Source organism: Theobroma cacao, chromosome 1 (genome assembly GCF_000208745.1).
Source record: "Theobroma cacao cultivar B97-61/B2 chromosome 1, Criollo_cocoa_genome_V2, whole genome shotgun sequence".
Classification (NCBI taxonomy): domain Eukaryota; kingdom Viridiplantae; phylum Streptophyta; class Magnoliopsida; order Malvales; family Malvaceae; genus Theobroma; species Theobroma cacao.
This window is the reverse complement of record NC_030850.1, coordinates 11,165,675-11,237,763: the sequence shown is the minus strand read 5'-3', so window position 1 is coordinate 11,237,763 and position 72,089 is coordinate 11,165,675. Positions and strand designations below refer to the sequence as shown.

The window sequence follows — 72,089 nt, the reverse complement described above, 5'->3', positions numbered from 1 at the left end:
GCAGACTCATCTAGAGTCCCCTTAACGAATGTTGATGGAAGCTTGAGGAGAGAAGTTATTAGAGTAAGAATTAAAAGAGGAAGGTTAAGGCTGGAAAGCAATGAGAAGTGTGGCAATCCAAATGACCGATACGACAGTTGTTTAATTTTTTACTTACGTAAGTATACGTATCACAAAGATAATATAGAGATGAGTAGAATGTCGATCCCACAGAGAATTGAATTAATCTTTATTGTTAACTACTAAAATTATCACACCCTAATTTTATCTAAACAATTAAAATTAAAAAAGAAAATTTAAATTAATAAACTAAAAACTAAAACTAATATATCAGCAAATTTTGCTTCTAGTGATTAATAGACCTAAGATTATGATATCCCTTAATACTTTATCTGAATATTATCTCTCTCTCTCTCTCTCTTAACTTAGTTTAATGGATTAAGCTGCTAACCTAAAGTCTTAAATTATTTACAAGTCTATGTCAAGTTTCTTATAAAAATATCTCTCCCAATTAATTTACTATATGTCTATGCAAATTATATTGAAGAAAGATTCATTAAATTTATACTCTAATTTTGACTATGTATGGCTTATAGGTGCATGTCTACCTTATATGCAAATCAAACCACCTAATTAACTAAGTGTATTTGATCATACGCTATTCTATTTAAGGTCTACCTAAATCTCCTTCGTCAAAGTTTAACCTAAGTTTTCAATTCAATATAATTGGTGATCATGCAATTAGAAGCATGAAGAACAGAATAAAATAAACAACTTAAATCCATCAAACATAAGCAAAAGAGAGATAAATAAATCAGACTACATATTTAGTTCAATCATAATTTTAGATAACAAACTTAGTACCCCATCAAATCAAACATCATCATCGAATAAAATCAAAACATTAAGAACAAAACCAAGAAAGTAAGAGACTAAAAGAAAATATAGAAAAACTCAAGAATTGTATTTTTGATCTTCAAATCTCCTTGAATCCTTCAAATTCTTCTTAGCTTCAATGACTCTGTGGCTTGACTCTCAGCTGTTAATCTGGTGTTTCTTCCTTCTCCTTTAAGTCCTCCGAAAGGTTGTTTTTATAGGCTTTGAAGTTAGCCAAGTTGAGTGAAAAAAGAAGTCAATTTTAGTTGGGATTTCCTCATCAAACTATATAAGTCGCAACCTTACCCAATTAATTGATAGAAATCGTAATTGCTCTAGGACTGCAGCAGTGTATTAATTTTGACAAGATTTTTGACCACCTTCTAGGCTGAACTGGGCAAATTGGTAAACGTAAAAGTTGTATATTTTTCTCTTATCTTTCCAATAGTCTAAGAATTGCTTCATTTGAAGCTTTGTAAAAAAAGTTATGACCAAAATATCAAAATATGTGCATTGAAAGTTTACACCTTAAAATTGCTCTTCTTCTTCCATTAAAATTCTTCTTTCATCAAATACTTACAAAAGTATAAAAAAATCAATAACAACCTATCTTAACCACATTAACACCAAATTAAGTATAAAATTAACCATGATTAGATTGACTCACCTAAAATAACTAATTTAAAATCATTAAATAAAACATACTAATTTCGATGCATTACTACAAAAACTAACCAAAATTATTATCAAAATTAAACCCAAATAACTCTATATCATAGAGTTATCAATGACCAGAACCCACTAGTGCAAGATGAGGTGCCAAGTTCAAAATACCGTAACGTTTTAATGCATGATGACAAGGAAAACATGTCAAATAATGTGGATTCAGAAAAAGAGGGCTAGTTCATGGAAGAACTCGAGTCGGATGATGATGAGTTTGGAGTAAATATAGAAGGACCGTATATTAGACTGACCAAAGAAGAAAAGTAAAGGATCAGGAAGCCTTGAAGAAAAACCCTAATTGTGAAGCTATTAACGAGACACATAAGTTATACTTACTTGTGCAATAAAGTGAAGTAGCTATGGTCCTTAGAAGGAGACTTTTAAGCCATTTATTTGGACAACGGGTATTATTCTTCAAGTTTTCCAAAAAATTCGACTGTAATCATGTTTTATCAAAAGGTCCTTGGATTATTGTCGATCATTATCTCACCATCTAAAGATAGACATTGGGCTTTAGATCAAATAAAGCCTTCATTGCTCAATAGCAGCATGGATCAGATTACCAGGAATGCCTCTGAAGTTCTATGATAGGAATGTATTGACAAAAATCAGAAATATATTAACGAAAATGTTGAAGGTAGATTGGACCACCACTTTTGTGTACGAGAGGTAAATTTGCTAGAATATGCATAGAACTTGATCTATCTAAACCCCTAGTGGCCAAGGTTTACATAGCAGGAAAATGGCAAAAGATAAAGTATTAAGGATTGAGAATGCTATGTTTCCATTGTGGGAAATTTGGCCACAGTATAGAGCTATTTCCAATGAGACAAAAGGAACAAAAGGGATATTTGGAGGAACAAATGCAGAAGCTATCTAAGGAAAAGAAATATCCAAAAAAAGACTATGAATCATCGCGTTTTGGCTTGTTGATGGTTACAAAGAAAACCTATAAGAGAAACAATGTAGATAAAGTAAAGAGAGGCACCAGATCTAAACTGAGGATTTTGACACATGAAGGAAACTTTAAAGAGGCGCCCACACTTGGATCAAGATTCTATATATTGGCGAATGAAGAAAATAATTCTAGAGACAACGATTTTGTTCTTGAAACTTTGGAAAGGGAAGCCATGGAGTAAGGAATTAACAAGCTAGGGAGAAACATTGCTACTGTGACTAACAATGATGTTTTGAAAGAATCCTTGCAGGCAACGCGGTAATTGCATCAAATAGAGACTTACCTTACTAAAAGCTAAGGGTAAATCAATGACCCCTAGGATTTTTAAAATAGATTCATCATAGACAAATATATCGAGCATGAAAGGGTTGCAAGTCAAGAAGAAATCTGCTCTATCAAATGAGACTAGTGCGATGGCCACTTAAAGACATCCCTATGCGTTAGTTAAGATGGTTTTAGCTAATAGGCCCCGACGAGAAACTACCCTAGTTTCTACATTTATTTCTTTACCACCTAAAAGAGTTTATGTAGATAATATAGGGGTCGGCATAAATGGAGTTGCAAGGGAAACAGCGAGTAGTGTAGTGGATGATGATAACCACACTAGAAAAATACGATTACCACATCATTGGATATGGAACTAGAGACAAGCGAGGGTGACATTATGCAAGATTAACCTTGCTAATGTGCTAATCTTATTATTTGGTATGTTAATTTATATTAAACTCTATTTATTTTATTTATTATCTTATGTCATTTAACATATTAAGTTGGAATGTGAGAAGAGCTGCCTCTTGAAAAAGTGTCAAAAATGTGAAGAATTTAATCAAGCTACATAAGCTACATATAGTCATCGTATTGGAACCAAGAATTTCAAATGACATAGTAGATAAGATTTGCCATAAAATTGGACTTCCAAATTTCTTCAGAGTAAAAGCAAATGGGTTTTCAAAAGGAATTTGGATCCTATGAGATGCAAGAAAAATTGATTTGGAGATACCGGCATTCTCTTCAGAGCTAATACACATTTTAAGGAAGATATCAAGCATTAATTGGCTACTGACAGCAATATATGGAAGCCCTACAACAAAAGAAAGGAAAAGATTATGAAAATCATTATGTCTAGCTAGCAAAGTTCATGATTTACCAAGGATGGTGGTAAGAGACTTCAATCAAGTCATTTCCCAAACAAAAAGAGAGGAAAGAGAAGTGTGAATTTAAGTCAATGTAATTAGATGAGTGAATGCATGAATCACTACAAACGTTTTGATTGGGGAGCATTGGGACCTAAGTTCACCTAGTGTAACAAAAAGATGGATTACATTACACTATAGTTCGCATAGATAGGGCATTAGTGAACGAATCATGGTGCGATCTCTTCTCGCATGCTCAAGTGTTAAATTTACCACAAACTAATTTAGACCATCATCCCATCCTAGTTCAGTGTTAAAGTATTCTACAAGAAGCACAGCTTGATAAAGGGTTTAGATTTGAACTCTTTTAGATGTCTTACTCGAGGTTGAAAATTTTATTAGAAAAAATTAGAAATTAAAAGGAATAGATATTCTTGTAGCATTAAAAGACTTATCACTCCCCCAAAGGACATGAAAACATGAAACGCATGGTAATATTTATAAAAGAAAGAGATGGGTCTGGACAAGGCTAAAAAAAATTCAATCTTAGCTAGACAAAGGCCATAGTGATTTTCTGCAAAACTTGGAGGTTTCACGGTGGAAGAATATAATTTAATTCTATACCAAGAAGAAACTATGTGGCAACAAAAAGTAAGGCTCAACTAGGTGAAACATGGGGATGCCACCACTAAATTTTACCACGTTGTGGTCAAAGGGAGACAAAAGAGGAATAAAATTTCAGCATTAAAAAAAATATGATGATACCTGGTGCTATGACCAAGGTGAAATAGAAAATTTGGTTTTGCAATATTACCGAGAATTATTCAAGGATGACAACATTTAGGCATCTCTCCTAAGAAATTCTCACTGGTGACTAGATGAAAGCAAAATCTCAAGAATTGAAACCTTTTACTCATGAAGAGGATAAGAAAGCTATATTTGGCATGAACCCAAACAAAAGTTCATCATATATGATGGATTTTCAATAGCATTCTTCCAAAAAAATTGGGCTACTATGGGGTCGGATATATATAGGATGGTACAAAAGGCATATAACTCTGGTTCTTTCCCAGTTGAACTGAATCATACTTTGATAACCCTTATCCCCAAGGTGGAAAGCCCTGAACGAATTACTTAATTCAAACTAACTATTTTAGGTTCTGTCATTATGAAGACCATCAATAAGGTATTAATTGATCGCTTGAGACCCTTATTGAGTGATACTATTGGTCAAAATCAATGTAGCTTTGTCTTGAAAGACAAGCCACAAATGATATTATAATTGCCCAAGAAACAATTTATACAATGTGAATGATGAGAAGGAAAAAAGGAGCAATGGCGATACAAATAGATATTGAGAAAGCTTGTGATAGATTGAAATGGAATTTTTTACAAGAAATACTAAAGGGTCATTCGACAAAGTAACCCTCTCTCACCATATTTTTTTGTTCTCTGTTTGGAAAAACTTTTACATTTGATTCAAAGTGTAGTGAACATGGTGGATTGACAGCCATTACTTTTGATAAAAAAGGGTCCTGCTCTTTCTTATATAAGCTTTGCGAATAATCTAATGCTTTTCAGTGTTGCTTTAACAAAACAAGCGAGGGTCATGATGTAGTTTCTTAATCAATTTTGTAAAGCATCATGGCAAAAAGTTAGCCTTTCAAAATCAAGAATATTGGTTTCTTTAAACATTAATAGCACAAAAACCAATCTACTAAGTGAAGGGATTCGAATCATGTTAAGACGAAGCATACGCAACGGAATATTAAAAATTTTAATCCCCTAACCTATGGATCACTTTAATTGAAACTAATCTCGAAAAACCACAAGAGAAAGATTTTGACATACTTAAAAGTTTGATGTTTACTTTCTTTCGTGGAATCCTCTTTGGATCTTTCTTTTTTTTACTTTTGTACACTAACTAGGACTTATCAAATCATAACAACACAATTGTCCTACCTCTAATGGTGATCCACACAATGATTTGCCAAAATCTCTTCACTAAGAGTGCATGAATCCCTAAGCTAAAGTTTATGCTAACAAACTCTTAACTTTAAGCTCCCTTGTGTTTCTCTCATTTTGGCTATGATCCTATCTCAACATATGAGAAAATAAAACAAAACTCCTCTGTATGTTGCTAAAGGATTCTTTTATAGAATGAATTGACCTACATATCCAACAAGAATTAGAAAATGTTTTGGACTAATTGGGTCTTTGTTTAATACTCTATCAAATTATATTTGATTTAGTCCAATATTTAATTAGATTAAGCCTTTATAAAATCAATTAGATCACATCCAATTGAACTCAAATTAATTTCAACAATTCACCTTATATGTGTGACTCATTAAGTGCCTAACATGTTGGCAGTAAATATAAATTAATTCAATTAAGAATTTATATTTATATTTATAGATCATGAGTGTTATCTAGTAATACATTATGACCATCTAAATGTTAGGAGAGTTAATATGGTTTGATTAGCCTTTTAGTGTACAATATCTCAGTGTAATTCGATCTTTTCATCATATATCCCAAATAGATAGAAAGCCTGGCTCAGTGTCTACTTTCTAACTTATCCAAATTATTCCTGCAACTTTTATATTGACCTATCAAGATTACCTCGGCCAAGGACTTTTAGTCAATATCAGTCAGGAGTAAATGAGATATGTCCCTTTCAAATCATTTGGGGTGATGAATCATCTTTAGACTACTTAGCTTCGCATATTTCATACCATTCTTAAAAACACTTTGTTTAGGCATCTAGTCGCCTTCAAATCCGTAGAGATGAAATCAAAGCATGACAATTCACATATAAGATGACCTGGTATCACAAGTCTAAGGATTACTTACACTATTGACACATGAGAATATTTTTATAAACACTTGAGTAAAATACCAAATGAAACTTTCATAGTCGGTCATGTTCAATGAACTTATTCTTTAACAAGCACCGACATACTATCCCCAAGTATCTCGCATATTTCAACATATGAGATCAGTTACTTACTTTCAAAATAAGAAGGCTTAGCATGTACCGACCTTTGAGCATTGTCAATGTCTTTATTCTTGACAATACAATGATCATAAACATATTTAGGAATATGACTTTGATGAATAAGAATCTCATAACTATAACCTTTATAATTTATTTACAAAGTCAATATGTTCTAAGGACTTTACCTACATAAGTCTTTCATAACTCTTTATAAATAAACTCATGAATAAAGAAATACCTCACATAATATATAAAATATTCATAATATATTTAATATGAAATATAACTAATTAATATAGTGATTTACATGCACGAAGCTTATTGACTTACATGGCTTACACTAACACTAAGCAATATTTCAAAAATGTCTCTAATAAAGGACTTTGGGAAATAACTTGGCACACCTATGTTGCATGGAAGAAGTCAAAAGGAAACCTAGTCAGAGTTAATTTCTAAGATTAAGCTTTGGAATAATAGAAATATTTCAATGGCAAGAAGAATATCACTAGTTCAAGTAGGAACTAGTATGATGACGTCCTATCTAATGCAGACATTTTTCCTTCCACAACCAACTATTAAAGGGATAGATCGGTTGAACCGAAATTTTATCTGGGGGCCATATGGGAAATTTGCGGAAATCCACGCGTTAAGCTGGGATAAGCTCTATCAGAAAAGAAGAAGGAGGTCTGCAGATTTGTGACTCTAGAAAATTTAATCTAGCATTACTTGCAAAACTTGGCTGAAGCATATGGCAGCGAAAAGAGAGCCTTTCGGTTGACATCTTGAAAGCAAAGTATCTTCATAATGAAGATTTTATGTTGGTAACAGCCAAGTCAACTGACTCGTATCTGTGGAAAAGTATACTAAGAAGCAGATCAATACTCAAGAAAGGCTTGGGAATAAATATTGCAAATGGGCATCAAACAAGTTTCTGGAGAGATAATTGACTCAATTGTGGCTCGCTGATCAACCACGTTATTAACAATTTATCAAAAGAGGAAGTTAATCTACTTATAGCCAGCTATAAGTATCGGCAGTTTTTAAAGTATCTGCAGTTTTTATTGGTGAGGTGAGCAGGCGGTTAATTCACGGATGAAGAGGGCAGCCATATAAAAATGATTAAACCTACCTACTGTTGAAAATACTGGGAAAGGGCAGACAATGGTCCAAAAAGGCAGCAAGTCACGGAGAGGAAGAGAGATGGATAACGTGGGCTATGATGAGTGCGGTGTGGGCACGCACAAACGTGCACCATAAAACCTTTCGGTACTAGGCTACTAGCCATAAGTACATTCATATTACAATGGATACAGTGTCAGGTTTGCTTGTGGATTCATCAAAATTATGACAGAGGTTTCGTCACGCAACAGTTGGGAACGAAAGATTCTCATTCCAGTTTGATTCCTTGTTAAATCCATTTCTACCACTTGCCCGGGATTTCATCACTATCCAATTAAGCTACTCTTTCCTGCGCATACCCACTCATATCATATATTCATATAATTTGCTGGCTAGCCATTTTTCCTTCTACAAACTTGTTCATTTTTGTTTGTGCTTAAGGATAAAACTACACAAGTGGGGATATCAATGGATATTTTGTAATCGGGTGTACTGTATTACTCAATCCGATTAAATAAGATTAAATTATTCTATTATCGACTTTGAATAAATTTCTAGTAAAATTTCTACCTACAAATTCAAGTCGAGTTGAGATAATAATTTTAAGATTTTCAATACCAAAGCTGATTATAAATAATAATTTTAAAAATTGAATTTTAATTTTATATAATTATTTTTTATTTATAATTTTTTTACAATTAATGTAATACTTATTAAAATTCATTAATGATTCTAAATATAATTTTAAACTCTAATTTATTTTTCTATGAACTAACTTTTTTTTTAAGATACACAATGGCTTTATGATTACAAAAAATTACAATAAATAACTCTCATTAGCTAATTATCCAGATTTGAAGATATCTAGGACTAGGAATATTAGTATAATCCGCATACTTCACACCATGCTGTTCAAAATTCAGCTTATGTCCGAAGTGCAGACTCCTCTTTATTCCGTCCAAATAAGATAAACCCGATAGAGTTATCCAAATAAGATACTCCATTAGGTTGTCAGGTTTGGGCTTTATCTGAGGGTGGGTTCTATTTACTATTGTTGGACATTTGATGAGATAGGTTTGGGCATATTTGTGTCTATCTCCCTAGCCAACCCACACGAAGTCTTCAAGTGAAACCCAATTATGTGAAAAGCCCAGAACTAGTCAATTTGCACTTCAATTAGTACTAGCAAATTCGTCCGCCCTTCGCTGTTTGTTCCAACACTTGCTTTCTGGATTTTAAAGATGTATTAGCAGAACGTGAAAGAAATGAATTTGTAAGCAGACATTAACTTATGAATATGAAATTCAAATCCAAATACAATATCTGTCAATGACCAATCAAAGAACAAAAGAGTGCACAGTGAAGATACAGGGTCGAAAACAAAAAGAGCAAAAATGACTCGTTAATAAAGAAAAAAAGAGAGTATTTATATGTGACTAGACTTAACAATTCGTATTTGTGCATTTTAACCGGATCATGTAAATATAAGATATTAATAGTTATATAAATAAATAAGAACATGACATTATTAATTAAATGTGTCAGGATCTTAAATACGAATATAAATGCGTTTATTAAATGTATAACACAACATGACATGCTTAATACGCTTATTAAACAAGTTAAGTTAAATTTTGTATAACATGACACAATTTATAATCTATTTAAACGATTAACATGATTAAACTTTTAAACACGATTATTAACACGATCAAATTTTAAAATACATATAATTACAAATGAAATATACCTTCATTATTCAAATTTAAAATTAATAATCATAAAAACAATTATAACAAAATAATAATATCCATCAAGTATAATAAAATCCACCACCATCATCGTAAGCCATATCTCATGCAAAACCATCTACTGATATATTTTTCTTTTTGACTAAATGCTCCATTTGAGGTCAAAATCTTTGGATTTTTGTCAATTTAGAACCAAATGTTTCAATTTTAACAATTAAGGACCAAATGTTTTCGGTTTCTTACAATTAAGGGCTAAAGTGGACGTTGACTTAGATTTTTGCCTCTGGCGTGGCAAGGGAATTGGATTTTTGGCAAATAACGCTGTTTTGTTCAGGCAAAAATGACTCTGTTTTCCCCTATTTGATTACTCCCTTTAGTTAAAACTTCCCACCATTTCGTTTTTCCACCATCGACCCAAATTACCCACATTTTGCCTATTCTCTTCTTCAATCCACCTCTCCCCTCCAATCGTTTTCCCTTTCCATCGTTTCATTGTCTAGTTGTGTATTTGTTGTCATCAGCTTATCAAGCATCACTTATTTCTGGGTTCCCGTCACCATCATCTTGTTGCCATTTACACGAAAAAGTACCTGCACAGTTACTGGTAAGGCAATAGGAAAGGGTAGTTTTGTTAGAAAGTCTTTTCTGTCAAGTCAAAATGATGCAAATTATGTTGTGGCATGTAACAACTTTTTCAGAATGGCATGCAACAACTAAATTTTTAACATGTCATATAACAACTACATTTTTCAACATGGCATGTAACAAGTAAATTTTCAACATGACGTGTAACAACTAAATTTTTAACATAGCATGTAACAACTATATTTTTAATATAACGTGTAACAATTATTTTCAACATGACATGTAACAACTAAATTTTAAAACATAGCGTGAACACTACATTTTTCAACACGACGTTAACAATATTTTTTCCACAAAAAGTAATAATAACATTTCCTGACATGCCATGTAACAAACATTTATAGAAAATGACGTGTAACAACATCATGTTTTGATGTGCCGTGAAACAACTTTTTCAACCATGGCATTTAATAACACATTATACAAGTTTGGCCTCTCACATATTTGCATATTTTGAGGAGAAGTTCACAGACAGCCAAAAATCATACAAATCTTGGTATATCAATACTTCGTATTAATCATTAACAACATTTTATACAAATCATTAATAAGTTAACATCTAATGGAAATGGCTAACACTTCATATACAAATCATCCACTCAATCGATAGGTTTAACTGTAAAATGATGTGCTTCATTAAATTTTTGGCTTAATCAAGAGGTAGCCTAATGCTTGCGAGGCGTGGAAACTTTGACGCCTTACTCATGTCGCTCATGGAAACAACACTATAACATGTCTCTAATGAACTCAATCAGAATGGTGATTGACATTTATCTTACATGCCTCAGACACGAGATAGAAAATAGAATAAGAAAAAAGGAGAAAGGAGACTTGAGGTGTGCTATAACAGACTTTCTTTTAAGAGTTGCTGCCTATTATGGGAATTTGTAAACAAAAACTCTCCAAGATACAACAAGCCTATTGTAGAATACTTTGAATGTATAAAGTCTAGTTGAATATACATTCTTTTCATAGACACTGAACAGTTGTACCTAATTTGTTTCAACAGATATGTCTTATTAAGTTTTAAGAGATGTATTTGTTGAAAATACTGAATAATTAATCAACGTATTTCAACAAATGTGTTTGAAAATACTTCTCTTTATTTAAGAATCATATCTTAATCTAAATAGACACTTAATTTAAATAGTCACTTTAATTTGAATAATCACATTTGAATAAGACTTCTTTATATTACAAACTATCTAACAATTCCCTACTAGTTTGTAATATTAATAATACTATGCATAATAGAAAGTATCTTGAAGATTTGAACTTTCTATTAGTATAGAAATTTTAAAGTTAAGACAAAATTATTAGTGTCACAGGGATTGAACCATAACTACTTATGTCATAATCAAAAATATCACACGCATAGCATTATTTAATTGCTTTAAGATTCTGCCAACTGTTTTAGCACTTATAAGGACTTGTGCTAATCCTGATTTCATGAATATTTACAAAAGTAAACCCTTTTAACTCTTATTTGAAGCAACACCACTCTAATATTCATATAGGTAGAATTTATAATTATGCCCCTGTTACTACAAACATTTGACATTTACATTAAGAGCCTTTTGCTCATCCTTTTCTCATAATAGTTACACTGAATATTATAGAATGAAGCTATTTAATATAAAAAATTTTAGTACATAATGACAACATATAGTAACTTATTATTACCCATTGAACTTTTATTGTTAGTTTTGCTAACTCAAAGTTGGATTTCTATTACTGGTGCTTTTGAGTCAAGGGTTTTAGTCCCATTCCACTAGAGTTGACTTTACAGCCTCTTTTGGCAAAGTTTTGGTAAATGAATCTTGGCAAAGTTTTGGTAAATGGATCAATCAAATTTTTGCAAGATTTAACATAAACTATTGTTATAATGCCATTTAAGATTAATTCTCTTATGTAGGCATGTCGCAAACTTATATATCTAAACTTTCCATTATCGATCTTATTATGTGCTACACACATTGTAGCCTCACTGTCACAATATATAGGAATGGCTGGCATCGGTTGTGGCCACAACTTTTTATAACTAATAATAAAATTTTCAGTCATTCCGTTTCTTTCCCAGCAGCTGTTAATGCTAAAAATTTCGATTCCATTGTAGAATGTGTAATATAAGTTTGCTTTTTAGATGCCAAACTTATGGCACCGCCTCCTAATGTAAAAATCCATCTTGATGTGGATTTATTGTCATCAATATCAGTTATTCAACTAGCATCAAAATATCTTTTTAAAGTGCTAAGAAAACCACTGTAACAAATTTTCAACGTTTTGATTTTCTTTAAATATCCAAGTATTCTAATAATAGGCTTCCAATGATTTTTGCTAGGTGTACTTGTAAACCTTGAAAGTTGGGCCCTTAGTTTTCTAGTGATACATGCTTTATTCATCTGTCAACTTAGCCTTTAATTGTAAGGAATCAAAAATATTTGGCACTTAATTACAATTGAAATGTTCAATCCTCAATTAAAAATTGCTTTAACGATTAGTCCCAATTTAAGCATTTAACCTTTTCTTTCATCTTCTATTAACACCTTCCATCTAATCAACAAATTTTCCTTGTTCATTTTACCATGACCTAATTATTAATCCCCATCGATCAACAAAAATTCGTATTCACTTCTTTTTCTTCTTATCTCTTAGAAAACTGTCTTCATATTAAATGCATAAACGAGAAATTTTGGTCAATTTTCTAGTTTCATTTCATGTTTATATTTTTCATACTATTTCTATATGTCTCCACTATTTGCTTGTGCATTCAAGCGAAATAGTTGGTTTTTTGGTAAGGTGATTTTAATAGTGATGTTAAAGTCATTAGGTTCATTGAATAGCACTAGGGATAGATCAAGGAATTGAAGCATTTGGAGTCATTTGACGTTAATATGCATGCCTTCAACTTGGGTATTATAGCAATCGATGAACAAATAGATTGAGGCTTTACACTAATCTATGAAATAAAAATTTGCGGTCATCTTTTATTTGGCAATTTGGGGATTTACCTTGACTTGACACTTCGTATGTCTGTTGTCCAAGTGATAATATATCGTCAAGAATCTAATCCAATCAAATTAACCTAAAATACACGTAAAAGAGAAGTCAATGTAGCATTTTAATTAGTCAACTATTCGTTTCTAAAGGACCCAAGGACCCCGCACTGCTAAGCTTTTGCCAAACTAGTTGCAGTTCCAACTTGGCGAAAGATTGATGACATAATGTAGCTTTCTGCTACCACTTTCATTTGTCATTGTCCCCCTCTCTTTCAAGTTTTTTTTTTTTTTTGAAAAGCAATAATTTGATTCATTTCTCAGAATAAAATGTACAAAAAACTACTCTTATGTGGTAGTGGAACAGCCATGATTTCGAACATGGCATATTCTGCCTGAGACGAAAAATCCATCAAGAAGAAGCACCAACCCCTCAGGTTGCGGTGGGATCAATCTATAGTCTATACACTCTTTCAAGTCCTTATGACTGGGTTTTTTCCTAAGATAATACACACGTATAAGTTGTTGATGTTGCAAATATAATCAATGAACCAAGAAACAAAAGAGTTAGAAAATCTGGAACTTATATCTTTAAGTTTTTTCTTTGGTTCTTGATAGGGGCCGACCTACCTGCATTGTAGTGGTGTCAACATGGTACCACTCTTTTACAAAAAATATTTAATTGTTATATTTAATTTACAAAAATATTTAATCAGATTGTTATAACATTTAACGGGCGTTCGGGTGTAAGATTTATAACCTTTTTTTAAAGGCAAAAAATATTTAATTTCATTTCATTAGAAACCTGTACTTTCCCAAAAATGCAAAACAAAGCAATTGCCTGTGCAAATTTTAAATTTTACAAAAGATCTGTACAATTGCCAAAGGTTTCCGCGCAAAAATGACATCGGCGGTAACAGTACAGCACAGAAAGAAATAACCTCCCAGTCTTAGAGCCTATTAGCTGCATCCCACATAAATCAGCAGTTCAGCACCCCTAAACAAAAATAGGTGAGCTGTCCTAATCTAAAGAGGAATTGAGAGGTTGGCTTTTTTGGTGCACTTGTTAATGCATTGGGAGTGGGAGATGCTTCTTGCTTTTATATTTTTGTTTTAATATGGCGGTTTCTGGTTTCTTTTTATTTAACACTAGATCTTAATTATGTGCTTTGCTGGTACGTCTTAACTCTATTAACTTTTGATTTCGTAATGGATAAAATCTAATACAAAGTTGGAATAATTAAACTCATGCATTATAAAATTTGAATTTGAAATCGATTAATGAATTTAATCAGGACCTCCACCTTACTTTTGAGACAAAACGTCATTAATTAGCTCAAGTCTTCACAAATTGAAATGAATTTATTCATGCTAAGAAAGCAGTACTAGTTAATTAGCTCAAACATTTACTACTTTCAAAATTAATTTAAGTTATCAAGAAAACAAAGCCTACTAATGAATTTGTCCACCGGAAGTTAGATTAGTGATCCAGCACAATATAACATCATTGTACAAACCATTTCTTCACGTTAATTAGAAGTTCAACAAATTAACATATACCACATATGTCATTAACTTTTTCCATATCAAGATATATGAATCCAAATTTTTATTAATTTGATAGGGTTATTTTGGTATTGTTATTGGTATATGTTAGAGTTAGTATTGATGATAAGCTGTGGACCTAAGTATACTTAAATAATTTAGGGACATTTTAAAAAATAACCCTTAAAGATAAGATGTTTTCAAAAATAACTCTCTTTATAATTTTAACTGGTTTTAACAAAGTTGGACAAAATTACCCTTAATGAAGTTATACACTATTACATGATATTACACCTCATGCTAAAAAATATTATTATTACACGTCATATACAAAAACATATTATACGTCATGATTAAAAAAAGCTATTCCACACCATGTTTAAAAAAATTATTGTTGTTACACACCATGTACAAAATATGTTATACACCATAGTTAAAAAAGGTTATTACACGTCTTTTTTATATTACACGCCATGGTTAAAAAAAGTTGTTACATGTTTTGTTGAAAAAAAAATATTATTATTATACGTTATGTATAAAAACATGTTATACGTTAAAAAAGGTTGTTATACACGATGTTGAAAGAAAATGTTATTGGTACACGTCATGCACAAAAACATATTACACGTCATGCTGAATAAAATATTATTGTTACACGTCATGTTAAAAAAATATTATTATTACACGTCATATTCAACAAAAAATTGTTATACTTAATGCTTAAAATATTGTTATTACTTATGAACCAAAACTTAAAATCCACTCAACTCTCTTTATTTCTTTTTTTTTTTTTGACAATTTGGCACCCATGAAAATATTTCTAACATATTTTCATAAATCAAAACACAAATTTTCTTACCTAAAATACCTATTTCAACTAAAAATCAATTTTTTTTTTTAAAACCCTAGGTTTATAAATTTCAAATTCTCGAGTTTATTAATGTCTAGGTCCCGAATTGATCCAATTAAAAGTTATTTCTAACATATATGATCATTTCTAACGTTTTAGTTTTATCCAAAATATCTAAAAATCAAATTCTCCAAGTAGCTATCCACCCCAAGCACATCAAAACCATCGTTTTGGCGTCTTGAAAGCACAAAAGAGAAAAATTGAGAACATAATAGACGAATGCCAAAGAGAGAAATCAATAAAATTAGAGAGAGTTGGATGAAGAGAGAGAAATCGAAAACACAAATGAAAAAAAATTATGATGAATGGTTTAATTTATTTGAAATAGTTTCATAGACCGAATATTGTTATCAAGTCATAACTAAATATGATTAAAAATAATTAAATTTATTTTGATGATTATTTTTAAAAAAATTTTATCAAAGAGGGTTATTTTTTATAATTTTTTCAATAATTTATTATTTCAGACTATCTTAATGAATTATTAGAAAATCGCTATTATTTCGTACTATCTTAATGAATTATTAGAAAATCTCTAAGAAGAGGCGCATAGAGAGAAATTTAGTTTCATAACCACATGGAACTTTCAAGTCAAACACGAGCTACCTTGGAACAACCATTCACAAGTTTACCAACATTACATGATCAGCACTCAAACCGAAAGCAGAACAGAAAAACTAATTAAAAGCACAAATTTCTCTTGAAGTACTTTCTACTTCAATCTTTCAAAAGTTATTCTCTTTTTCCAACTGATCCATGACCTGAAACCATCACAAGGAATCACTTAGTTCCTACCACTTAGTAATAAGTTTGCTCATGAATCATCACCATCAACAAGGTAACAGCAAAAACCTCGACATATTACCTTTTTTGTCCTATAAGAAGTGCCTTATCTTTATGCTGGACATTGGAATCCTGCAGGTGGAGTCTTCCCACAATCGACGAGGACCTGAAGGGCAATTGGAATTATAATATTGATATTTAAAAGCTTGGCCTTGATTGTGGTGCAAAGACAAATTGCAGCATCCAAGTCTAACAGCCCTTGAAGCACAGGGCAACATGTGTCCTTGGCGCTGCTGCCTATGCCAACGTGCACTAGGCCACCTAACACGTCCACACATGCACCCAGTTTCAAAGTGTCAATGGAGCATGTTTGCTGCGCCGGAGGTGGTGGATATGGCAAGGGTGGGGGTGGTGGAGGACATGGTTTCTCGATGGGAGGTGGCTTCACAATAGGAGGACTTGGATATATAGGAGGGGTTGGAGGCAGGATTGGCGGTGTCGGTGGCTTCACAATCGGAGGACTCGGATAGACAGGAGGCTTTGGAGGCAGGATTGGCGGTGTTGGTGGCTTCACAATCGGAGGACTCGGATAGACAGGAGGCGTTGGAGGCAGAACTGGTGGTGTTGGTGGCTTCACAATCGGAGGACTCGGATATACAGGAGGCTTTGGAGGCAGAATTGGCGGTGATATGACTGGCGGTATTGGATAATAAGGTGGGGGTTTGACGACGGGCGGTTTGGGTACATAAGGTGGCTTAGGTACAGGCACGATGGGGGGTTTCGGTACATAAGGTGGGGGCTTGGGTACATATGGTGGCGTGGGCACCGGCACGTAGGGTGGTTTTACAACTGGAGGTTTTGGTGGATAAGGTGGAGGCTTTACAACTGGAGGTTTTGGTGTATAGGGTGGAGGCTTTACAACTGGAGGTTTGGGTACATAGGGAGGCTTCGGGGTGTAAGGCGGAGGCTTTACTACAGGAGGTTTGGGTACATAGGGAGGCTTCGGTGCATGAGGCGGAGGCTTTACAACAGGAGGTTTGGGTACATAGGGAGGCTTCGGTATATGAGGCGGAGGCTTTACAACTGGAGGTTTGGGCACATAAGGAGGCTTTACGACAGGAGGCTTGGGCGGCTTTGGAGGATGGGGAGGATGTTTCGGTGGTTTAGGGTGAAACGGAGGCCTCACAATGGGAGGATGTTTGGGTGGATACTTTGGAGGAGGACATTTTGGCGGAGGAGTTGGGTGTGGACATTCGGGACAGGCAAGAGAAGTAAGCAAAGCTCCCAGGTTCAGAAGAAGGATAATCAGATTTGCTAAATTAAGTTTCCCCATCATCAAACTTTTCCCCTACTCTCTGCGTAGGGAGTGGGGAGTAGAGAGCTTAATTTATTCTCACTCACTCTTCGTACGAGGCACTTATAGACCATGCAAAGGCAGACAAAAAAAGCAATCAATCATACAAAAGTCTTTTTCCTGGTAATTTATTAGAGCCTTTGTACCCATTATCGACTTACGTACTCCTTTGGTCACAGACCCCAGCTTGCAAAACTTAACCCAACTTAATTTCGTGCATACTTCACTATCAACTAGGAATAATGGGGAGTCAGGGCCGGCCCTTGGGTGAAGCCACCCAAGCAAGAGTTTTAGGGCCCAATTTGAAGAGGTCTCAATTTTAAAAAAAAAATTATAATTTTATAATAATTATAATATAATGAATTATATTAAAAATATATAAAAATAAAAAAATAATTCATAAAATTATTTATTCTTTTACTTTTTTTAATTATGTGTCTAATAAATTTCAATTGTCTATTATTTCTTTATTTCTAAAATGCTATTAATTTTTAACTATATTCTCTTATTTTTAATAAATTAACAGTCATATGTATTTAATCATCTCCAACAGTTATTTTTTTTCTATATATAAAATAATTATTTTTTTCAATGTATAATATCTACTTTTGAAATATTCCTTTCTCATTTGCTCTTTCTTCTTTTAACTTCAATTTTTTTCCAAAAAATACACAAAAAGTCTATTCTTTTATTATCTTCATAAAACTGTGAGCCTCATTTGCGGTTTACAATAAGCATTCAACAATTAGGTACTATTGTTCTAATCTTTACAAATTTTTTCACTTTAATTTAGATTTATATTATATTGTTATATTATTTTTATTTTATGTGATAGTTGATTTATTTGAATTAAAAATTTTGATTGCTGATTTTATATTAACTATTTAAAAAATATATAAAATAATTATAATAGTTAAATATTTTTAGAATAATGTTAACAATTTCAGTAAACGTTGCTTCAGGAAAAAAAAGTTTTTCAAAACTAAAATTAATAAAATCTTATTTAATATCAACAATATCTCAAAAAAGATTAAATGGATTGACTATATTATCAATTGAAAAAGAAATATTAAAAGAACTTAATTATAAAAAATTAATTAAAAATTTTATATCTCAAAAAGTTAAAAAAATAAAATTTTAACAATTTTTTTTAATTTTAATAAAAAAAAACTCATTTAAATATTTTATTTTAGAATTTTAAATTATTAAATTATTTGGGCCGCCCCTGTAGGGAGTACACATTTTTTGACATGAAATTTCAACTTTGGAGGACAAGGGAATCTGGAAACCGCGTGCTTGATTGAGGACATTTTTAACTTGTAGTGCCTGTTGAACCCGTGATTGGATACTTGGCTTAATGGAAGCCCAGCTTGCATGTGAATCCTTTCACCATTCCACTTTCTTTACGTTAAAAACTTTTGCAACATGACAAACCTCACCCAGATTTTTTCATTGACGTAGATAACGAGAGTCCTATCCTGAATAAGACCACTGAGCCATCCTCCACTGTCGGTCAGATATGTACAAACAGTACACACTACATTTAAGTAATTATCATTGCTTTGCTTTGTACATACACAAGAATTTTTAAAGATGGCCAAGTGTCTAAGAATGCATGAATTTGTCCATATCGAGCGTACGGTGAGATTTTTTCTCCTTATTTGCCTACAATTTCCCACTTCCTATGGAAGTCTATTTGCTTATGGAGATATATTATGAGTGGAGTAGGTTCATTTAATCAGTCATAAGATTGATGGTGATTTGTTCTATCATCTTTCGAGTAGAGTGGTGCATAATGGACTATCGAATTAAAGTCTAAAATTAAGGATAGAGTAACCCCACCATGATCTTCATAATTTTAGCACTATCATCCATTGTCAAAATCAGCTGCACTGTTTTCTAACATGTTTGCGCTTGAGAACGTATTGAAAATCTTCTTTTGACAATTCATACATATATTGGAGAGCAGATGGATGATGATTATTATAGTCTTGTCGGTTAATTAGTAACTCAGCAAATAACAAGAGACTCGGCGTGAAATTCAATCACGTTAACTAATCATGACATATTTTGTCTTCACTTTTTAGATCTCAGACAACGATGTGCGTTCTCCGGAAAAATGCGGAATGGGTCTTCATTCTTACTTGAATGCTACTCCGACCTTCTCATCCCTCCAATCCCATTGTCTTCTTGACTTTCACAAAGAACATTCCTATTTAACTTGTGAGGTAAAAGTGATAAAGGCCCCTCACATTACTGTTAAAACGTTACATCAGTGACGTTTGCGATATTAATTTAATATCTTAACACTATCCATATTAACTTTTTTTCTTTACTCCTGTTGGAGTTAAAATTAGAGTTGCCTATTGACCACTCTTTGTTTTAGTATGTTTTACTGGCTAAGCTAGTCGTGGTAGCTTCTTGCACCAACAATTTTCATAAAATTTTTGAAGCTTCTAAAATATGAATACCTCTTATACATATTTCTGGGCCTATATATCAACAATCTAATTCATATTTGTAATTGATTTATAAATGCTAATATATCATATTATATAGTCTTCCAAAATATAGATATATACATGAAGGACAATATGTGATAATGAAAATATATAATGTAATCATTTTTTTTACCAAAAAAAGAAACATGCTAGTAGTATATATGTATCATAATCCATTTATTGAATTGGTAAGCTACTTTAAGTCGTTTCCTTTCCTCCAGCAAAGGTGAGCTGGAGAACATGAATGAGACACCGCACCACACGGAGAAGAGAGAAGAAGCAGTAATATTTTTTATCAATCAGAATCAGACAGGTGAGGGGTGGAACAAAAAATAGGTGCCCCTGAAACTCTCTGATGTGTGTCTCAATATACACTGTTTGCAAACCTTACGAGTTCCTGAAGAAGGGACCAGAAGAAACCGATTGAAATGACATTTTTGGAATTCTCCTGCCGTAAATGTTGCTTCCATTCCATGCATGGTACAACCCCTTCCCCTGTAGTTGGCCTCTTCCTTTACACAAAATGCAATAAATACAAAAAGTGAAAAATAATACTGGACAATTCAACAAAAACTTGCCACCTGATTGCCACTATACTTTCTCCTTGGAACGAAAATGCTCTTTTTTTCTTGGAGAAGTCTTTGGAAACACAACTCTTTGGAAATACCTTCTTGAAGAAGTCTACTAAGATAAAAAAAATCTAATTCCACAATTATCGATCCCATGCTCGAAGTTCCCTTCTTTGATGCAAAAGAATAAACACTTCCAAAACTTGATAATGGTCAATGAAAGAAATTTTTACTAATTAATAAACAATGTGTTGGACATTTTCAATAACAGGTATATATGGCCAAATCTCACATTCGAAGAAATAAAGAAAAGGAGTATTCTTTAAATTAAGATGTGTATGAGTCCTTAGAAGTTAGACTAAACTCGGTTAAAGTGTAAAATGGCCTATGACTAGCAGACTTTCCAAACCTTTGGTTGATCTTTTAATTTAATTAAATTAATAATATAATTAATTTATTTAATAAAGACACTTGACACTTGGCACATGCAATTAATTAAATAATAAATTATATTTATTTTTAATTATTTGACTACGAACAAATATATTTGTCCAGACGAACAGTTATGTCTAGACAAATAGACATGTAATTCTCTTTAAATAGAGACTCCTCTGTTTAGGAAAAACGCACAGGAACAACTTCATCAATCTCTTATTCTTTTCACTGTAATTACTTATTATTAGAACATAGGATTGGAAAACCAAAAATATTAAAAGAATGGTTTCCAGGCATGTATCAATATCACTATTCTAAAGTTTTATCACCTCCACTTATAGTATGCAAAAAGATTACAGATAATAAACCTCAAGTATACAATGAAGTGATTGATTATATTTCACATTTTAAAATCAATCTATCGAGTATCTACTGGTGTATAGTAAGATTATTTAACTTCTTTACTTTTATAGGAGTTTTTTACAACAAAATGATATATAAGAAATCTGGAGAATATTGAGAAAGAGGTGAGAGATTATAGTTTTTTTATTTCTACGTATCCCTTTAATCTAGAGTTCAAGTGGCACAATTGTTGATTTTTCAAAAGACATGACTATCCTTCTATTGACAATTAATGCTTGCAAGTGCCAAATGTCAAATGTCAAGTGCCAAATTAATTTAATTAATTTCAAGACCAATCAAGGCTTGGAAAGCCCATCTATGGCTCATCTTGTACTTCAACCCATTTAGTCCAATTAATAACTTAATTTCCTCTTTATTTAAAAAACTCTTATTTCTTTTATTTTTCCAATGTGAGATTGTATCCCACATTTATTATTATAGAAAATGTCCTGTACTTATATACTACTTTGTTGTAGAAAAACACTACAAAAGGCTGATAATCTTGCCAAACACCATTGAGTAGTAAGATTTCATCAATACAAATTGCAATCAAACATTGGACTTTATTGTGTCTTTGAGGTTTATTTGTTTTTTTTTTAACTTTTTTGCACATCTTAGTGGGAGTGAATAAAAATTTAAAGATGGTAACATTATTACACACTAATTTTGAAGTATTTCCCTAATTTTTTAGTTTTCCAATCCTATGCTCTAGCATAATGGAATTTAGAAAGAAAAAAATCTCCAATATTACGGGACATAATTCTTCCATAATTTTGGGGCTCCAACAAAAATAACCTCCACACAAACTCAATTTTTTCAATCCCATCAAATCCTAATCAATCACAATGTGGACTGTGGCAAAGGGGTTGGACTTGAGGTACTTGCGATTTATTGGATTTGGGGTGAGAGCTTTTGAAGATAGTGACAGTTTAGGGAGGATTGGGTAAGATATCAAAGGGGTTGGACTGGTGGTCTGGTGATTGGATAGAAAACTCAAAGTGATGTTGGAGGTACCACTGTCACGTGGTACCATTTTGATAACTACAATGAGGTTCGAGATAACACTAGGTGGGGAACAAATAGCATGGGAGACAATTCACTGATTATGTAGCCAGATTGTTCTCCTGTTGTATGAAGGTTCCAGAAATTTAAGTCTTCAAAGTTGGCTTCCAAGGTGACACCGATCAGGTCATGGTATGCTGGTTGACTGTTTTGAACATTCAGATATTGCATTAGGGAAGCTTATTACCAAGATTGGCTTGTGCTTCAAGATTATATCATGAAGCAGGACAGCGTTTTTAACTGAATGGCTTACGATAGGTCCATTGGGTGCTAAGTTTGTGGACTTTCTCTCTTTACCGACGATCTGGGGATTTGGAGATTGGTTTATGACGCTAATTTTGAATGGTTTTGTTTGCTGGAAATGTGTTGCCGGTTGGTGAAAGTTCTTGAACACCAGTGGGCAATAAGAGATTCAGTGTTCTGGTCTGTGTGTGCTGGGTATAGTTGCCTAATTCTCTTGTGCATAGTTGATGAGTGCATCAAATACATATATTTAACGGGAGATTAAATACCTAATTAGTTTAAGTTAGACTAGATTTAGGATAGGATTTAAGTGTTTTTATTTATTTTATTAGTTTAGTTTAATTTATGTTTAAATGTTTATTTTAAGTTAATAATGTTAGTTTTATGTTATTTATATTTATTTTTGTGTTTTAGTAGGAGTAGGATAAAAATAATTTCAATTGGTGAAAAAAGGTACATAATGGATTACTACTTTGTTTGCATATGTTTCAATTTTTCAAGCATATCTCCCACTACAAAAGTCTAAATGATATGATTTTTAAACCATTAGAAAGCTAAGAGGTAGGTCTACAATTTTGATGTTTATCACTTTGCCAAGTTCTAATCAGAATGTGGTCAAAATATTTGTCAAAATGAAAGTACTGTACCAAAAGAACAAAATTGAGCAAAACCTTTGAGAGTCGCGGCGCTCACCGTACTTTCCAAAATAACAAGCTTACAGGATTTTGGAAGCTAAGGCTTTTGAAGCTTTTTAAGGGGTCTTTTTCAGAGGTTTTTGGAATGAGGCAGCAAGCAATTTCTCTAGAGGAAAAAAGTAAAAAACAAAGCAAGAAAGCAAGAGAATTGGATGGAGAATCAAGATCATCAAGCTTCAACTATTAGTTTTTTTTCTCTACTTTTGTGTTTTTCTTATTTTCTTTGACTTGGATTAATGGGTAATTTTCTTTGGATGAAGTTTTTATTTGATATTATAAATTAAACTATTTTTCTACAATTGCAATTGAACTCACATGTAATCTAAATTTTTAATCTCTTTCTTGCTTATCGTTAATAGGATTAGAATTATTTATTCCAATATATTCTTAATGCTTTTAATTGCCTGATTACCAATTAAATTGATTTAGAAATCTAAACAAACTTGAAAAAGGGAGTTTAGTGTAGACTTAAATTGAGATAGCATATGATTATATTAATTGATTTGCGTATAGGATAGGGATATTCCTATAGGCCATATGTAACTAGATTAGAGCCTGAACGTAAGGAGTCTGTTTTAATTTCAATTCACATAGAGATATAGTGTTTTTGACTAAAATAGATATTTTTATAAAATGAATTGAGAGACCCTTATAAATAATTGAGGACTCTAGGTTACCAATTCAACCCGTTAAAATAAGTTGAGGAAGAGAGGTAAGATTTAGATGAAGTGTGAGGGATATTGTAATCCTAGGCTTATTTGATTTGCTTTTTACCCAATTATCTTGTTGCTTTAATTTTTAATTAAATTAGTTTTAGTTAATTAATTTAGGTATTTGGATTTGATTGTTTGGATAAGATTAAATTACTATAATTTTAGTACTTAGTAAAATTTTAGATTAATTCTCCATGGGATTGATACTTTGCTTGCTTATATACTATCTATTCAATAAGTATACTTGCGTAGTAGAATTTTAACTTAAAAATTTTTGGCACCGTTACAGAGAAATTGTTTCTAGAATTTTACTAATACTAATACCAAGCAAATTTAGTCTTAATTCAAAATTTTTTTTTATTTTCAGGTACTTTTGGTTGAGGTGATGAATTATTGTAACTATCAGTAGACATCTGAACAATTTGTGCCTAGGAGGGTTGCAAGTGATTATGAATTGGCTATCAGTGCTTTAGCCACCGAAGTAGATGTTTTGTTTCAAAAAAAATGACATTTGGGGTGTTAATGTTTTTCAAAGTCCTTTTGTGGCATGCGAGCTTTGTGGAGATAAGCATTCAAGTTATTGTTGTCCAACCTATTATGAATCAATGCAATTTGATGGAAGCATCAGTGGGCAACAAAACAATTCATACTCCAACAGTTACAACTCATGGTGGAATCACCCAAATTTTTCATGGAGTAATGATCAGGGTCCTACATATTCATCATAACCTGTTTTTCAGCATAATTTCTAGTCACAAATTGGAGCCCCTATTCTTGAGAAAAAGCTAACTTTTGAGGATATGTTGATACAATTCATGACAAAGAATGATGCCATCATTCAAAGTCAAGCAGAATCAATTCGAAATCTTGAGACTCAATTGGGCCAGCTTGTTAATTACATGAACAATAGGCCTCAAGAAATTTTACTAAATGACATTGAGCCTAATCCTAGAAGAGAAGAATATGGTCAGCATCTTGATGAGGTAAATGGCAAGAATGTGGTAGATGATGGAGATAAAGTAGATTAAGGAAGTACTTCCAGTAATCAAGTTTAAGATGAAGAAATTAAGCAAGAGCAGAAAGCATCTACACCATCACAAGCCAAGCCATATGTGCCTCCCATTCCTTTTCTCGATACAATTGATAAGTTACCTAAGGAGGTTGTTGATATGGAAAATCCTAAGAAACTCATTGTAGCTTGTTTGGTTTAAGATGCAACAACAAAGGACAAGAATGAGGAACTCACAAATGTTACATATGTTTTAAAGGCTATACCAAAAGTGCATTATTCAAGAAGAACTCGATTTGAGAAGTTGGCTAAAAGTCAACTTATTCCACCACTTTCGGTTAAACAAGCACCAAATCTTGAATTAAAGCCACTACAACCCCATCTTATGAGGAGACTACTTTCACACCTTAAACTGTTTCCATGCAAACTCAAACCCCCTGAAAGGGTGAATGAAGATCTCAACCAAAGTCAAGTTAGTGACTATAAAGAAGCACTTCTTGGGAGGCAACCAAAGCTATATCATTTTAGATTTAGTTGTTATTTTAGTTACTTTTTATTTTTCTATGTAAATAAGTAGTTATAACCTCTCCCTAGGTTGTTTTGTTGTGTATGCAGATTTTGAAAGCATGAAGATGAGGAGAAAGAAAGTTAAAGCTTTCAAGGCAATGCCACCATTGATAAGGGAGTTTAATTTCCTTATATATATATTTTTTTAGCATTTCACATTGAGGACAATGTGCAATTTAAGTTTGGGGGAAGGTTTTATTGTTATTAGTTTTTGTGATGTTTTTAGGTTAGTTTATTTTTGTAATTTTTTTTTGTTTTTAGGATTTATTTTAGGAATGATTGAGATGAAAATTGCCTATGCCATGATATTACCAATCCTAGGATGATATTTTGATTATATTGCTATTTTGATTCTTGGTTTGATATAGACATGAATTGAGTGATTGTGATATTCTTTTGTTAGTTTCATTATAGAATGCGATTTCAAATAATTTGTACACTAAATCTTTTACTTAGAATTATCATGTGATTTAGAGAAAGTTTATGTTGATAAAAAGTATAGTGAAGTCAAGGATTTTAGAATTTGTTTAATTATCTCTCGAGGTAAAATTCTATTTAACACTTAGGATGGGACATGATTTAGGTTTAATCCTTTCAAGATAACCTTGTTAAACTTTTATCCTTTCAAGCTAACCTTGTTAAACTTTTATCCCTAGTATACCCCTTTGAGCCTAATTTTCCCTTTTTTGGTTTAACCACATGATAATAACCTTAGACCTAAACAAAATTCTAATTTTGCAACCCTCACTCCTAAGCATGTATATTGTTTTAGGAAATATAGATTGAACTAAATGGTGAAAAAGGTAGAAAGGTGGAGTTGCTAAAAAAAAATCAAAATTGTTAGAATTCACCCCACCACCTACAATAAAAAAAGAAATAAGTTTGGGGGTGTGAAATTGTGATAACAAAAAAAGAGAGAGAAAAAAAAGAAGTGTTGAACAAAAAGAAAAAAATTACTGAAAATGGTGTACTTGGTAAAAGAAAATAAAGCTCTATAGGTTCTAAAATAATTACGTGCTTAGGGTGATATTGAGTCACATTATATCCTTTATCATGCCTAGACTCTAGCCTTACATTATGAGCTTAATAAAGACTTATTGATCTTTAAATAAGTGTTAGTCTACATTAGTGGGGAGAGAGATGAAAAGCAAACCTATAGAATTCTAGCACTTAGCTAAATTTTGCAATGGCATAATCTTATCTAGATTGTATGATATTCTTTGCAAAAAGATCATTCAAACACGCATAAATATTGTGAAATCCATTTGAGAATGAACTTGTAGTTTAATTGAGCATGAATTTAATGATTATCTATGTTTTACCTTGAGTTCAAATTGTAGGATAATTTTTTAGAAAAAAAAAATTAGGAATTCATGCTATGGTGAATTGCATCTCTAGCTAGTTGTTTTGTTTTTAGTTCTTCCCTTTTGCTTGGGGGACAATCAAAGATTCAAGTTTGGGGGTATTTGATGAGTGCATCAAATACTTATATTTAACGAGAGATTAAATACCTACTTAGTCTAAGTTAAACTAGATTTAAGATCAAATTTAGGTGTTTTTATTTATTTTATTAGTTTAGTTTAATTTATGTTTAAATATTTATTTTAAGTTAATAAATTTAGTTTTATGTTATTAATATTTATTTTTATGTTTTTGTAAGAGTGGGATCAAAAATAGTTTCAATTGGTGAAGAAAGGTGCTTAATGGACTGGTGTTCTATTTGCATATGTTTTGGTTTTTCAAACATATCTCACACGACAGGGGTCCAAATGACATAATTTTTAGACCATTAGAAAGCTAAGAGGCAGGGCTACAACTTTGATGTTGACCACTTTGTCCAGTTCTAAGTAAAAAGTGGTCAAAATCTTTGTTAAAATAAAAGTACTGTACCAAAAGAACAAAATTGAGAAGAACCCCTGAGAGCCATAGCTCTAGAAAATGAGAGCCATGACGTTCATCGTATTTTTCAAAAATAACAAGCTTATGAGATTTTGGAAGCTAGGGCTTTTGGAGGCTATTTAAAGGGCCTTTTTCAGAGGTTTTTGGGATGAGATAGCAAGTAATTTCTCTGGAGAAAAAAAACCAAAAACAAAGCAAGAAAGCAAGAGAATTGGATGGAGAATCAAGATCATAAAGCTTCAACTATTAGTTTTTTCTCCCTACTTTTGTGTTTTTCTTATTTTCTTTGACTTGGATTAATGGCTAATTTTTTTTGGATGAAGTTTTTATTAGATATTATGAACTAAACTATTTTTCTAGGATTGCAACTGAACTCACATGTAATCTAAATTTTTAATCTATTCCTTGCTTATCGTTAATGGGATTAGAATTATTTATTTTAATTTATTCTTAATGCTTTTAATTGCCTGATCACCAATTAAATGGATTTAGGAACCTAAACAAACTTGGGCAAAGGAGTTTAGTGTAGACTAAAATTGAGATAGCATATGATTATATTAATTGATTTACGTATAAGATAGGGATATACCTATAGGCCATATGTAACCAAATTAAAGCCTGAACTTAATAAGTCTATTTTAATTTCAATTCACATAGGGATATAATATTTTGGCTAAAATAGATATTTTTATAAGATAAGTCGGGAAACTCTTATAAATAATTGAGGACTCTAAATTAGCAATTTACCCGTTGAAATAAGTTGAGGAAAAGAGGTAAGATTTAGATGAAGTGTGAGGGATATTGTAATCCTAAACTTGTTTGATTTGCTTTTTACCCAATTATCTTGTTGTTTTAATTTTTAATTAAATTAGTTTTAGTTAATTAATTTAGTTATTTGGATTTAATTGTTTGGATACGATTAAATTGCTATAATTTTAGTGCTTAGTAAAATTTTAGATCAATTCTCTATAAGATCGATACTTTACTTACTTATATACTATTTATTCGATACGTATACTTGTGTAGTAGAATTTTAACTTATAATAGTTTTTCTTGTGATTCATGTCCCATAGGGGGTGATTGTTTTGTGGTTCATGCTTATCCTCTGTTTTTCCTGTTTCATGTTAACCCAGCCATCTTTCTGGGAAAGTCGAAAATGCCTTTTTTGTTCACGTTAATGAGAGGGGGTTGTATTTGCTTCACAAAGTCTTCAACCAAGGAAATAAAGACTTGAAATAGCCTTTGTAACTCTTCTTTTGAATGAATGCAAAGATTCTTACCTTTCAAAAAAAAAAATCTAATAGCAAATCTCTTTCACAAAATAAACTTTCAAAAGACATATACCGAATATTAATATGATTAACATCCGAGCATTTGATTCATTAATTAGTGCATGTTCTCACTATTTAAAAATAGGATTTAGATCCCTCGTTCTTCAATTATAAAAAAATATATATTAATATGATTAACAATTCAATAAATATATAACTTAAACTAAAGGCAATAAAGATAAAGAGTGTATGATAGAAAGAATTGCAAACTCAATTCATAGTGGTTTGGTCCTTCCTCTTGGTGTCCATGTCCTATCCCTTAGCTTTCTAAGGAGCTTAATCCACTATTCAATTTAACCAATCAAATACTTTTTCAAAGCTAATTGTATCTTTCAAAAACTTAGATAAAACCTCTAACATTACCTTTTGAAGGTTAAAATATAACCTCTTTATCTTTCAAAAGCTCATATAGAACCTTTAACACTACTTTAGGATGACTTATATATAACTTCTTTATCTATCAAAGATTTGAGTATTTGATAAACTATACAAGCAAGAAAACCTTTAACAAATAGATATTACTTAATGAATAGTGAATATGAGGGTGTATATGCTACTCTTGAAAATCTAAAAGTGTATCTTTTTGGACATTTAAAAAAAATTCTTCTTTGAGTTGAACCTATATTGTTCTAGAAAGTTAACAACTTAAGTTTGATGCTTTTCAAAATAAAGAGAAAAAGAATAAAATAAAGGAATATATAATTAGAAGAAATTTACCTACCACAGTGAGTGAAGAGAAAGATGGGTAAAGTGCAAATGCTATATTCTAACCTATATTTTTATATATTGTTTTTAAGACATTTTACCTCAAATTTTCTTCAAAATCTGAATCTTTTCTTTGCCCAAAACATCATCAAAATTGAGGTTGTTGATGATCATTCTCAAGCACCGCCGATGCTTGGGATTTATCATCAAATAATTGTAGACACTAAAAATTATAATAAAATTTTATTTGTTAAAAAAATCATAAACAAAAAATGAATTAAAAAAAAAAAGAGAAGAGAGGTACGGTTCGCACCTTGCCAGCCACCACCCTCATCCTACCAGATGCGAAAAATTTGCGTCTGGTAGAGTAGTGGGAGCGTGCCCCCTTCAGCCCAGTATAAAGGGGGCACTGTAGCACAAGGATCCGGGAGGGAACCAAGCAATAAAAAAAACCAAAAAAAAAAGAGCAATCAAAGAAATCCCTAGCAACAAACAGCAGCCAAAAAAAACCTAGCCGCAACTGCCATCAAACACTCTAGTTTAGCAGCAAACAATCAACCACAATCAATAGTCAAAAATCAATCAAAAAATGCAAAAAATAGGAGAAATAAGAAGTGATTTTTTAGAGTGTGGGTTTTGATTTTTAGGGGGAGATCTGGACTTTTATGAGGGATTTTGGGTAACCGATGGAGTGTTTTAGTTTTGGGTGGTTCAAATCTGGTGAGAGAGACCCTTTTTTGCTGTTGGTTAAAATAGAGATTTTGGGGTTTTGCTGCTGGTAAAGAGGGGGCTTTGGGTTCGACGCCAATCAATCAGAGTAGGAGTTCCTTGCCGTCGATTAGAGGAGTTTAGAGTAGGGGGTCTTGTGAGCCGCCGTCGAGAAAGAGCTGCTGGGGGCGATGTCGAACGGCGAATAGGGGTTTCTATTTTGGGTGGTCGGCAAAGGGAAAACAGAGAGAGAGGGTTGAGGAAGCTGGCGCCGGCGAGAAAGAGAGAAGAGAAGAAAAGTGAGATTTTTTTTAGAGAGAGAAGAGAGAATCCGAAAAGAATGAGTGACGGCTAGAGAGGAAAGAGAAATAAGAAAATGGAGAAAATAGGAGTTTTTATACCTAGGCCTTGAAAGTAAAACGACGCCATTTGGGTAACCGGAGTAGTGCAAAATGGCATCATTCTGAAGGAAAGGAGCGGCTACCGGTTAAGCATTGAGTCGGTGCATTTCAGGAGATCTAGTGGGCTTTTGCGAGACGGGCCAGCTAAAGCAGGCTATCCGGGTTGGGCTATTGTCAGCCCATTGAAGGTATACTCCTTACTTTCTCTAATGTTAACTTTGTGGTATTGTGGTGGATTTATTATTTAGATAGGAGAATAATTAATTGAGCTTAATTAGAATAAAAGATATAATATAAAAAATTTTAAAATGACAAAGGAAAACATATAAAGGAAGTAGAAATATAAAAGAAAGATAAGGATGAAAATAAAGTGTTTAGCAATATATATATGCAAAAAAATGAAAAATAAAAATATAAAAAAATGAATGAATGAATGAATATATTTGATTATGTCATGAATTAGATAGAAAAGGTTATTAAGGCTTAAATAAGTCCAAAAATCTATAAGAAAATAAATGAACATTTAATTAAAAAATAATAATATAATAAATAGATTTAGAGGGATATTGAACATGGAAAAGTAAGTATTTAGTATTAGGAATAGATTTATTTAGATGGATAACATATACATAGAAAAGGGAATATGTAGTTAGATTTAGAATATGGTTAAGAAAGAATGTAAAATGTATGAAGAATTAAAATGTTAGACACAATCATAAAATACATAATTAAGTGAATTTATATAGGTAAAATAGGAATGAAAAATGAATTAGGAAAAAATAAAAAGCGGTAAACTAAAAAAAGTGTAATGGAATAAAATATGTAGAGATCAAATCAGTTGAAGGAGATAACTTTATATAAAATAGATTGGGGTATAAATGAAGAAAGAATGAGAGTGGGAGCAAAGTGAAGAATTACTCATTTTAAATAAGACAAGTAAACGATACCGATGATGGGATGATCGGTCGGGACGTGAGAAGTCGCAGTCCTGAGCTAATTTTTCCTAGGTTCGAAATCTGAATTAAGGCCCCACTAGTACGATGGAAGGGCTTCGATTTCGAGATCCTGAAATTTTTATAAATAAAAATTTAAAAACACAAAATCATTCAAAAAATAATAAATAAAAATAATAATAATAATAATAATGATAATTCAAACATGTATATAATAAATTTGTGAAAAGGTAATATCCATGACATAAAATAGACAAATAATAAAAACTATTAATAAAGGAAATCCAAGACAATAAATAATTTAAAATTAAGCATTAAGTATCTAGTGGTACAAGGTATAGATTAATAAATATTATATAAAAGAAATAAGATAGGAAATATCAAGGAAAATATAGGAGAAACTTAGGATAAAAAAAATATAAAAGAATAAAATAAAAGATACGATAATAAAAAATAAAATAAAATAGTAATAATAATAATAAAAATAGTTAATTGCATTAGCATAGCACATATACATTGCATCACACATGTCATTGCATATAAGTATTTTTGTTTACGAGTTAAGCCCCAATGATGGGATCTTACGAGGATCTTACAAAGGCGGGTATTGCTCAAAAAGTTTTCTAAGTGAAAAGATGTCATTGGGTCCCACCAGTATGATGGGAAGGCTCGGGAAATATCTTTAATAAAAGACTTTCGCTCATATTAGGTTCATTATGCACGAAAACGTTATTTTTAAAGAAAAAAGTACGATGACCCCGATGATGGGAATTATTCGTTGAATTTGCGAAGGCGAGTTTCTCGGATAATTCCCTAGGTGAGAGAACACCCCGGATCCCACTAGTATGATGGGAGGATTCGGGAGAACATCCTCGATAAAAGGTTATTCGTCCAACATATTTTTATCTCACGCTATGCATTCCATCTTGCCTCACACTTGCATTTCATTTTAGAATCAAATAAAAATTATTTAATAAAATTGGAGATATAATGAGCAAATTATAGCTAAGGAAATATAATGAACTTAAAGATTAAAGCCCAATAAGATAATCTAAAAATGGTACCGTTCATGGAAAGGGCGTGCCGGGGGTGCTAATCCTTCCCCGGACGTAGTCGTACTCCCGAACTTAGATCTAGAAAAACGTAGACCAATTTAAGGTTCTTTTCGGTGGGCTTAAAATTAATTTAAGGCTTTATCGATTAGAATCGAGTCAATAGGTAGTCAATCGCACCTAGTAAAAAAAGATTGGTGGCGACTCCTAATTTTTAGAGTTTTCACTCGCGTCTGGTGGTCGGGTTCCCGGACCCCCACGTTACGACAATAATCCTTGTGATTTATGATCAACTCATTATTCACTAATTTTATATATGAAAATTTCAAAATCTGATTCTCTACTACTCAATTCAATTGTTATGACATTAAATCGATGCATAAATGATATCATCTTATTAACAATTGTGACAATATAAAATGTTGTTAATTAGATCAAATTACTTACAGGACCAACTCAGTGCACCAATGGCATATTTTACCCATTAAGAAAGACAGATCAACATAAGGGTATCAATAGTTATCTTATAATTGAGTACCCCATAACCCAATTAAATATGATTAAGGTAACCCATAATCTAGTTTGGGTAGTAAAACTATCACCAGTCACAAGTTTAAGTAAGATTTAGGTAGTGGCCTTAGGGTACGACTACTCAAACTTGATTATAAATAATAATTTATAATATTAAATTTTAGTGTTAAATATATATATATTTTTTAAAATTACTATATTACTTACTAACATTCATTAATTATCCTACATATGATTTTAAACTTTAATTTAAATGTATTAATTTAATTCATTAATAATAAATAAAAAATTTGATTTTAAATTTATTTTAATTGGGTATTTAACGAATACAAGTATTTAACAGGCATTGTTTAGGATATTCAAGTACAAGCACGAGTACAAATTCAAGTAATAATTCAAAAATTTAATCAAGTATTTATAGGATTTGTGTACCCTATCAAATGATAGGGTTCGAGTTAGGGTACCTCAAAAATAACGAATATTATATCTGCTGACATCCCTATATCAACATGTTAACCATCAATACATATTACAGTTAGCTATGCTAGATAGTAAATATTGTGTAATTGGTCTCTTTAAATTATGAAAAAGGGATTAGTTATCTCATTTGATAACATCAAAGGTATAAAATAAGGATTTACTTCATTAAAATCAATATGGTAATAAATTTTATAACTGTTTTTTTACTATTGTCACTTTTAACTAAAATATTGTATTATGACATATTTTCCTATATTGTTTTTAGGACAATTTTGCCTCTTAATTTTGTCCTTGCCCAAAAAATAATCAAAATTAAGTTCATCAATGATCACTTTCAATTATTTCCAATACTTGGGAATTATGGACAAGTAATGCTTGTCATTTATACACAAGTCATTATTCACTTATTAGTGATATGTCAATACCGAATCTAATTCTCTATAACTCAATCTCATTGTTGTGATGTTAGATTGTTGCATATGTAAATGATATAACCTTATTAACGACTATGTCAATCTAAAATGCTTTTAGAACTAACCACTTACAATAACAATTCAATGCACCATGACATGTTTTGCTCATCAACAATGATAGATCAACATGTTAACCAGCAATTCCTATTACAATTGGCTATGCTAGATTGTAAAAGATAAAAATTTACTACCCAAAGTAAAAGATAAAAGTTTACTTCACTACAAACTAATACAATAATAAATTTTATAATTGTTATTTTTAACTATTGTCATTTTAACTGAAATGGTATATTCTAACCTATTTTCTTATGTATTGTTTTTAAGATAGTTTTACCTCCACATTTTCTTTGTAACTTTGACCTTGACCCTACTCAAAAAATTATCAAAATTACGGTCATCAATGATCATTTTCAATTATTTTCAATGCTGTGATATATGGTCAAATAATTTTTGTGATTTATGATAACTCATTATTCACTAATTTTTAAATGCAAATTCCAAATCTGATTCTCTATTACTCAATCTGGTTGTTGTGACACTATATTGTTGCATAAATGATTATAATTTTATCTAAAATTGTGCCGATATAGAATGTTTTTAACTAGATTTAATCACTTATATGACTAATTCAATGCCCTAGTGGCATGATCTAGTCATTAACAATGACAGATCAACACGTTGAATGCCAATCCCTATTATAGCCGAATGTGCTAAATAGTAGAATATTATGTAGTTGGTCTCTTTAAATCATGAAAATAGAGTAGTTTTTTCATTTGTTATTGTCAAAAGTAAAAAGATCAAGATTTACTTCACTAAAACCAATATGGTAATAAATTTGATTGTTGTTTTTTTTCTAATGTCATTTTTAACGAAAATATTGTATTCTAACGAAAAATATTGTATTTATTTTTTCATTCTTCCTATCTCCGGAATATTTCGGAGTTCATTTGATGTTTAAATTCTTAATTATCGTTTTAATCCTGTTTTGCTTGTTTGATTCATTTCATATCATTTTTACCGTATTGGACCTGTTTTTGGGTTGTAGGTCCAGGTGCTTAGCCGAATTTGGGTTGTAAACCAAACAATAATAATATGATAAAACTGAAATAAAATGAAATAAAAATAAATAAATAAATAAAACAAGATAAAATTGGTGTCTACAGTTTTTAAATTATTTTGCCTCCGTATTAATTTCAACCTTGTCCTTGCTCAAAAATCATCAAATTTAAGGTCTTCATTGATCATTTTCAATCATCTTCAATGTTACGGTCAAGTAACGCTTGTGATTTATGGTTAGCTCATTATTCACTAATTCTTTTATATGCCAATACCAAATTTAATTCTTCAATACTTAATCAAGTTGTTGTGACATTAGATTCTTGCATAAATGAAATAATCTTATCAAAGACTATGCCATTGTATGCTATGCCAACGTACAAGAGCAATTAAGTGCACCAATGTTTCTATTCATCAACATCAATGACAAATCAACATGTTGACCACCAATCCATATTATAGCTAGTTGTGCTATATAATAGAATATCTTATAGTTAGTCTCTTTAAACTATGAAAAATGAAGTAGTTATGTCATTTGTTACTATCAAAAGTAAAAGATAAAGATTTACTTCAATAAATTCAATATGGTAATAAATTTTATAGTTGTTTTTATTTTACTATTTTCCTAAATAAAATATTGTCGTATTATAAGCTATTTTCTTATATTGTTTTTAGGACAATTTTACCTGCATGTTCTCTTTATAATATCAATCTTGTCATGTCCCAAAAAATCATCAAAATTAAAGTTATTAATGATCATTTTCAATCATCTCCAATGTTTGAGATTTATGGTCAAGCCATTATACACTAACATGTGATATGCCAATTCCAAATCTAATTCTCTAGTACTCGATCTGGTTATTGTGATATTAGATCATTGGATAAATGATATAACCATATCAACAACTGCGCCAATTTAGAATTTTTTTTAACTAGATTTAATCACTTACAAGAAGAATTTAGTGCACCAATGGGATGTTCTGCTCGTCAATAATGACAAATCAACATGTTGACCACTAATCTCTATTAGAGTTGGCTATGCTAGATAGTTGAATATTTTGTATTTGGTCTCTCTAAATAATGAAAAAAGGAGTAGTTTTCTTATTTATTACTATCAATATTAAAAAATAGAGATTTTCTTCACTAAAATGAATATGGTGATAAATTTTATAATTGTTATTTCTTACTGTTATTATTTTTAACTCAAAAGTTGTATTCTTACTTATTTTTTCATTTATGTTTTCGAGACAATTTTACCTCTACATTTTATTTATAATTTCAATCTTGTCTCTACCTAAAAAGATCATCAAAATTAACGTTGTTAATGATATTTTTATCATATCCTATGCTTGTGATTTGTAGTCAAGTCACTATTCACTATCTTTTAATATGTCAATTCCAAACTTAATCCTCGACTATTGTATCAAATTGCTAATCGCAATCTCAATGAAGAGTCTTAAATCCCACATTAAAGAGAATATATAATCTCAATTGAGAGACATAAATTTCATATTGAAAAGAAACTCCAAACGGGGAGCTAAAAAAAGATGTCATGATCTTAAAAGAGAGTCATGAATGTCACATTGATTGTATACTAGAGTGAGATTAGACATTTAAAGGTTTACACCATTTTCAACCTATGAGGCACCTTTTGTGGGAAAAAACCATAAGGCTCAACAAAGCCAAAACAAACAATACCTCTTAGTTTGGTGTGGACTATGACAATTGGTATTAGAACGAAATTTAAAGGTATTAGCAGTGTACCATGGAGGATAGTGGGCTTTTGTTAAAGTGAGGGAAGATGTCACGATTCTAATGAGGAGCCTTGAATCCTACATCAAAGAGAATAAATGGTCCAAGAATGCAGCCTTAAATCCCACATTGAAGAAAAGTTCCCAACATGGAGGCAAGGGAGGATGTTATAGTCTTAGATGGGAGTCATGAATCTCACATTGACTGTGTATTAGAGCGAGACTAGGTATTTATGGGTTCACATCACCTTCAACTTGTAAAGCACCTTTTGTGGGACAAAACTATTAGTCTTCGTCGAGCCAAAGTAGACAATACCTTACAAGTTGGTGTAAACCATGACACTAAGGCATTAGTTCCTAACATATATCATTGACTGTTCCCATCTTACAAGACTAATTCAGTGCACCAATGGCATAATTACTCATTAATAATGTCAATTTAATGCACTAATGGCATAATCTACTCATTAATAGTGCGAGATCAACATGTTGACCATCAATCCCTATTACAACTAGTTGTAATAGATTGTAGAAAACTTTGTGGTTGGTCTCTTTAAATTATGAAAAAAAAAAAAAACTAGTTATCATATTTGCTATTAAAACTATATATATATATAGATTTACTTCACTAAAATCAATATGGTAATAAATTTATAACCGTTATTTTTTGCTGTCATTTTAACTAAAATGTTTTATTTTGACCTATTTTGTCAAACCCTGCTTTGTAAAATAATTATTACGTCATTTACATGCTTGATAGAATGTTTGTATATTTAGGAAGTTCGAGAAATTGTTAAAAGACGATATTGCCCCTAATGGTACCATTGAGTCGATTAAGCCTCGAACTAGTTCAAATAGGAATTTTAAGGTGAAATTAAGAGTTTCACAGTTCAGGGATGACTCAAAATGGTAATTCGGAGTTTGAGGATCAATTTGGGATCAAACCGAAATTTTCACTATCTAGGGGCAAAATCGTAATTTTTCCACTCACGGATAAATTTTGAGATTTTGAGAGAATTTAGATCACATTTGACAAATTGGAGAATGGTATGAGTATAAGGGATGAAAAATATGTCTATGGGCAATTTTTTAGTTTTTGGGGTAAAAATGTAATTTTTCACTTTACGGGGGTAAAAGTGTAATTTTTAAAAATTTACCCCACCAAAACTTTAGAAAAGTCTAGAAATTTCATGGAAGACATGGATAAGTGAAGAGGATTGAGTGGTAGAAAAATAAAGTCAAAAAGATGACTAGAAAAAAATAAAATAATAAAATATTCAAAAGGTAAATAAAATAATAATATTTTATTAAGCCTATTAAAAGGCTTGAAAATTCCAGAATTATTCATTGGGAGGGTCAGCCAAAACCAGCAGGAGAGAGAGAGAAATAAGAACAAACCCTAGAGTGAGAAAATTCAAAGAAAAAGTGTGATTTTTCAAGGAATCAAGTGTTTAAAGGTATGATTTTTCAAGCTTAGCTTAAGATTTATCATTTCCATGCATTTCTCCTTATTTTCCATGGTTAAATTATGTGTTTTGATGATGGATTCAAATCTGATCATATGGGTTTAGAGAGAGAAAGTTGTTAGATTAATTTGATTTTGAACTATGTTAGTGTTTAGTGTTAGTTTAGCATGTTTATGAGTAAAACAACAAGAAAAATATTCATTTTCTCCATGAATTTCTCTAGGCCGAATCTAGCCAATGGTGTGTGAGGATGAGGTTGACTTTATTTTAAGAGAATTAGATGGAAAAATGATGAATTATGAGGTTGGAAATTAAATGGGAATTTTTGGTGCAAAAAAATTGAAATTTTTACCCACTAGGGGTAAAAGCGTAATTTGTGATCCGAACTGATAAATTGGACCACATTCACAGTCATTGAGGTATTGTGGATATAATTGGATAATTGAAATTGAAATGGATGGAATTGGAGTTGAATTGGAGATTTTAGAAATTTACACCGTGTATAGGCGAGTTAGGTCGGACACTGTGATTAAGCGATTGTCCAAACATTTCACACCCTATCTAGTGCATACGCATGGATAAGAGCCTGAAATAATATATATTGATTTGACACAAATTATTGAATTTTTTGTGTCATGTATTGTGGATAGGTGGTGAGCTATCTGATACGGGTAAAAGACTACACCCGAGGATCGAGAATAGGAGTATATCTACTCCTAGTACAGTGAGTAAACTTACTATCGTCTTAATTATCTAGAGTAGATTTATTTAATTGTGTGATTTTATGAAAAAATGGTTTAATTGGAAAATTATTGTGTTTTATGGGAAAATGGGATTTTATAAAATAATTTTATAAAATTTTTGAAAATTTAATAATGATTTCAAAAATAGAGTAATTGGAGACCTATACTATGATTGTGTTGTTTATCCATGATTTTACATTAAATGGCTTATGATAAATGTGGGTATGACTGGTTATTTTTATGATTTAAAGAATATGTGAACTGCTTTATTTGCCTTGAATGTGTTAAGTGAGCCATGTCATACTATTGTGATTTTATTGGTTGGTGGATTATAAAGTGGGCACTGCAGTGACGGGGGTTCCGTGGGCCAGCCTAATTAGAGGGGCACGGTTCCCAATTATTGAGCTTACCTCGATTGGAGAGGCGCGTAGGATAACTCCCGAGGTAGGATTTGAGTACACTTCACGCTGGCCACCACGTGAAATTGGGACTCAGCCAACGCCAAGGAACGGCTGTGTTGTCAGAGGTGAAATGTGTTTGTGTGTGTGACAATAAACAGCCTTGGCGGTCTCGGTAAGATGCTTTCGCGAGGTATCCCCGAGAATGGATTTTTGGCAAGGGCCAAGTTTTTGAAAAGTGCATAAGCCATGTTGAGTAATTAGATGAAATCCAATTATTTATATGGGTTGAGATGAATTATTTTAATTGTCTCCTATTACTCGGCTTTAGATTATTTTGATGATGTTTGTCTACTCACTGGGATTTTATAATCTCACCCCTTCTTCCTATACATTTTTCAGGCTCAGAATAGGCAGTAGACTGTCAATTGCATCGAGAAGTAAATTTCGGAGTTGCATCCTAGAAAGCAAGGTTATAGACTTAAACCTTCTCAGTTATTTGGGGGCTCACATGTCATTGTAATTTAAATTGCATACTCTAGTTTTCTATATTATAGTATGTATAAATTTATTTTATTTTTATGTGCAGAAAATTAATTTTTTTTGATGTTTCAAAAATATACATATATATATATATTGTTTTACATGAAAATAGATTATTTTAATTAATATTTTTAGTTTATTTTATTATTCAAAAAAAAAAAAAAAAGGAAAAAAAGAGAGAGGAATGGAAAAACTGGTACAAAAGCCTTGCGAGGTCTCGAAAGGCGTTCGAGGGAAGAATGTCTATCGAGGCTTCGCGGCGGTTGTCACGGGCTCGATGGGAGTTCCGGGTCGTGACAATTCGATTGGTATCAGAGCTTTTGGTTAACAAAGCATGGTTTTAAAGTTTTTGATTTTTATAGTTATTTTAAGAATTCACACTGGCACTGTGTGGCCCCGGGTTGAGTTAAACTAGGTTAAGTTAAGTTGGGTTAGGTAGAGTTGCATGTATGTAGAGTTTGAGATTACTTAAACTTGCCTCGTTTCCTTTTTAGATTACCATGCCTCCTCGACGTGAGCGCCCACTCCCTACTAGATCAGCTAGGAGGGGCAGAGGTCGTCTTAGGCAGGGTCAGCCAGACCTTAGAGGAGAGGAATCGACTGTGTCTCCTTTTCGAGCAACACTTGCTGCTGAACCGGTAGAGATTCCTCCGCCACCTACTGGCATTCCTGCCGTGTCTTCTGAGGTAATCCAGGCAATGGCAGCCTTCTTTACCGCAATGGCTGGTCAAGCTCAGACTAGTCAGGTCCCACCTGTAGTGCCACCAGTTACTCCTTCAGTTCCATTGGCACATGATGTCTCTATTTCTAAAAAGCTGAAGGAGGCTAGACAACTGGGTTGCGTGTCCTTTGTGGGTGAGTTGGACGCCACCGCAGCTAAGGATTGGATTAATCAGGTTTCAGAGACACTCTCTGATATGAGATTGGAGGATGAGATGAAGCTGATAGTGGCTACGAGGTTATTGGAGAAGAGAGCCCGTACATGGTGGAATTCGGTGAAGTCCCGTTCCACTATTCTCCTAACTTGGTCAGACTTTCTGAGGGAATTTGATAGTCAATATTATACCCATTTCCATCAAAAAGAGAAGAAGAGAGAATTTTTGAGTCTGAAGCAGGGGAATTTAACTGTAGAAGAGTATGAGACTCAATTTAACGAGCTGTTGTCTTATGTGCCTGATTTAGTGAGGACTGAACAGGATCAGGCCGATTATTTCGAGGAAGGGCTCCGCAATGAGATAAGAGAGCGAATGACTGTGACAGGTAGGGAGCCCCATAAAGAGGTAGTACAAATGGCCTTAAGGGCTGAGAAGCTCGCAAATGAAAATAGGAGAATGCGAGCTGAGTTGGCAAAAAGGAAAAATCCGAATATGTCCTCCAGTCAGCCACTAAAGAGGAGCAAAGGCTCATTTGTTTCAGGGAGTGCTCCTTCTGTTTCGGTAACATCCTCTCGACCATCATTTTCACAAATGCAGCAGAGGCCTCCGAGATTCAGCGGATCTGCAGTGACTACTTCTGAAAAAAGTTTCGGAGGTTTTGATAGATGTAGAGAATGTGGAAGATTTCATGGCGGGGTGTGTTGGGGGCCTTTGCGATGTTTTCATTGTGGCCAGACGGGTCACTTTAGAACTAATTGTCCACAGTTAGGACAGGCCACTGTAGCTGCTCTATCTTCATCAACTCGTACGGACTTGCAGATGAGAGATTCCTCTGGAGCACAACCGAGACAGGGAGTAGCTATCCGGCCTGATGTGGAGAGTAACACCCCAGTATACCCACCTTCCAAACCACTGACTCGTGCGTCAACAAAAGTTTTTACGGTAATGGAAGATGAAGCACGAGTCCAACCTAGAGAAAGTGAATGAAAAGTTAGGTGGAAATGTAAGATAATGATAAGAGATGTAAATACTAAGTTCTGAGAGTGTAAATAAAGCTTTTAAGAATAATATAATAAATGAGTTTATGTAAAATATCGCTATGGAATTTTCTTAATGTATTGTGGAAATTGGAGTTCAGAAATGCATAAGACATGAAAGATGAATCTTTGAGGCATTGATGAGAATGAAAGTGCAACCCCACATGTGTAGGGATTAGTAATATGGGTAACTAAAGTGAAGAATGATCCTGAGTGGTTCAAGATTTAAATTTCATGTATGATGAGTGATGTAGGTAGAGCAACGAAAAGAACATCTCAATAGTTAAAGGATTGTGGAAGAATGCTCAAACGAAGGAGATGACATGAGATGTTGAATATTGGATAAAAGCTAATACCCCTATCTTTTCTTGGAGTTTGATAAGTGAAATTTTGGGGACAAAATTTTTTTTTAAGGGGGGTAGTGTTGTCAAACCCTGCTTTGTAAAATAATTATTACGTCATTTACATGCTCGATAGAATGTTTGTATATTTAGGAAGTTCGAGAAATTGTTAAAAGACGATATTGCCCCTAATGGTACCATTGAGTCGATTAAGCCTCGAACTAGTTCAAATAGGAATTTTAAGGTGAAATTAAGAGTTTCACAGTTCAGGGATGACTCAAAATGGTAATTCGGAGTTCGAGGATCAATTTGGAGTCAAATCAAAATTTTCACTATCTAGGGGCAAAATCGTAATTTTTCCACTCACGGATAAATTTTGAGATTTTGAGAGAATTTAGATCACATTTGACAAATTGGAGAATGGTATGAGTATAAGGGATGAAAAATATGTCTATGGGCAATTTTTCAGTTTTTGGGGTAAAAATGTAATTTTTCACTTTACGGGGGTAAAAGTGTAATTTTTAAAAATTTACTCCACCAAAACTTTGGAAAAGTCTAGAAATTTCATGGAAGACATGGATAAGTGAAGAGGATTGAGTGGTAGAAAAAGAAAGTCAAAAAGATGGCTAGAAAAAAATAAAATAATAAAATATTCAAAAGGTAAATAAAATAATAATATTTTATTAAGCCTATTAAAAGGCTTGAAAATTCCAGAATTCTTCATTGGGAGGGTCAGCCAAAACCAGCAGGAGAGAGAGAGAAATAAGAACAAACCCTAGAGTGAGAAAATTCAAAGAAAAAGTGTGATTTTTCAAGGAATCAAGTGTTTAAAGGTATGATTTTTCAAGCTTAGCTTAAGATTTATCATTTCCATGCATTTCTCCTTATTTTCCATGGTTAAATTATGTGTTTTGATGATGGATTCAAATCTGATCATATGGGTTTAGAGAGAGAAAGTTGTTAGATTAATTTGATTTTGAACTATGTTAGTGTTTAGTGTTAGTTTAGCATGTTTATGAGTAAAACAACAAGAAAAATATTCATTTTCTCCATGAATTTCTCTAGGCCGAATCTAGCCAATGGTGTGTGAGGATGAGGTTGACTTTATTTTAAGAGAATTAGATGGAAAAATGATGAATTATGAGGTTGGAAATTAAATGGGAATTTTTGGTGCAAAAAAATTGAAATTTTTACCCACTAGGGGTAAAAGCGTAATTTGTGATCCGAACTGATAAATTGGACCACATTCATAGTCATTGAGGTATTGTGGATATAATTGGATAATTGAAATTGAAATGGATGGAATTGGAGTTGAATTGGAGATTTTAGAAATTTACACCGTGTATAGGCGAGTTAGGTCGGACACTGTGATTAAGCGATTGTCCAAACATTTCACACCCTATCTAGTGCATACGCATGGATAAGAGCCTGAAATAATATATATTGATTTGACACAAATTATTGAATTTTTTGTGTCATGTATTGTGGATAGGTGGTGAGCTATCTGATACGGGTAAAAGACTACACCCGAGGACCGAGAATAGGAGTATATCTACTCCTAGTACAGTGAGTAAACTTACTATCGTCTTAATTATCTAGAGTAGATTTATTTAATTGTGTGATTTTATGGAAAAATGGTTTAATTGGAAAATTATTGTGTTTTATGGGAAAATGGGATTTTATAAAATAATTTTATAAAATTTTTGAAAATTTAATAATGATTTCAAAAATAGAGTAATTGGAGACCTATACTATGATTGTGTTGTTTATCCATGATTTTACATTAAATGGCTTATGATAAATGTGGGTATGACTGGTTATTTTTATGATTTAAAGAATATGTGAACTGCTTTGATTTGCCTTGAATGTGTTAAGTGAGCCATGTCATACTATTGTGATTTTATTGGTTGGTGGATTATAAAGTGGGCACTGCAGTGACGGGGGTTCCGTGGGCCAGCCTAATTAGAGGGGCACGGTTCCCAATTATTGAGCTTACCTCGATTGGAGAGGCGCGTAGGATAACTCCCGAGGTAGGATTTGAGTACACTTCACGCTGGCCACCACGTGAAACTGGGACTCAGCCAACGCCAAGGAACGGCTGTGTTGTCAGAGGTGAAATGTGTTTGTGTGTGTGACAATAAACAGCCTTGGCGGTCTCGGTAAGATGCTTTCGCGAGGTATCCCCGAGAATGGATTTTTGGCAAGGGCCAAGTTTTTGAAAAGTGCATAAGCCATGTTGAGTAATTAGATGAAATCCAATTATTTATATGGGTTGAGATGAATTATTTTAATTGTCTCCTATTACTCGGCTTTAGATTATTTTGATGATGTTTGTCTACTCACTGGGATTTTATAATCTCACCCCTTCTTCCTATACATTTTTCAGGCTCAGAATAGGCAGTAGACTGTCAATTGCATCGAGAAGTAAATTTCGGAGTTGCATCCTAGAAAGCAAGGTTATAAACTTAAATTTTCTCAGTTATTTGGGGGCCCACGTGTCATTGTATTTAAATTGCATACTCTAGTTTTTTATGTTATAGTATGTATAAATTTATTTTATTTTATGTGCAGAAAATTAATTTTTTTTGATGTTTCAAAAATATACATATATATATATATATTGTTTTACATGAAAATAGAATATTTAATTATATTTTAGTTTATTTTATTATTCAAAAAAAAAAAGAAAGGAAAGAGAGAGAGGAATGGAAAAACTGGTACAAAAGCCTTGCGAGGTCTCGAAAGGCGTTCGGGGGAAGAATGTCTATCGAGGCTTCGCGGCGGTTGTCACGGGCTCAATGGGAGTTCCGGGTCGTGACATATTTCTTATTGTTTGCAAGAATATCTTACCATATATAACTTTTTTTCCAAAATTATGTTCATAAAGTGAATTTGGACAAATCATTAGCCTTCTTAAGGTCGTATATAAATATTGCTAGTGAGTGCTCATTTCAAGCATATTTTATCTCAAGTTTACTTGACACCATAAATTTTGATAACAAATTCTTCAAATAAGATCTTGCAGAGTAACCAAGATATGCCAGTGCATCACGTCGCATGGATTCCATCATCTGATGACTCATGGAGACTCAATTTCGCTGGATGTATTGGTCCTGATGGTGGTGGTTCTGGGTGCGTTCTTCGTGATCAAAATGGCATATTCAAAGCAGCCTATGTAACACCGCTGAAAGATTGCAGAAGCCTTATAATGGCGGAATTGATTGCTTTGCACCGTGGGTTTATTATTGCTATAAAGTATGGCGTCGATTATATTGAAATTGAAGGAGATCAATCAACCGTGATCCGAATGCTTGTAGGTCAAACCATACCTTTTTCAAAAATATGTCAAAGGATTCTGGTAGATTGCTTTAAATATATTAAGAGTTTTCGAAGTGTGAAGGTTCGCCAAATATTCGAATATTCCAATGAAGCTGCAAATAACATTGCTAGAATCTCAACTGAACTTGACGAACCTTCGCTTTGGGATGACTATCCTCCTGTGGAAATAACTAATATCTTAGTTACTAATGTAATTGGTCGTTGGATTTCTTAATTTGTTTCTTGATCTTTTCTTTTGCTCATCATTTTAATAAAATTAATCGATTTTACAAATGCATATCAATGGGTTGAAAGTTATGAACATGAAAAAAATATTACAATGTATATTATTTTTCACCAAACTTTTCAAAAATCTAAATTTAAAGTATAATGAATCCTACCTACATATATCTTTTACATCTAACATATGTCTTTGATATTTTAACATGTTGGAAGGGTATTTTCAACTTTTTAATTTATTTTTTCTCCTTTCTTCCTCACCTCCCTCCTTCCGCCCATGCTTGCCATCTCATGCTTAGACAGGTCGATGATATTATGGTCATTTTACGTCTTTTACAATGGGCATTTTGAACATTTGACATGTAGATTTCTTTGGGCATGGTGACGGTGATAATCACGAGGCAAATTTGATTAATGAGAGAAGCTAGAAGCTTCTAGATTGCAGAAAAATGAGTTGTTTGTGTTGTGAAAGAAGAAAGCATGAAGAAAACGGGAGAGGAGAACTTGGAGCAACGACATTTTCTTTTTTACTTTCTTCGGCTATTTTTTACTTGGTATTACTTTCTCTTTATTTTCGTTTCTTTTGAGTCGGCTTTTTTTTCAAGATCTTTTTTTTAATTGGTTTTTTGGTGCAATATCAACAGCTGCAGAAGTAGGAAAGAGAACTACTAGGGATGAGTTTCAGACCAGAAAACATTATTCCAGGCATCATACTGTGTTTCATATTTGAGTTGTTGTTGGATTTGTCAAAGCCCACTAAAACTCTTTCCAAGAAGAAGAATTTCCTACCTGGAAAGCTTCAAGAACGAGACTTTGTTTCCACTAATGCCGAACAAGACCTTAAAATGGTTTGTTTTGGCTTCTTGATTGTTGTTATTTTAAAAAATTTTACTACTTTTGTAGTGTAATTGTTACAAATAACAAATGTGATGACTTTTTAGCGTCTTTAAGATGTTTTGATGGCTGAATTTTAGTTAATAGAAAAGGGAATGACTTGATGGGTTTACTTGATTGAAGTAATAAAGCTCAGAAGCTTTTTTCAGAAAATTTAAACTGATTGTATGTATTGTTTCTGGTTATGGTTATCATATGCTTTGCTGAACTCATGACATAAATTTCTCTGTTTAGTAACTTAAGCAATTTGATTTAGTTTATATTTTTTATTAACATCACCCAAATGACATTATAAAACTATGGAATTTTGAGTTTTTAGACTTATGACAGGTTTTAGTGGTTAGACAAAAGCTTAAGATGAAATCAGGGAAGATTACATCTCAGTGTGCCTGTGAGATTCATGAACTACTCTCAAATCCGAGATTTTGATTTCAAATATTATTCTCCACTGCTTTTCTGACATTAACTCCTCAATCCCTTCCCACCCGAAACTAAATCATATTGAAAGGAAGTCCTCTTTCTCTCATTTCCGTGTAGGTTAACCTTTCGATTATTTGACTAAATCTCTCTTGCCCAAATTTACAACTTCTGTTACTGGCATGTATGCAGAACTGATGCAAATGGATGTTTCCTAATTATGAGTCAATTTCTTAATTCCATCTTTCATTTGTGACCTTACTATAGTGGAAGATCTAGGAACCCATTGTCTACATTAGTCATATGTATAACTAAATCATTTTATTAATGTTAAATTATGTAAAATTAAGACAAGGGGAGGATTATGGGTAATCCAAAATACTTGATACATATAGGAATCAACAAGAAATGTAAGCAGGTGATTTCAGTGGGAATGATTAGGTTTTCACCATATATGCCAACATTCATCTCTTATGTTTAAAATATGCTTTTCTGTTTTCTTAATTATGTATGTACACATTCATTTTCTTATCAGCAATAAGTTAAGGGAAGCAGTTGAGAATATTGGCCTCATGAAATGAATTTTCTTTAATGGTCGTGGTACCTTGCTTGCCAGTAACTTTTTCTCTCTCTTTCTTCTACTTTTTAATTTGTTAAAAAGAATGCGGCTATGATGAGTGTTTTTATTTCACCTTTGTTGTAGATTTTTTTACAATTTTAAGATTATCTTGTTGTTCCTAACTATTTTCTCCTATGTTTTTCAGCAAACAACATGGTTATTCTTTGGTGAGTCACTACGTTTAAGTTCAAGTTGGTGACTATAAAATTTATTGGATAAAAGGATGAAATTTCGTTTTCCATGCGTGGTTTATAAACCTTTTTGTTTTGTAGAGGTTTTGTGAATAGACAGTTAAGATTCTTTTAATCGTGGAGGCAAGAGGCTTTGAACCCAACATTGTGATGCTGAATGTGTTGATCAATGCCTTTGGTATAGCTGGGAGACATGAGGAGGCATTATCTATTTACCACCATATAAGAGAGTGCGAGCCCTTTATGTTATGCATGGATATGGGTGAATTAGTGTTTTTGTTTTGTCTTTATTTTTTCATTTTAGGGTAGGCATGATAATTCGTAATGTAGGACTCTTGATTTCCCCCATTAATTAATCTTTCGGGATACTTTTTTTCTAATTTTGATTTTCTAATTGTTTTGAAGGGTATTAGCCCCAATGTGATTGCTTATAGCACGGTCATGAAAGCTTTTATTCGAGCAAAGAAATTTGATAAGGTTCTAACTATAATTGAAGTCTCTGAAGTTACTTGATTAGCTGCAAATTTATCACATGTCATTTTGCTCATTCATGCTTGGCTTTCACTAGCTAGGTTCCGGAGGTTTCGGAAATATATAGGGATTTCAGCGAATTTATCACAGTCTTTGAAGTTACTTGATTGCTAATGTATTTAGATTTATGGTTCCTATTATGAATTGTTGGGATTTCAGCAATACTTCTAATGTAGATTTTTTACTATTAAATGCTCGTAAATTGAGAAGTTGTGGTATGTATGTTCAATATAAATGCATGAAAACTCTTTCAAGTATAAACCAGTGCAATTTGTTTTTTTATTATATATATATATATATATATATATATATATAACTTTTTGGCATAAAATATTCTGTCATTGTACTCGTGTAGATACCAAATTCATTACTTCATTTTTTTTACCATTAGAAATTGTTTAGAGGAGGTAAAATAATGAGACAGAGGAGGAGGTAAAAATAATGATAGCAACTTGGCTTTTCATTAAGGAGCAACAATATTATGGAACCAGTCTCTTTATGCAGTTATGGATGATCAAAACAAAAATCTTGAGTTAATTACAAAGCAGTATACTCCTAAATTGAAAGAATATACTGACTTCTTTGCGTTGAATATTGTTAGAATCTTATATTTGGCGTCAGTTATATCACAAATGTTATTTATAGACATGTTAAATATCAGTCATCAAGAACTAAAGTATATTGATTTTATTATATCAATGATAATATTCACAATTGATAACAATGATACACAATTTTTAAAAAGGTGAATCCAATCTAACGTATGTTTTCGGTTTTCTTTTTCAAAGGGAGGGTCTTTTCCAGCTTTTCATAGAAAATTTCAAATGCATCACAGGATTTTTGTTTTTTCTTCCATTCTTCTTTTCCTTTGACTCCTTTTTAGTTATGTTGATTTCATCATAACACATTTAGAAAGAACACCCACAATTTTTACCGTTGATGCATACTTTTTTACTATCCATTTACAATCAACATCAAAGTTTATAAAATTTCGTAAACCTAATACATTTTGTGAAAAATACATCTATATAAGTCTTTATAAAATTCTATAAACCTGCTGCGTAGCTTTTCCACTAGTTATATTAACAACTAGAATACCAAATAAAGAAAAGGTATAATTATTTAAATTAATTTCTAGTGGGGAGGGTAGGAAGGTTGGGAAGCATGTGAAGGAAAGAGAACAAGAAAGACAAGTAAAAGAAAAAAAAGGGGAAGATAACTGGAAATGAAAAAACGAATGTCACCTACGTGCTGGAGGTGTATCAGCTTACTGTAAAACCCTTTAACTTTAGTTGATTGACTTTATAGAAAGGTCACAATAGCACCCTTAATAAGGCTGAACAATGAATTCCAAATGTAGATTAATCATTAGTTTATGATTTTTTTTTAATTTTTTATTTAATTCACGACTTAAAAATTTTGATTTTTTTTTTCTTTCCTAACTTTTTAAATTATTTCAAATCTTCTTAGGACAAAGCCGAGATTAAAAGTGAGGGGACCAATATACATTAAGTTAAGATTATTTTAGCGAGAATTAAGTTAAGAAAAATAAATAAATAATATTCTACTATTTATTTTTTTATATATTTTAAAATAAATAAATTAACTTAAAGTTTATTTGCATAAAAGTTCTTGTAATTTATTTTTTAATGTTATTCAAATGTGATCCATAGTTAAAATAATTTTGTGAGAAAACACAATTTAATGAACGATGTCCTAATGTACAAGTTTGAAAATCCAATCACTCGATGTGTGATGGAGTCGTCATTATTTTTTTTTATTTAAGTGTGATTGATTACCTATTTGAATCTAATTTTTAAAATGTTATTCTAATCTTGTTTTAAGTTTATTTTTTTTTTAAAAAAATAAGTTCTTATTTATGTAACAACTATAAAATTCAATAGTACTATTATATACAAGGAAATATGAGAAGTATGTAATTTCTTACAATCTATGGATCCGAACTTTTTTGATTGGATGCAAACTTTGGTGCAATGTCACCAAGGACATTGTTCAACCTACAAGTGGGGTTGATGAGATTGCTACTCGAAGATTAGCATAGCAAAAATCATCATATCCTGACGTGGTTTTATTAACACCTCTGTTCCTACTAGTCACATTCAATTTGCTGATTTTGTGACAAGGAAAGTGATTTGGGATTTTCAAGCCACTAGATATAAATTTTCTAGACTAGCTCACTATTATCAGTTGTGGACTACTTCTCAAATAACAATCCAACCTAGAAATGATCAAATTTTTTACCCAAGTTTAACGTATTTGGAATTAATTTACTCATGTTAAAATCAATAAGAATTGTCTTCATCGTATTCGAGTTATTAAAGATTTTCGTCCAGAATATGAAGCTGTCAATATATAATTGCTAATTGAATGCCACTTTTGACACTAGATACTACTGTCTAAGAAACTACTTTTGAGGAGACGCATTTTGGCCTTGATAAATTTTCACAAACTGCCGTTGCTCTTACTACAACTCATTCTAGGCCATCAAACCATAAGTCTGGAGCTAAGTTCTGTAAGAATTATCGCCAAAAAGGTCACAACTTTTCTGATTGTTGCATGATTGGCTGTAAGTATTGTTGCAAGGTTGGACTTATTATTTATAATTGTCATGTGTATCCACTAGAACCTCTAGGTGGAACCTCTAAATCTAAGGGAGATTTTTAAACATACGGATCTTCATCCATCATCATTGTTGCATCTGAGAGAATAATGTTTTTACTTTAAGTGATATTGAGGTTTTGCTAAAACAGGTTATCTGTTCCTATTCTACTTGTCACATTGCCCTATTTGTTACTCAAGGTAATTCATCTAGATTCCTTGAGTTTAGGTATTTGCACTTGAAATTGGGTACAAATTGTTACCACCGAAATCTTGGGCAGGTAACAAAACAATATGTTAAAACCATTTCTTGTACTTAACTTAAATGTTCATGTACAAGTGTGATGTTATCAAATATCAACAAGATTATAAACATTTTACATAGAATGTCCTTACCCAAAAAGATTATCAAAATTAACATAGCCAATTATATTTTTTATCATCTTTGACGCTCGTGATTTATGATTAAGTCACTATTCATTAATTTTTTTTATATGCCAATTCCATACATAATCCTCGACTACTGATCTGATTGCTATAGCAGTAGATCCTCACATTTTTCATTGATTGTTCCCATCTAGAGTATATGTAACTAAATCTAGTCACTTACAAGTTCAGTATGGTGCACCAAAAGAAAAACCTACTCATTAATAGTGCTAGATCAACATGTTGACCACCAATCCCTATTATAGCTGGTTGTACTAGATTGCAAAAAAATCCTATAGTTGGTCTTTGTAAATTATGAAGGAAAAAAAACTAATTATCTTATTTGTTGCCATAACTAAAAAGAAATATACTTCACTAAAATCAATATGATAAAAAATTTTGTGTCGATATTTTGGATATTGTATTTTGACCTAATTTGTTGCCATTCCAATGTACCTCTTATCATATATAACTTTTTTTTTCCTTAATTATGTTCATAGAGTGGATTTGTAAAAATCATTAGCCTTCTTAAGGTCATATATTGCTTATGAGTGCTCACTTTAACCATCTTTTGATAACAAGTTCTTCACTACAAATCTTACATAATAACCAAGATATGTTGGAGGATCGCGTCTCATGGATTCTAGCATCTGATGACTCATGGAAACTCTGTTTCGCTGGATGTAATTGGTCTTCATGGTGGTGGCTCTAGGTTCATTCTTCGTGATCAAAACATTGTATTCAAAGTAACCTCTGCAAGACTATTGCCGAATTGCAAAAACCTTATAATGCCAGAATTGATTGTTTTGCACCATGACTCATTTTTGCTATAACATATGGAGTCAATTATATTGAAATCGTAAGATATATATCAATCACTCGTGATTTAATGCTTGCTAGTCAACAAGCCACACCATTTTCAGAAATATATACAAGTACTCTAATATATTGCATCAAATATATTTGAAATTTTCAAAATGTGAAGGTTTGTTAGATATATGAATATTCGAATGATGCTTCAATTAACATTGCTACAATTGCAACTAACCTCCAAGAACCTTTGTAGTGGGATGGCTTTCCTCTTGCAAGAATAGCTAATATTTTAAGAAAAAAAAATTTTTTAACCCTTAAAAATAACGTGTTTTTGTAAATAAGTTTCTAGATAATTTTAACTATTTTTAGTCACGAGAATAGATTTGGGGATAAAAATGCTCTTAATGAGCCATCTTCGTTAACGCGCACTCTCAAACAAGCGAAAAATGAGAAAATAAATATGTAAAGAATTTGCGAACATCTAATTTTGTGCAAAACATCTTTTTTTTTTTTTGCGAAACTTGTGCAAAACAAAATAGTGTTGCATGAGATGGTTTTTCAGAGATTTGGGACATGGCATTCAGATAATAGGAGAAGAGTGATATTAAACCAAACGAGGAACCAGTCGTGATAATTTGAAAGCTTGGAGAATGATGTGAAACCAGAAATCCCTGATACGGTGGTGAATCGAAAGGAGAAAGATGTGAATCCAAAGTACGAAATGGTCGTGCTACAACAGGCAATATGTGAGAAGGCTGTGGCAGGGCAAGGTTTAGAGTTTGTGAAATGGCATATTGGGAATGTGTGACACAACATGGTGGGAATGTGTGACATGGCAGGGTTTAGAGTTTGTGACACGCCATGGAGGGAATCTATGACACGCCAGCATTCAGAGTTCGTGACATGCCATGGAGGGAATCTGTGACATGCCAGCATTCAGAGTTTGTGACACCCCATAGAGGGAATCTGAGACACGTCAGTGTTAAGAGTTTGTGACATGCCATGGAGGGAATCTGTGACACGGCAAGGTTCAAAGTTTGTCAAACTCCATGGAGATTCGTGACATAGCAGGATTTAGAGTGTGTGACACGGCATGACAATTTATGGGTGACACGACATGGTTCGAAAAAGGAAAAAAAAGCAGGCAAATAACGAGGAACTCGATTCGACTTCAACTAAATGAATTAAATGAATAAATGAATATTTATAGAGGAAATTGTAAGGCCATTTCATTTTAATTAAATATTTTTCAGAAATCGTAAACGTCTGTGTGAAGAGGTTCATTCCTCATTCCTCATTCCCAAAGATACCATAGTGTTCGACTTTCTTCTTTGGAAGCTTGATGACACCACAACAACAATGTCAGTTATCAGTGAAAAAGTCAATCAGTCTGAAAATAAAACTTTTAAAACTTTCTTCTATTCATTAATTTTTTGCTGGGTTTGTGTATATGTTTGTGTTTTTTCAATCTTTTTCAATTGTTATGTTTAAACTATTTTCTTCGCGGTTTTATGGTTGTACCAAAGTTTTGAACTACAACAGATATGGCGTGTAGTGGGTGAAGTTGCTTTTTAGGGTTTTTAGCTTGTCACGACATTGGTTATTTTAGGGCAGTTCGTGTAACGAGTCAGTAATTACACTGATTGACGTGTCACATGTCATGGGTATTTTATGCCAGTTCATGTAAAGACACAGTAATTATAGTGATTGGCGTGTCAGCATTGGTGTGTTACAACATTTGACTTGATACGCATGGCATGTTACAACATTTTATGTTATATGCATGGCGTGTTACAACATTTTACGTTATATGCATGGCGTGTTACCACATTTTACGTTATATGCATGGCGTGTTACCACATCATGGGTTAACTCACTCGTGCATGTGTGCCATATTTTGCAGATGCAGTCCAGACAGTATGAGGATCTTGACAGTTTGCTTATTGTTCCGAGGGAGAAGTGGGCGTTCAGTGTCGCTATTAACACCCACTGTAAGTGGTCGCAACTGCATTACATCAACAAGACTCTCCAAGAGAAAAGGGAGTACGATGCAGTGAAGCGTACGTGCTTCAGAATGTTGCTGGATGTATATCCACAAGGCTACTTCTCCGCTAGTCTCCTACATAACATCATGATTCGTCGAATCACTGTAACAGATTCAATGCAGCATAAGCTATGGTTTGCCATGGCCAAAACCAAGGTGCGCATATCAAAGCAAGAGTTCTGCTTTATCACCGGACTGAAGTTTGGTCGAATGCCCGATGTGTTCACACGACCGTATGAGGTTGTTGCGGACGAAATTCATGCGTGATACTGGAATGGGCAACAGAGCGTTAAGCTACAAGCCTTGCTTGATACGTTTTGCGGGGGTAACTTTCAGCTACTGACAGACGCAACCAAGATGGCACTCATCTTGATCGCAAATAACATTTTATTTGGTCAAGATTACCATAGACAGGTGACGCCTTGGCTCTTGTCGTTGGTGAAGGACATCGACACTTGGAATGTCTTACCATGGGGTCACTATGTTTGGAGGCTGACCTTGGACTGCCTTTTGAAGGGGTTTGAAGTGCTTTCTTCAAATGTGCAAAAGGATCGTTTACGGTACAACATTTACAAATTCGTGTGGATGATACATGTACTATCACGTAACATTTTTCATTTTCCTTTTGACATAATAATTTATGATTGCAATCGTTTATCATTTACAGTCTGATAATGGTTACGTTTGACTTACAGTTTTAGGCAATGGAGGCGATTTCGGCCTTACAAAAGATAATTGCCCCTTCTGCTCCGAAGGACAATGTCTACCCAAGCATGTGCAGATGGCAATGCAACCAGAAGCTAAAAGACTTCTACAAGGCAGTTGAGATGTTAGAGTCATCTCAGTAGGTAAGTGAACAGCTACTAATTTTTACTGTGAATTTGTATAATAATTTTTCCTAAAATTTAATCACAATCCCTATTTTACAGTTGTGGGCAGTGGAGACCTTAGAGCCTACCCCTAATAAGGCCAGCTAGGATTATTTTGTGAACATTGATGTCCCGTTATCTGAGGGCCACCAATCCGTGCCAATAGGGCACATGGAGGATCGGGGGGACTGAAGCTTAGGTGCGAGGGAAAAAAAGGAGAAACTTGAAGCACAAAAGAGCCATTGGTTCCATGAAGCAAAGGCGCACCACCGCTGCTATCATCAATGAGCTGTCGATCCCCGAGTTGATGGAAGAAGGTGACGACCATGGCACTGGCAGTGAAGAGCCGGTAAGGACGGTTCTAACAATTTGAGTTCAACAATTCCATATTTGATTATCGAATAACATATCTGTGTTTATAGTTGGATCATGCGACGATAGCTCCACAACCACCGATAGGTCATCCTCTAACTCACAGTGCTAACGATGAGCCAGTAAGGACGGTTATAACAGTTTGTGTTCAACAATTCTATATGTGATTATCGAATAACATATATGTGTTTGCAGTTGGACCATGCGACGACAACTCTTCAACCACTGAGAAGTCATCCTCAAAAGTACAATGCTAACGACCTGTCGGTAAGATCGGTTCTAACAGTTTGTGTTCAACATTTCCACATATGTTTATCAAGTAACACATTAATTTTTGTTATTGTAGTTAAGGGAGGCGACCACAGCTCCTCAACCACTAATCGATCTTGCTCAACCGCAAAGTGGTAACGAGCCGCCGATAAGGATATTAAGTTCTAACAGGTAATGTTCAACAATTTCATATATGATTATTGAATAATATAATAATATATGTTATTGTAGTTGACCCATTCGACAAGAGTCAATGACGGAGTAGTCATGAAGCGTCAACTGCGACAGATCATGCACCGGTACAAAAAAGACATGTCGGAGCTGAAGGCTTCAATTCAATCATTGACTCTGGAGATACAGACGTTTGAAGACCATGTCGTTGCTTGGATTCTAGACGGCCTGAAATCACAGGTACGTTATTCTATCTTCACTCAAAAATTGGTTATTTACGTTTAGTAAGTGTAGCTCTATTTTTTGTTCTCGGTTTATGGTTTGCAGTATTATATGAGCTAACAGATTTTCCTATTTGTCTCGTTCTGTAGGATGATCTTTCATCTCACAGTTCTGGTGAGGACCATGATGATGCTGATGATGGGCACCATGATGAACCTAGTGTGCACATTCACGATGATGTTGCTGGTGCTAAAGTAGACCTTGTTCCTGAGGCCAATCCGGTTATCGATGCATCTAAGGGAAGGGAAGGGGACCTTCATTCAATTGTGGTTGAAGGAGAGTATCTTCCTCAAGCCGATGCAATAGTGAAGGCAACAGCAATAAAGGACCATCTTCCTCCAAACACTCCTGAAGCAAATAGCTCACGGTTGTCGTCACCAGAGTCATTGGATGTCCATCATCGTGCAGCACAAATTTCAGACCCAACTGAGCTAGCACGGGTGAAAATGGTGAGCAAATACAGGGCAAACCCATACGTTGACCCCTCAGTGAGCCGTCGGGATGTAAATAACACAATGATTAAAGCGTACGAAGCTTTCAAGGAAGACGAGTACACAAGGTAAGCTCATAAATAACATTGTAAATATTGTTTTTTAATGAAACATTAATCCACCAAGGCTTTCCAAGCTCATTCTATTACATATGTAGGCGTAACATGGAATCTTAAGGGATCAAGGGGTTGACTTTTTCACAACATTAGAGGATCTTAAAGAAGAAATGACTAGTGAACATATAGATGCATGCCTCAGCGTACTTTGTAAGCGGATGACAAGGCCAAAGTTGAAGTTGTACACTACCCGTGCATGTGTGGTTGACACGATATTCTTCGTAAGTTTATTTTAAAATTTTTAAATTCTGAAAATACTAAGTTTTTTATTGTATTAAGTGTAAGCTAATGTATACATGCTTCATAGGACACCATCCATATGCTACACACCACATTTCCAACTGAAGATACCCAATCGACTATGGAAATTCCAGATGAATTGCGAGGGTACATGGAGGGTGAGAAGCCGAACATACAGCAAAAAATGGGAAGATGTCGATTTCATCCTCGCGCCTTGCAATGTGGGTGGGCATTGGGTGGTAGCAAAGATCGATTTGGTGAAATGGACTATCAAGGTGGTGGACTCTGCAAAAACTTTGGATGCTAAGGACAACGGAGTGCGTGTGGCTCAAATGACACCTCTTATGACAATTATGCCAATTATTTGCCACCAAGCCGGTTATTTCAACAAAACATGTCGAAAGACACGAGATTCGACGCCGATGCCATTGGAAATTCATTTGCCAAAAACTAAATTGCATCGATAGAATGATAGTATCAGCTGCGGTATGTTCATGATAGGATACATTGACAATATTTTGCAATTAGAATCGATCAGAGTTAAGTAGAATATGATTGCAAATATGCGTCGCCAATACGCTCTAGAAATTTTTTTTCAACAGTTGTGAGAGTGAAACCTAAACATATCGGTGCTTGTCTGTACATTTTTTTTGTATATACAATTAATTTTATTAATTTTAATATTCATACATTTTATAGATTACTTTTTCTTTCTCAATTCAAACACAGTGCATTTAAATTAATACTGCGACCACATGGCATGTCACCTTATTGGGGCATGGCATGTCACCCCTGAATACTAGAACAAGTCAACGTGTCACCCCAAGTATCTGCTTCCACTCAGTGTGTCACCCCAATTGGGGCATGCCGTGTCACCCCACAGTACTGTAAGAAGTTAGCGTGTTACCACCGAAATCTACAGGCACTCAGCGTGTCACGCCAAGTATCTGCTTCCACTCAGCGTGTGACCACAATTGGGGCGTATCGTGTTACCCCACAATACTGCAAGAAGTCAACGTGTCACCACAGAAATCTACATGCACTCAACGTGTCATGCCAAGTATCTATTTCCACTCAGTGTGCCATCACAATTGGGGCGTGCCGTGTCACCCCACAATACTGTGAGAAGTCAACATGTCACCATAGAAATTTGCATGCACTCAACATGTCACGCCTAGTATCTGCTTCCACTCAGCGTGTCACCACAAGATGTCATTGACATCTACCAATTATAGCCTAATCTCAACCCCCACACCAGATGATCAAGAATACCATGTGGCATTTCTTTTATTAGCTTAGCATAATATATTTTTTCATTCATTTTCGTCTTTATATTTCAATTTTATTTTTAAAATGTTTTAATTTAATAAAAAATAATTATGATGATTCATAGATGAAATTTGATTGGATGATCCATAAATTTTTTTTAATTTGTTTGGTCAAGTCATGTGTTTTAATCTTAAATTTCATATGATATGTTTTTAATTAGTCAAAAATTTTCTCTTTCTATACTTGTATCCTTTGAAGTAAACTCCTTGGTACAATATTATTATCATTTGTTAAGTGATTGGCTTAAAGTTTTATATGGAGGTATTAATAAGATAAAATAAACGTTGTAATTAAAAAATTACAAAAACAAATTGAATATTAGAATTTAGAAAACTACTAAAGTTAGATGAATTAATTGTATATCTCTTAAGAGATTTGATTGTAAGAATATAAAAGGTTAAATCAAATGAAATATAAAGGAATTAAATTAAATCATTAATTGTTTAATACAAGTCGTAATAAAATGTGAGAAAATGGTAACAGTATAAGGACTTCAAAAGTCTATTCAGTGTTCAAAACTATGGACAAAATTAAATGAATACTCAAATAATATATCTGCAAAATTAATAAAAAAAATAAAGACTTATCTACAAGAGGAAACTAACAAACACAAATCAAATATGAATGAATGTAAGATACTGCAAAAGCAAATTATGACAAAGGTATTGCACATGGGTTACACATTTAGTTAGGCTGACAAGTTGTCTTCATCCACAAGATACCTTACGTTTTCAGACATTGTCCTTCGTATTAGATAGTTGTTGCGTGTGTGACCGATTTGTTTGCAACTTAAACATGTTTTTGATTGACGCGCTTGTAGAGGCGCCGATTGACTTGGAGATGGTGCCAGATTTATGGATGAAACTGCAAATGGGGATGAGCAATTTTGTCTGTTATGCTCGTACCTCTTGCATTGTGAACATCTCCGTGCTCGATTGCCTTCACCGGCCGATGGAATCCTTCTCCTCCTAGGTCTTCCCGCTTAGCCTCGCCAAGGTAGTGGCAAGACGACAATTTGTTTCACATGAGGGAAGATGTCCCACTCACTAGGATGCCCTATCGGGCGAATGGACCCCGTATAACCCTCCACCAAAATGGTTGTCTTGTAGTAGTTAGTGCAAAATTCAATGGCTTCATGTTTTCATTTACCGAAAAATACAATGAACTTAATGTTCAAGCACAATGTAAATACTATGTCAAATAGGGTTCAAATAAGAAATAAAGATATTCTGACCTTATTGCTGCAATGGCATGGCTGCATGGAAGAAATCTATTTGGAACTCACAACATGAACACGTCTTCGTGGACAGGTTTACAAGTCCATCCATCTTCCCATCTTTAACTTCGAATTTCACTCAATTGATAGGTTTAACTACAAAGCGATGTGCATCACTGAACCATTTGCTCAACTACCTGGAAACCCAAGGGCTGAGGGGCATGGTCATCTTGACGGCCTCCTCGTACTGGTCATGGAACAAACATTGGAACATGTCTCTGATGAACTCGATCAAAACAGTGATTGGCATTTGTCTTGCATGCTTCAAGTATGAGTTAACACATTCCACAATGTTGGATGTCATCATTTGGTATCACCTTACCGGTAAATAGGTACGTGCCCATCTCTCAAGGCCTATTCTCATAAGGTCAGCGTGGGCTCTCGCGTGCATCTGCTTGAGCTAGTTCATATATTTGTTGAAATCAGAAACCTTATAACAATCTCAAACAAGGGTGAAAATCATAGAAACGTCGTCACACTTGAACTTGTTTTTAAAGATTTTCTTCAAGTGGTACCCGCATAAACTGTAGTGTGCTTCTGGGTATGCATTTTGGATTGCTTTCTTAATACCGAGATGCTGATCAAAAATGAACATAGTATTTTCAGGATAACCAATCGCATCACGCAGCTTGCTAAGAAACCACGTCCACGAGTCTTTGTCCTCAACATGGCTGATGCCAAACGCAACTGGATATACACATTCGTTCGCATCTTTGCGTACAGTGACAAACAAAACACCCTTAAACTTGCCTTTCAGATGTGTTACATCAATTACAACCATAAGACGCATTACATCCCTAAATCCCTAAATACAAGCCCCGTATGCCCATAAATAATATTTGAATCTTCTTGCCTCATCAGTAGCCATTACAATGACTGTGCCAGGATTTTCTTATTCCAACATATAAAAATACGAGGGTAGTAATTGAAATGACTCCTTTAGAGTACCGAAAACAAGTCTCTCTGCATACTCCCTCGCTTGCCAAGCCTTACCATACAGGCATTCCAATCCCCACTAAACCTTCATCTCACCAATTATGTTTTTAGGTCTCAATGCTACTCCATTAGCTTGAAGCTTGTGTGACATAAGTTCACCAATTATCTTCGCACTCGTAATTGCAAATCGCCCTTGCAAACCATCTACAATACACGTGTGTACTTTGTGGAACGTCCGAACTTGTCAATATTCTCCTCTTTCAGGTAACTTCGTTGCACGCACACTAAACTTGCATGCCTTGTCCTTGCAACCAACCTCATAACGAGCTTTACATGACCTTTTTACTCTTATCCAAAACTGCTCTTTTAGAGCCAACATGTTCAAAGCTCGTTTCAGCTCGACCTTCGAGGAAAATATTCTTCCTTTGTATAAGCGATCATCGGCACATGTCGACTCCTCAATTGTAATTGTTTGGAAAGAGAACCTTTCTGTACCTAGAATTACCCACGTACGAGATATCCCTACATTTTCCCTTTCTTGATAACTGTCATAGAGCAATGTACTAGGGGAACGAATCTCGTTCTCATCAACGATGGGGTTATTGTATATGGGGTCATCACACTGAACATCTCCTACATCAACACCTCCAACAGGTTCCATTTCACCTTCAACATTATTGCAAATTGGAATGTCACTATCATAAAGTCAATCCTCATCTGAACTCTCATCAGGCCTATAATCCGAATTGTCATCAAATTTATCTTCACCGGCAGAGAACAAATCCTCATTTCCCACATCAGATGCAGTATTATCCTCGAGCGTCATAGTGTCACCCTCCAACGTCGTAGTGTTGTCCTCAAGTGTTACATTCTCATTTGAAAATGCCATTACACCCTGTACAGTTTCACCCGATCATTACATTTGTTGGACACAAGTAACTAATTGGTTCGATGCACATCCTGATCGAAATTGTGCAGCCAACTGTTCTATGAATGTCGTGTGTCTACCGGGCTGCACAAACTCTTATGCATACGTCAATTGCCATTGTTGTGGGTTACAGACCGAATACTATGGTATATGTGAAGCATTGTATATCTCAGTTTGATTGAGTTAATTAACATGTTGTTCAGCTTCTTCATGTGACATAACATTTGTTTGGCGTCTCTTAATGCTGACATACACAACCGGAACATTCCTCTGTTCTAGCAGAATTAATGCAACATCCTTATTGTCCTTGATAATTGGTCGTGATAGCTCTCTGGGTGTACTAATCAATGCATGTAACTCAATCTCTTCAATTTCTGAGTTTACCCCAACAACATCTTCAACCAGCTTCATCAATCCCACAAACGACAAATCACTCCTAACTCCCAGCATTCGTGACTCACCACCCTTGTAAATACCATCCACCCACTAACCACAGTGTTTTATCACATATCGCACAATTGGAACCCCACTGAAATTTTGAAAACAACAATAATTTGTCAATCATTTAACACATTACATGACATGCCGTGTTCTAGAATTTGTCAGTCATGTGGTAGCACGCCATGCATATAATGTAAAATGTTGTAACACGCCATGCAGATAACGTAAAATGTTGTAACACGCCATGCATATAACATAAAATGTTGTAACATGCCAACACTGTCATGCCAATCACTATAATTACTGTGTCATTATACGAACTGGCCTAAAATACTCATGACGTGTGACACGTCAATCAGTGTAATTATTAACTCGTTACACGAACTGCCTTAAAATAACCAATGTCGTGACACGCTAAAATAATGCTAACACATGTTATAGATACATGGCGTGTAACAAATTTGGGCAATGTTTCTAATCCATGTTCTAATTTACACCAAATGTTTCAGAAATTTAGTGTTGCAGTAATAAACCCAATAACATACCTTGATGTCATCTCTGCTATAGGGTCTGTTAATCTAAGATAATATGACCAGATGCCAAGAGATAGACTACAGCCCAATGACGATGGTACTCAACAGAGTGTTGACAGAGCTCATACAGTTCAAAGAGCTGATGACGATGGTGCTCAACAGAGAGTTGACAGAGTTGAGACAGTTGAGAGAGAAAAATGAACGAGCTCAAACAGCTGAGTATTTATTTATTTCTATTTTCTCTTTGGCGGGAGGGAGATATCAGGACCCTAATTTGAAATGATGTTTTTAAGGACATTTTGGTCTACTCAAACTTTATTTTGGCTAAAAACAGATAACTTTATATAAGTGGTTATTTCTGAAATCACCTTATTAGGATATCTATTTCTCACAATTTCCTCATATTTTAATTACTAATGTGATTGGTCTTGGGATTTCTTAATTTACTTCTTGATCTTTTCTTTTTTTTTCATCATTGTAATAAGTTTAATCAATTTTACAAATGCAAATTAACAGGTTGAAAGTTATGCACAAGAAAATCTCTAATAAGTAGCTATTGCTTGGTGAGTGCAAAGGTATATGTTACTCTTGAAAATCTAGAAGTTTATTTTTTCAGCCATTTTTAGAAAAAAAAATTCTCTTTGTTTCCTTCCTTGAAAACATTTAATTTCTTCTTTGAATTGAAACTACATTGTTCTATAAAATAAACAACTTAGTTTGATGCTTTGACTTAGCTATAGGCTAAGGATGATAAACTTATTTGATTTGGCACAGTTGACAATAAACATGTAAATCAGATTAATGTACCAATACCACATTTCAATAAGAAACATAATTTAAATAAATATTTTAAAACTAGTATACTTAACTTAATTGATATGATTAAAATTGAATTCAATAATTAGAATGATGAAATTGATCAATGAAACTAATTGCCCTGTGCTTTAAGATAGTATGAAGTTTTTGAAAAATGCCAATGCCTAATCAATAAATTTAGTGTTTATGTCTAGCTTGAGCAGCAAAGAAACTTTGGGAATAAGTCTATTCCACATTATTCTGTGTCTCAGAATATTGCAGGTTTTTGTTTATACATTATGCTGTAAAATATAAATTGCCCGGGACTTGTTTATACATCATATAAAAATACTATAGTTCAAACTCTATCCGGTTCACAGAAGGAAGCAAACAAGCTAACAGTTTCAGCTAAGTAGTGCAACAGCCAAAATGCTACATCTATACATAGAATCACGTCTAGCAAAAGTACTGCTGGTTCAAACTCCTGAAATAGAAAGCAGTGGACTTGAGGGTTGATTGGTCTTTTAAACTGGGGCTTTCTGTCTTCAGCAATCAACTGTAGCTGAACTGGCACTTCTCAGAACCTGTCACATTTTTCATTACAAAAATGTTATTAAAATGAGCAAATGCATATGTTAAAGTTAACCAAGTATTTTAAGAAAAAGAAACACAAAAAGATGAATAAATCTTTGGAATTATATTTCTATTTGCATATTGGGAAGTAGAGATTGTGACATTAAATCAAACTTACTAGGATCAACGGTTACAAGCATGGCAGTCCCTCCAAAGTCACAAGTTCCACCTGTCCCCTTGGTGTTTTGCCAGTAGCTGTTGAAAGCATATGAAGCGTGCGAAATCAATGTATTGGGTTGAAAGCAGGCCTCATTCGGCTGGATTGCCTTGCAATCTGCACCAGACCCACATGCATAGTCCATGGCTGCTTGGATTATCGGATCAGGCACTGTCGGCTTAGCAACACACCAAACACCAGACTTTGACCCTTTGCCTGGAGGAGGCGGCCCCAAAGGAGGTGGGTTCACCATTGGCGGTTCATAAATGGGTTGGCCTGGAACATGCTTAGGGGGGTTGGGAACATGTTTTGGTGGGCTAGGCTGATGTTGAGGAGGACTTGGGAAAATGCTAGGTGGACTGAGCCCATGTTCAGGGGGATTTGCTGGAGGGGTGTGGATGTTACTAGGTGGTGGAGGAGTTGCCAGTCCGTAGCTCATTGGAGATGGCGGAGGGATGGAAGGTGATTGTGGGGTGAATGGAGGGTACTGATAAAAGGGAGGAGAGTGGTCAGGCTGAGGAAGTGGTGATAGTGAGTCAAAAGGTGGTAAATAGAAAGGTGAGTTTATGGTATATGGATCAACATTGGAGTTGACACGATTTGTTATTTTTAGTTTGTTAATCAACTCGCTGATTGGACTTTTCTGGAGCTTTGAGCCTTGCTGCTTCCATATGTGAACCATAATTCTGGCATCTAATAAAAAACAAGACACAAGAAACAATTTTATGAACCATATATATAGTGCAAATAATAACACTCTAACAAACTACATTAAACCTTAGAGAGTGTAAATATGTTTAGAGGAAAAATCCTTCATGTAGATGTATCAAAAACTTGGAATTGAATCAGACTCAAAAAGAGAAAAATAAAGGATATATACGATTGGAGGGAATTTACATACCACAGCGAGTGAAGAGAATGGTGGGTAAAATGGAAATGCATACGACCGAATTGAGCAATCTTAGATAGTGCCCCCTTGCATCCATGGCTCTAAGCAAAGCTTGAGAGTACTGACTGAGATGAGCAACTCTTTGGGGATGAACTAGGTGCATAAATATAGAATGTTGACGGGCCAAGGACGTTTAGTTAACAGGGAAAAGGAGAATGGAGCAAAAGAAGCTGGCCAGAAAGTGGAATTATCAACGTAGGGAAACTAAAGAAGATTCCAAGCCAATAGTTGGTAGTGTCGCACTAACATACAGATATGCTAGGAATAAATGGACTGCATTTCTTTTAGCTAGTTAGAATATATGCTTGCTTGGCGATGGAGGAAAATAGGGAAAAAATTTTGAGGTCTTGCACTTTTGTTTTGCTTGCTTTCCACTCAAAGTCGAAGAGCACTTGGTCTGGTATCCTCTCATCTAGAATCCTGAAAACCATGCTAGCGAAAATGTTCCAGGAAACAGTAATGCATGTAGGAAAGGACCTAACTTCACGGAGTGTTAAACATTATATCTGCATTCTTGCATTTTTCAAAGTCATCCCCGTACAGAATTGAAGCTTCAGGGATGTGGCAGATCCATCTTAAGTTTCTTAAAGCTTCTCTGTGAAGTTGCACACGTATTACACGCATTCAAATAATTTGGTTTTGAAAGCTCTGGAAAGCCATATCATGATGATTTGGCATGCACATGAACACGAAGCAAACGATAATAATCCATGGGAGGAGAAAAGACTTTGAGCAAAAGATAGGCATTCTCTTATGCTTATTGCTAAAGGCATTGCAATTCCGAAGACGCCACTCCAAACTAAACCTTCAAAATCCTTGGCTGGAATATATTTCTTCTACTTTGGCCAGAAGATTACATTTGTAAATTCTATTGTACGTCATATGGATATTAAGTCCTCAATAAAGTTCAAGAACAAACTTACAGGGCGGCCATCGACGCCAAGTAGGGGCACACCTATAAAGACAGAACATCAATCCTCGCAACTCACTGAGCCAACTTTGGTTAAGCATTTGAAATTTAACTTGAATTCAAATATTATTAGGTTCTCACTTCACTAAATCATTATCTACGTACTCTTTGGAAGCAAGTTGATAAGCTTGTTCATGATACGAAGGGTTAAAATGGATAAAGCACCAAAAACGAATGATGGGGTTTTCTGCAACCTCCATTTTACTGCCTCACATCAACAAAGTTCAAAGCTGTGCTTCTGGCCCTGTACAAGTTCACAGTTTGACTCCTAGCATTTGACAAAGATTCAGGTGCTTTCATTGATCTTGCGCTATTGTAACGTATAGGAGATTCTATCACTTCAGATCGGTAACTTAGATTTCGATTGGGGAAGTGAACAACGAAGCATATCCTATTGGTCTGCTGTTCATCCCGCTCCATTTGAAATCACGTCCAGGAATCGTTTCTTTTTAACCTTAGTAATTAAATTAACAAATTTACACATTCTATTACCATCCAACGATCTAACTGATGACGTTTAATAGGATACATCCATGCCAACCCTGTTTATCAAGAGTCCAAATGATGCATCTAACAACAAACCAATTACCCAAATCACCAGCTTATAAGAACAAAACAAACAACCAACCAATAATTTCATAACGCCAACACCAATTAATAAGGAATTGCAAAAAACTTCTCAATTTAATAAAATTCACCAAAACAGGATTACATACGTAATACCAAAGGTTTTCTAAACCTGTTTCAACTCACTGATAATATGAAAACAAAACTAATGTCTTAACAAGTCAAATAACCAAAACAAAGCCCTCAAAAAGCAACCTTACTTCTTGTCTTCTTTCTCAGCCTCAGCTGCCTTCTTCATTCTGGCACCAATATGGCGCTCATTCATTCGTTCAACACGGAGCTTGTTATAGGCCTTGAATGACTTCATCTCCTCTGTCACCTTCACAAGCTCAACAAAAGGCTTCTCCAGAGAAATAGGCATGTATGGTCCTTGCACTTGGGTTGCAGTTGCAAGCTCCTCGGCTGTAGAATCACCAGCCTAGAGGAACACAGAATAAATAAAGTTAAAAAGCACTAAACAAGATAAAGGATTTAACAATTAATCACCGCAGATAGGCCATATAAAATTACCTTAAACTTGCGAGCACGTCTTGGGAAGACAACTAGTTTGGCCTTGTATGTCTTAAGCCTCTGAACATTGGCTTGAAGACCCTCAAGTGACCGGTTCTTACGGCGGTGATCAACTGCAATACCGATGGTAGGTGCAAGTTTCTTTGAAATACCAGCAGCCTGATTAGAAAATAAGATGAGTGTCACATTCGTTACAAGCACATGCAAACTACAGCAGGGCGGGAATTACACATCATCCAACATATCTGCAATACGGATCCATATACACATTTATAAAAGCACCGGCAGAATTCATTGATCATTTTAATTCTTAACTGTTCAATTTTAAACTTGATTGCCAATAAAGGTGTTAATAATATTTACAGTTCTCACAGACAGAGAAACAAAATATTTCTTTAATCACTTGAAATTAGTGTTAGCAGTTCAAAGGAAGTTTATCAAAAGTCAAATCCACAAATCTCTAAAAATAAAAAATAGAAAAAACCTAAAACCTAAATCAAGGTTCTACAACTAGTAAGAATAAATACTACACTTAAGAGATCGAGGCCTTCTAAAAATAACCCAAAATTGCAAAACAAATAAAAAGAAAGAGAAATGGAGAACATAAAACAGTATACCTTAAGCTCTTCAAGAGTGAAACCCTTGCCAGCTCTCAATTTCATGTTGTACTTCAAAGTCTGGCCATGAACAATTGGGCGAAGAGGCCCAGAAGTTGGCCTTGGAAAGATCCTTACTGCCTTCTTTTGCCTTGCTGGAAATCCAAAACCCCATTACACGTCAATTTTAGCTACTAATTCTCTAACAGGAAAACAAAACAGAAAACCCAAAGTGACAAAAGACCCACCAATCCTTCTTCTGGCCTTTCTTGCTGGCTGATTGAACCAAGTTTTCACATAGTTCTGCCAGTGCTTCCTAAAGTGGCCATTGGGTATAACATTGTTATGCTTAACCATGACTTACCTGAAATTTCATGCAAATACAAACCAAAATGTCAAATTATTATAACAAGGAAATGAAAAAATGAGAAGAAGAAATGAAAGGAAATAAGCGGAGGACCTTCGGCTGGAGGTTGCTGGGGAGAGAGAGATGGTGGAGGATCGGCGCAAAGAAGAATGAACCGCTTTAGCCCTCTTTTTAGGGTTTTTCTCGACTGCAGCATATTTATATACTGCTTCTGGTTTAGATCTGACGGCTGTTCACTGAACCCTAGCAATCTGACGGTGTAGGCTTAAAATGTACTTTTAACATGTTTGTATATATATGTATATCCAAACTGAAATGGGCCAATACTCTGGAGGCCCAAAAGAGGAGAATTACAAAAAAAAATATCAAAATTATATTAAATTGATGCTACTTCCATATTTAAAAAATAATTTTTAAAAGGTTTAAAAAAATAACCTAAAATTCATATGAATTTTAATGATAATATATATTTTTTAAAAAATAAAAACAGATAAAAGTACCAATTTTTTGGACTAAGATAGCTCCACATAAAAAAAATTTCAATTAGTAAAAATAATTTAAATAAATATAAATATTTTTAGACTAGACAAATCTACATAAAATATAACTCTTAAAATAGAAATACAATTTCCTAAATTAAGATAACTTAACATATTAAACTTAAAAAAATAATTTAACAAGAACACGAGAACGTAATTACTCAAAAGATTTTAATATTTGTAAGGTACAACTTTACAAGATTAATATTAACTATAGACTATTTCAAATTTTCTAATTTGTCTTTACAAATATCCGTTTTTAGCATAGTAACTCTAGAAAACATATTCTTCTTAATATTTTACATTTAGCGATTTAATTTGCTTTAAAATAGATTTTATGCAACAACCTTTTTACCTTTTTTTTTTCTCTTTGATAATTTATGTTGTTTTAGAAGTAGCCATAATTTCATGATCTTTTGCTCAATATCTTTACTTTTGATGCATTACTCATATAATCTTTCTTTGAGTACCTTTTCCACTAAATCAATAATTTATCTTTGCTTATCAACAAGGACAGATCAATATGTTAACCATCAATCTCTATTACAGTTGATTATGCTAGATAGTAGATTATTTTTAGTGAGTCCTTTTAAATTGTGAAAATAAAAATAGTAATCTCATTTGCTACCATCAAAAGAAAAAGATATTATCATTTTTTAGTAAAATGTTGTGTTCTAGACTACCTAAAAAATTAAGGTATCCCTTACCCTCCATATTTTGGCTATAATTTCTATCTTTATCCCTGCCTAAAAAATCATCTAAATTATTGTCGTCAATGATCATTTTCAATCATCTCCAATAGTTGCGATTTATGGTTAACTCATTATTCAATAATTTTTATATGTGAATTCAAAATCCAATTCTTTACTACTCAATTTGGTTATTGTAACATTAGATTGTTTCATAAATGATATAATCTTATCAACGACTACGTCAATCTAGAATGCCTTTAACTAGATCTAATCACCTACAAAAGCAATTCAGTGCACTATTGGCATGTTCTACTCATTAACAATGACAAATTAACATGTTGACAGACAATCACTATTGGAGCTGATTATACTATGTCGTAGAATATTTTGTGGTAGGTCTTTTCAAATTATAAAAAGAGAGTAGTTATCTTATTTGTTACTATCAAAGTAAAAGATAAAGATTTACTTCACAAAAACCTATGGTAATAAATTTTACAACCATTATTTTTACGACCGTCATTTTTAACTAAAATGCTATATTCTAACTTATAGTCTTATATATTGTTTTTAAGACATTTTATCTCCACATTTTCCTTGAAATGTCAATCTTGTCCTTGCACCAAAAATCATTCAAATTAAGGCTGTTGCTGATCATTTTCAATCATCTGCAATGCTTGTGATTTATGGTCAAGTAATCATTTGTGATTTATGGTCAACTCATTATTCATAAATTTTTTATATGCAAATTCCGAATCTAATTCTCTACAACTTGATTTGGTTGTTATGACATTAGAGGTTGCATAAATGATATAATCTTATCAATGGTTGTGCTAGTTTAGAATGTTTTTAACTAGATTTAATCACTTACAAGAAGGATTCAATGCACCAATGACATGTTTTGCTCATTAACAATGACAGATCAACATAAGAATGTCAATGGGTATCTTATAATCAAATACCCCACATTACTCAACCCGATTAAATAGTATTAGGGTACCTTATAATCAAGTTCAAGTACAACTTGGGTAGTATACTACTACTTGTCATGAGTTTGAGTAGGGTTCAGGTAGGGACCTTTGGATACCTATTACTCAAACTTGATTATAAATAATTATTTTTATTATTAAACTTTAGTAATATATATTATTTTTTATAAATTTCTTATAATTAATGTATTACTAACATTCATTAATTGTCTTAAATATTGATTTCAAATTTTAATTTATTAGCTTAGTTTTGTTTAATAATATACATAAAAATTGATTTTTAAATTTGTTTTAATCAAGTATTTAATGGGCATATGTATTTAACGAGTAATGTTTAGAATATTCGGGTATGGATATAGATACGAGTACAAATTCAGGTAACAATACAAAAACTTAATCAAGTATTTAGAGGATTCAAGTATCCTATCAAATAACAAAGTTAGGATTAAGGTACCCAAAAATAAAGGGTACCGTTCCCATTGACATCCCTATATCAACATGTTGACTACCAATCCTTATTACAATTGGCTGGCTAAATAGTAAATATTCGACATAATACTTAAAAAAATTATTTAATTATTCAAGAAAATTTAAATAAATTCTTATTTTTTATTACGTTTAATCAAGTCTCAATTTACTTTTATTTTGAGTTAAATAAGTTTTTGTAACTAATAGTTGATTAATTGTTGTTAGTCAAAATGTCACTTGTTTTATGTCATGTGGCATTGAAATGACATGCTAACATATCATAACGAATGGTGACGTGACATGTTGATATGACATGATGACATGACCATATAACTTTCACTTTCCACTTCAATACCACATCACCATCACGTGAGTATAATATAATAAATGACATTTTGATTAATGACAAATAGTTAACTATTAGTCATAAAGGACTATTTGAGTTAAAATAAATGTATATTGGCTTGATTCAACATAGTAGAATAATAATAGCTTATTTGAATTTTTTTGAATAATTTATAAGTTTTTTTAAGTATTATGTCTAAATATTTTGTAGTTTGTCTCTTTAAACTCTGAAAAAAGTGTAGTCATCTCACATGTTACTATCAAAGGTAAAAGATAAAGATTTACTTCACTGAGGCCAGTATGGAAATAAATTTTATAGTTATCTAAAGTACTATGATTTTAGCCTACAAAGAGCC

General features: G+C 33.3%; 4 protein-coding genes and 3 long non-coding RNA genes across 7 annotated transcripts; 4 read left to right on the top strand and 3 right to left on the bottom strand.

Annotated features, from left to right (window-relative positions):
- On the bottom strand, window positions 16,208–17,840 carry LOC18612284 (36.4 kDa proline-rich protein). Its single transcript, XM_007049006.2, has 2 exons — window positions 16,523–17,840; window positions 16,208–16,418 (listed from the first exon to the last, which is right to left on the bottom strand). The coding sequence occupies exon 1, from the start codon at window positions 17,774–17,776 to the stop codon at window positions 16,553–16,555; it is 1,224 nt and encodes a 407-aa protein (XP_007049068.2). The 5' UTR covers window positions 17,777–17,840; the 3' UTR covers window positions 16,208–16,418; window positions 16,523–16,552.
- LOC108660968 lies at window positions 38,748–40,379 on the top strand. The gene is made up of 3 exons (XR_001926770.1): window positions 38,748–38,787; window positions 39,447–39,520; window positions 40,340–40,379. It is a non-coding gene; the product is annotated as an uncharacterized LOC108660968 (long non-coding RNA).
- Window positions 40,376–42,529, top strand: LOC108660967. The gene is made up of 2 exons (XM_018116157.1): window positions 40,376–40,409; window positions 40,975–42,529. Exon 2 carries the CDS (start codon window positions 40,981–40,983, stop codon window positions 42,340–42,342), a length of 1,362 nt encoding a protein of 453 aa, XP_017971646.1. The 5' UTR covers window positions 40,376–40,409; window positions 40,975–40,980; the 3' UTR covers window positions 42,343–42,529.
- LOC108662296 lies at window positions 43,525–45,160 on the top strand. The gene is made up of 3 exons (XR_001928196.1): window positions 43,525–43,566; window positions 44,226–44,299; window positions 45,120–45,160. It is a non-coding gene; the product is annotated as an uncharacterized LOC108662296 (long non-coding RNA).
- On the top strand, window positions 46,520–49,073 carry LOC108661920. Its single transcript, XR_001927810.1, has 3 exons — window positions 46,520–46,845; window positions 46,936–47,139; window positions 48,367–49,073. It is a non-coding gene; the product is annotated as an uncharacterized LOC108661920 (long non-coding RNA).
- LOC18612282 (pollen-specific leucine-rich repeat extensin-like protein 1) lies at window positions 64,128–65,824 on the bottom strand. Its single transcript, XM_007049002.2, has 3 exons — window positions 65,586–65,824; window positions 64,646–65,377; window positions 64,128–64,478 (listed from the first exon to the last, which is right to left on the bottom strand). Exons 1-3 carry the CDS (start codon window positions 65,734–65,736, stop codon window positions 64,447–64,449), a joined length of 915 nt encoding a protein of 304 aa, XP_007049064.2. The 5' UTR covers window positions 65,737–65,824; the 3' UTR covers window positions 64,128–64,446.
- Window positions 67,243–68,903, bottom strand: LOC18612281 (60S ribosomal protein L13-1). Its single transcript, XM_007049001.2, has 5 exons — window positions 68,797–68,903; window positions 68,585–68,700; window positions 68,358–68,491; window positions 67,741–67,899; window positions 67,243–67,648 (listed from the first exon to the last, which is right to left on the bottom strand). The coding sequence occupies exons 2-5, from the start codon at window positions 68,691–68,693 to the stop codon at window positions 67,427–67,429; spliced, it is 624 nt and encodes a 207-aa protein (XP_007049063.2). The 5' UTR covers window positions 68,694–68,700; window positions 68,797–68,903; the 3' UTR covers window positions 67,243–67,426.

What these genes read in the sequence shown, in the direction of transcription:
- LOC18612284 (XM_007049006.2), bottom strand. Translation starts at nt 17,776, where the DNA reads ATGATGGGGAAACTTAATTTAGCAAATCTGATTATCCTTCTTCTGAAC.
- LOC108660967 (XM_018116157.1), top strand. Translation starts at nt 40,981, where the DNA reads ATGCCTCCTCGACGTGAGCGCCCACTCCCTACTAGATCAGCTAGGAGG.
- LOC18612282 (XM_007049002.2), bottom strand. Translation starts at nt 65,736, where the DNA reads ATGCACCTAGTTCATCCCCAAAGAGTTGCTCATCTCAGTCAGTACTCT. An exon ending in CATTCTCTTCACTCGCTGTG is followed by an intron (nt 65,378 to 65,585) that starts GTATGTAAATTC and finishes GTTTTTTATTAG; the next exon opens with ATGCCAGAATTATGGTTCAC. An exon ending in GCTTGTAACCGTTGATCCTA is followed by an intron (nt 64,479 to 64,645) that starts GTAAGTTTGATT and finishes AAAATGTGACAG; the next exon opens with GTTCTGAGAAGTGCCAGTTC.
- LOC18612281 (XM_007049001.2), bottom strand. Translation starts at nt 68,693, where the DNA reads ATGGTTAAGCATAACAATGTTATACCCAATGGCCACTTTAGGAAGCAC. An exon ending in AAAGGCCAGAAGAAGGATTG is followed by an intron (nt 68,492 to 68,584) that starts GTGGGTCTTTTG and finishes TTGGATTTCCAG; the next exon opens with CAAGGCAAAAGAAGGCAGTA. An exon ending in TCACTCTTGAAGAGCTTAAG is followed by an intron (nt 67,900 to 68,357) that starts GTATACTGTTTT and finishes TTTTCTAATCAG; the next exon opens with GCTGCTGGTATTTCAAAGAA.